The 71699-nt window shown below is 43.7% G+C and overlaps 4 protein-coding genes across 4 annotated transcripts; 2 read left to right on the plus strand and 2 right to left on the minus strand.

Moving 5' to 3' along the window:
• Positions 1-8374: 8374 nt before the first annotated feature.
• LOC119353436 (RNA-binding protein 48-like) lies at positions 8375-11040 on the plus strand. The gene is made up of 8 exons (XM_037620062.1): positions 8375-8536; positions 8640-8723; positions 8852-8932; positions 9405-9544; positions 9655-9751; positions 10157-10226; positions 10617-10679; positions 10775-11040. The coding sequence occupies exons 1-8, from the start codon at positions 8475-8477 to the stop codon at positions 10835-10837; spliced, it is 660 nt and encodes a 219-aa protein (XP_037475959.1). The 5' UTR covers positions 8375-8474; the 3' UTR covers positions 10838-11040.
• Positions 11041-14944: 3904 nt separating this feature from the next.
• LOC119353437 (pre-rRNA-processing protein ESF2-like) lies at positions 14945-17602 on the plus strand. The gene is made up of 7 exons (XM_037620063.1): positions 14945-15366; positions 15946-15997; positions 16232-16299; positions 16558-16647; positions 16741-16871; positions 17113-17250; positions 17338-17602. The coding sequence occupies exons 1-7, from the start codon at positions 15099-15101 to the stop codon at positions 17356-17358; spliced, it is 768 nt and encodes a 255-aa protein (XP_037475960.1). The 5' UTR covers positions 14945-15098; the 3' UTR covers positions 17359-17602.
• Positions 17603-27197: 9595 nt separating this feature from the next.
• On the minus strand, positions 27198-38200 carry LOC119353438 (homeobox-DDT domain protein RLT3-like). Its single transcript, XM_037620064.1, has 18 exons — positions 38054-38200; positions 37357-37447; positions 37039-37257; positions 36152-36204; positions 35134-35343; positions 34958-35020; positions 33999-34215; positions 33814-33914; positions 33123-33209; positions 32916-33047; positions 31811-31951; positions 31522-31644; positions 30969-31421; positions 29746-30123; positions 28985-29635; positions 28680-28784; positions 28346-28571; positions 27198-27668 (listed from the first exon to the last, which is right to left on the minus strand). The coding sequence occupies exons 2-18, from the start codon at positions 37445-37447 to the stop codon at positions 27646-27648; spliced, it is 3273 nt and encodes a 1090-aa protein (XP_037475961.1). The 5' UTR covers positions 38054-38200; the 3' UTR covers positions 27198-27645.
• A 2997-nt stretch (positions 38201-41197) lies between these two features.
• Positions 41198-43977, minus strand: LOC119353439 (phosducin-like protein 3). Its single transcript, XM_037620065.1, has 4 exons — positions 43682-43977; positions 43230-43373; positions 42184-42392; positions 41198-41612 (listed from the first exon to the last, which is right to left on the minus strand). The coding sequence occupies exons 1-4, from the start codon at positions 43921-43923 to the stop codon at positions 41452-41454; spliced, it is 756 nt and encodes a 251-aa protein (XP_037475962.1). The 5' UTR covers positions 43924-43977; the 3' UTR covers positions 41198-41451.
• Positions 43978-71699: the final 27722 nt, after the last annotated feature.

The raw sequence follows: 71699 nt of genomic DNA on the forward strand, positions 1-71699 counted from the left end.
ACTCGGGTATTTACTTGAAATATTAACTTCAACTCCTGGAACATCTCATATGGTCCATGACGTTCAAAACTTCTTTGAAATCCCGATTCTAAGCTGTTAAGCATGGTGCACTAAACTATCAAGTAGTCACCATATTGAGCTAGCCAAACGTTCATAACGTCTGCATCTGCTCCTGCAATAGGTCAGTCACCTAGCGGTGCATCAAAGACATAATTCTTCTGTGCAGCAATGAGGATAAACCTCAGATCATGGACCCAATCCACGTCATTGCTACTAACACCTTTCAATATAATTTTTCTCTAGGAACACAATAAAGTGGGAGCAACATCGCGAGCTATTGATCTACAACATAGATATGCTAATACTACCATGACTAAGTTCATGATAAATTTAAGTTCAATTAATCATATTACTTAAGAACTCCCACTTAGAAAGACATCCCTCTAATCTTCTAAGTGATCACGTGATCCAAATCAACTAAACCATAACCGATCATCACGTGAAATGGAGTAGTTTTCAATGTTGAACATCACTATGTTGATCATATATACTATATGATTCACGCTCGACCTTTCGGTCTCAGTGTTCCGAGGCCATATCTGCATATGCTAGGCTCGTCAAGTTTAATCTGAGTATTCTGCGTGTGCAAAACTGGCTTGCACCCGTTGTAGATGGACGTAGAGTTTAACACACCCGATCATCACGTGGTGTCTGGGCACGACGAACTTTGGCAACGGTGCATACTCAGGGAGAACACTTTTTATCTTGAAATTTAGTGAGAGATCATCTTATAAAGCTACCGTCGAACTAAGCAAAATAAGATGCATAAAAGATAAACATCACATGCCATCAAAATATGTGACATGATATGGCCATCATCATCTTGTGCCTTTGATCTCCATCTCCAAAGCATCGTCATGATTTCCATCGTCACCGGCATGACACCATGATCTCCATCATATTGATCTATATCAATGTGTCGTCACATGGTCATCTCGCCAACTATTGCTCTTGCAACTATTGCTATCGCATAGCGATAAAGTAAAGCAATTATTTGGCGCTTGCATCTTATGCAATAGAGAGATAACCATAAGGCTTTTGCCAGTTGCCGATAACTTCAACAAAACATGATCATCTCATACAACAACTTATATCTTATCACGTGTTGACCATATCATATCACAACATGCCCTGCAAAAACAAGTTAGACGTCCTCTACTTTGTTATTGCAAGTTTTACGTGGCTGCTATGGGCTGAGCAAGAACCGCTCTTACCTACGCATCAAAACCACAACGATAGTTTGTCGAGTTGGTGATGTTTTAACCTTCCCAAGGACCGGGCGTAGCCACACTCGGTTCAACTAAAGTTGGAGAAACTGACACCCGCCAGCCACCTATGTGCAAAGCACGTCGGTAGAACCAGTCTCGTGTAAGCGTACGTGTAATGTCGGTCCGGGCCGCTTCATCCAACAATACCGCCGAACCAAAGTATGACATGCTGGTAAGCAGTATAACTTATATCGCCCACAACTCACTTGTGTTCTACTCGTGCATATGACATCTACGCATAAAACCTGGCTCTGATACCACTGTTGGGGAACGTAGTAATTTCAAAAAAAATTCCTACACACACGCAAGATCATGGTGATGCATAGCAATGAGAGGGGAGAGTGTTGTCTACGTACTCTCGTAGACCGAAAGCGGAAGCGTTAGCACAACGCGGTTGATGTAGTCGTACGTCTTCACGATCCGACCGATCAAGTACCAAACGTAAGGCACCTCCGAGTTCAGCACACGTTCAGCCCGATGACGTCCCTCGAACTCCGATCCAACTGAGTGTTGAGGGAGAGTTTCGTCAGCATGACGGCATGGTGACGATGTTGATGTTCTACCGATGCAGGGCTTCGCCTAAGCACCGCTACAGTATTATCGAGGTGGACAATGGTGGAGGGGGCACCGCACACGGCTAAGAGACGATCAACTTGATCAACTTCTGTCTCTGGGGTGCCCCCCTGCCCCTGTATATAAAGGAGCAAGGGGGGAGGCGGCCGGCCTAGGAGGAGGGCGCGCCAAGGGGGGAGTCCTACTCCCATTGGGAGTAGGACTCCTCCTTTCCTTGTTGGAGTAGGAGTGAAGGAAAGAGGAGGAGAGGGAGAAGGAAAAGGGGGTTGCACCCCTTGTCCAATTCGTACCAGAGGGGGGGCACAGGCCTCCTTCCTTTTGGCCTATCTCCTCTATTCCCGTATGGCCCAATAAGGTCCATATACTCCCCGGCGAATTCCCGTAACTCTCCGGTACTCCGAAAAATACCCGAATCACTCGGAACCTTTCTGAAGTATGAATATAGTCGTCCAATATATCGATCTTTACGTCTCAACCATTTCGAGACTCCTCGTCATTTCCCCGATCTCATCCGGGACTCCGAACTCCTTCGGTACATCAAAGCATATAAACTCATAATATAACTGTCATCATAGCGTTAAGCGTGCGGACCCTACGGGTTCAAGAACTATGTAGACATGACCGAGACACGTCTCCGGTCAATAACCAATAGCGGAACCTGGATGCTCATATTGGCTCCTACATATTCTACGAAGATCTTTATCGGTCAGACCGCATAACAACATACGTTGTTCCCTTTGTCATTGGTATGTTACTTGCCCGAGATTCAATCGTCGGCATCTCAATACCTAGTTCAATCTCGTTACCGGCAAGTCTCTTTACTCGTTCCATAACACATAATCCCGCAACTAACTCATTAGTTGCAATGCTTGCAAGGCTTATAGTGATGTGCATTACCGAGTGGGCCCAGAGATACCTCTCCGACAATCGGAGTGACAAATCCTAATCTCAAAATACGCCAACCCAACAAGTACCTTCGGAGACACCTGTAGAGCACCTTTATAATCACCCAGTTACGTTGTGATGTTTGGTAGCACACAAAGTGTTCCTCCGGTAAACGGGAGTTGCATAATCTCATAGTCATAGGAACATGTATAAGTCATGAAGAAAGCAATAGCAACAAACTAAACAATCAAGTGCTATGCTAACGGAATGGGTCAAGTCAATCACATCATTCTCCTAATGATGTGATCGCATTAATCAAATGACAACTCATGTCTGTGGTTAGGAAACATAACCATCTTTGATCAACGAGCTAGTCAAGTAGAGGCATACTAGTGACATACTGTTTGTCTATGTATTCACACATGTATTATGTTTCCGGTTAATACAATTCTAGCATGAATAATAAACATTTATCATGATATAAGGAAATAAATAATAACTTTATTATTGCCTCTAGGGCATATTTCCTTCAATGGTTTTATACAGACTTTTGGAGAAGTCTGTATTTACAAGAAAGTGAGTGGGAGCTCTATAGCATTTCTGATATTATATGTAGAATTGACATATTGTTGATCAGAAATGATACTGAATTTTTTAATAGCATAAAAGGATACTTGAATAAGAATTTTCCAATGAAAAACCTTGGTGAAGCTGCTTATATATTGGGCATTAAGATCTATAGAGATAGATCAAGACGCTTAATTGGACTTTCACAAAGCACATACCTTGATAAAGTTTTGAAGAAGTTCAAAATGGATCAAGCAAAGAAAGGGTTCTTGCCTGTGTTACAAGGTGTGAAGTTGAGTCAGACTCAATGCCCGACAACTGCAGAAGATAGAGAGAAAATTAAAGCCATTCCCTATGCTTCAGCCATAGGTTCTAGCATGTATGCAATGTTGTGTACCAGACCTGATGTGTGCCTTCCTATTAGTTTAGCAGGGAGGTACCAAAGTAATCCAGGAGTGGATCACTGGACAGCGGTCAAGAACATCCTGAAATACCTGAAAAGGACTAAGGATATGTTTCTCGTTTATGGAGGTGACAAAGAGCTCGTCGTAAATGGTTACGTCGATGCAAGCTTTGTCACTGATCCGGATGACTCTAAGTCACAAACCAGATATGTATTTTTATTGAATGGTGGAGCTGTTAGTTGGTGCAGTTCCAAGAAGAGCGTCGTGGCGGGATCTACGTGTGAAGCGGAGTACATAGTTGCTTCGGAAGCAGCAAATGAAGGAGTCTGGATGAAGGAGTGCATATCCGATCTAGGTGTCATACCTAGTGCATCGGGTCCAATGAAAAATCTTTTCTGACAATACTGGTGCAATTGCCTTGGCAAAGGAATCCAGATTTCACAATAGAACCAAGCACATCAAGAGACGCTTCAATTCCATCTGCGATCAAGTCAAGGAGGGAGACATAGATATTTGCAAGATACATATGGATCTGAATGTTGTAGGCCCATTGACTAAGCCTCTCTCACGAGCAAAACATGATCAGCACCAAGACTCCATGGGTGTTAGAATCATTACAATGTAATCTAGATTATTGACTCTAGTGCAAGTGGGAGACTAAAGGAAATATGACCTAGAGGCAATAATAGAGTTGTTATTTATATTTCCTTATATCATGATAAATGTTTATTATTCATGCTAGAATTGTATTAACCGGAAACTTAGTACATGTGTGAATACATAGACAAATAGATTGTCACTAGTATGCCTCTACTTGACTAGCTCGTTAATCAAAGATGGTTAAGTTTCCTAGCCATGGACAAAGAGTTGTCATTTGATGAACGGGATAACATCATTAGAGAATGATGTGATTGACTTGACCCATCCCTTAGCTTAGCACTTTGATCGTTTAGTTTACTGCTATTGCTTTCTCCATAACTTATACATGTTCCTATGACTATGAGATTATGCAACTCCCGAATACCGGAGGAACACTTAGTGTGCTATCAAACATCACAACATAACTCGGTGACTATAAAGATGCTCTACAGGTGTCTCCGATGGTGTTTTTTGAGTTGGCATAGATCGAGATTAGGATTTGTCACTCCGTGTATCGAAGAGGTATCTTTGGGCCCTCTCGGTAATGCACATCACTATAAGCCTTGCAAGCAATGTGACTAATGAGTTAGTTACGGGATGTTGCATTACGCAACGAGTAAAGATACTTGCCGGTAACGAGATTGAACTGGGTATTGAGATACCGACGATCGAATCTCGGGCAAGTAACATACCGATGATAAAGGGAACAACGTATGTTGTTATGCGGTTTGACCGATAAAGATCTTCGTAGAATATGTAGGAACCAATATGAGCATCCAGGTTCCGCTATTGGTTATTGACCGGAGATGAGTCTCGGTCATGTCTACATAGTTCTCGAACCCGTACGGTCCACACGCTTAACGTTCGGTGATGATCGATGTTATGAGTTTATGTGTTTTGATGTACCGAAGGTATTTCAGAGTCCCAAATATGATCACGGACATGACGAGGAGTCTCGAAATGGTCGAGACATAAAGATCGATATATTGGGAGGCTATGTTTGGACATCGGAATGGTTTTGGGTAAGTTCGGGCATTTACCGGAGTACCGGGGGGTTACCGGAACCCCCCGGGGAGTGTATGGGCCTTAATGGGCCTTAGTGGGAGAGAGGAGGAGGCGGCCAAGGTTGGGGCGCCCCCCCCCCACCCCCCAAGCCCAATCCGAATTGGGGTGGGGGCCGACCCCCCTTTCCTTCTCCCTCTCTCCCCCTTCCTTCTCTTCTACTCCAACAAGGGAAAGGGGGAATCCTACTCCCACCGGGAGTAGGACTCCCCCCTTGAGGTGCGCCATAGAGGGCCGGCCCTCCCCCTCCTCCATTCCTTTATATACGGGGGAGGGGGCACCCCATAGACACACAAGTTGATTGTTTAGCCATGTGCGGTGCCCCCTCCACAGAATTCCACCTCGGTCATATTGTTGTAGTGCTTATGCGAAGCCCTGCGTCGGTAACTTCATCATCACCGTCATCACGCCATCGTGCTGACGAAACTCTCCCTTGACCTCAGCTGGATCTAGAGTTCGTGGGACGTCACCGAGCTGGACATGTGCAGATCACGGAGGTGACGTACCTTCGGTGCTAGGATCGGTCGGATCGTGAAGACGTACGACTACATCAACCGCGTTGTCATAACGCTTCCGCTTACGGTCTACGAGGGTACGTAGACCACTCTATCCCCTCTCGTTGCTATGCATCACCTAGATGGATCTTGCGTGTGCGTAGGAAATTTTTTGAAATTACTGCGTTCCCCATCAAATCATACAGGTGAAGAACTCCAACATAAATAGTATATAAAAGTGAAGCAAATGAAAGTTTCTTTTAAGTAAATTCTATGAAAAATATTAGCTATTTATTAGGATTAATAGACTAAATATCCAGACGTTGAGGAAAACAAGTGAAAAAAGAAAGAGTGAATGGACAAAATCAAAAGAAGGGTTTATTGCAAGCAATGTCGACACTACTTTCGACTATGAGTTGTGCACATGCGGTATTGGAGTGGTGGCTCAAGATGAGATGGGCAGGTTCAAGGTAGATTGCAATGAAGAAGTTACTTATGTCATTGACGCGTTGGGACAATAGAAGCTCCAGCCATACGACATGGACTAGCTTTGCCAAATAAATTGGGGTTTAACAATCCAGTCAAGTTGCTTCCAAGCAACAAAGACTCTCCAAGGGGAGGAGTGTCCACAACGGTCGCTCCTTATTTTGGGGGAGGTCTCCGATTAACGTTGGTGTGACAGTTGTTTTGCTACAGTTTTTGTAAAGATAGATTGGAGTAAGTGTTGGGTGTATATCTTGCTGATTTTGACCCGTCTGCTAGATTTTTTATTGCCACCGAAACCGATGCTTCAGGAAGTCACACAAGCTGCTTGATCCAACCATGACATATCAACAAAGGAGCCTCATCGAGAGCGTAATACATAAGACGAGCTAGTGAGGTATAATGAGACTTGAAACCCCACATGCCTGGGAGGGCCCCGTTAATGAGTGCAGCGACAATGTGCTCCCCTAGGTTGGCTTGGCCACCCATAGAGCCTTATAATTCACTACAGTCGATTATGATGAACAACAAAGTATAAGAAGCAAGAAACTAGGGTAAATGATAAATAATACTCACAAAGTAGTAATGGATGTGTTTGATCGATTGTGTGTTGTTCAATCGTCTGTAATCCCTCCTATATTTATGGGAAAACTGAAATTTTTTGTGCAAGAAAAGGTTTTAGAATCCTATCTCGGCCCTTAGATCTTGCATGATTCAGACGAGTGCACCCAGAGCCTATGAATCCCTCTGGATGGGCTCTGGGCCAAGTCAACATGTTTCTATATTGGCTAGGAGGGCGTCCGAAACCATTTCGTTTGGTCTTGAAAATGGTTGCACATATCTAGGTTGGTCCGAAGAGCGTAGATGGTTTCACACTTTTAGATTGCCCCGAATGGCGTCATGAGTTTCTAGGTGAACTCATGGCGAGCTATCATCTTGTCCTAATTCACTAGAGGGCGCCCGGAGCCTCCACACGAGATCCAGGCAAGGTGTTGTCAACAAATTGTTTAGGTACCAATTATCAAGTTGTATCTGTTAGTTGATCAAATATATATAAATGCAACTTGATTTAAAAGAAAAGGTTGATCTCTAACTAATTAATTTGTGTCTTTAGTTTGTAATGTCTAGTATGTCCTTGTTTCCATTATGTTTTGCTTCCTTGACGACATCAACAAGGTGGCGATGATGATGCGCTAGAATAAGGTCCCTCCGGCCTGTCACTACCTCAACTATGTCGATCCGGCGCTGACGAATGGCTAGGTCATTTTTTCCATTAGGTGTTGCTTCATTGACGATATCAGGAAGGTGGTGTTGACAATGATATGTTGGAATAAGGTCTCTCCAACCTCTCCCTACCTCGATGGTGTTCAATCCGAAGCTAATGAATGGCTTGTGAGTGTAGGGGCTACCAGATCTGTTAGCCCTTTTTGGATCTTGGCAGTTGGTGTATCAATCAAGAGAAGTAACTGTCTGGCATTTGGTGTGGCGACTTCGGCCTTTTTTCTATTTGCTTTGCGGCATAGTCGGGTTTCTCCAACCCTTGAACCGATGGTGAAGAATCACAAATTTGCGTTGCATGGGAGATCCCTAGCCGACGTTCATTAATCTGTTGTTAGAGATCTTGTTTCTAGTAGTGGATGGCTATTGCGTTATCTAAAGTCTTGTATGAGCGTTTACAGGCGCCTCTTTTCATTACTGTCAGTTTAATACAATTTTCAAGCTTCAATGGACGATGCACAATCGAGCGAGAAAAAATCGATTGGTATGGTTTCCATTGTAATTTTATTTGTTGGTGATCATTTGATGCTTTGTTGTCTTTTCATTTTCATTATGTATTAGTAGCTTTTTGTTTTCAATAACTATATACTCCAGTTATATGTGCTTAACCATTTTGCCCATGTGCACCCGAACTCAAAATAAGTTCCGGCCGCACCAATCCCTTCACACGAGTCACAACTCACAACGAGCCACAAGTTCCGACCTCTCTCCGATCCCCGCCGGCGCCGCTCCCAGCCCCGGCCCGGAATCCTGCCGGCGGTATGCCGCGCGGCCGCGACAAGCCGGCCACCGTACGCGTCTACACAGTATGCGACGAGTCCAAGTACCATTTCCCAGCCCTACCCCGGCATCTCCTCCTCCGCAGCACTGCCGCTAATCCAATCCTTCTCCCTCCCCGCTCGCCGCGGATCCCAAACCAACCGCAGGTACCTCATCGTCCGGAACGTGCCTTCGCTCGGGTGCGGCGACGAGCTCGGCACCCTATTCTCGTCGTACGGGCCGCTGGAAGAGTGAGCCATCCTTCAGCGACCTGAAAATTCACTTATTCTAACGTTTTGCGTTCAGTACCTTCCTTCCGAGTTTCGCTCTCACCATTTTGATATTCCTTTGTGAGTGATGTGTTTTTGTTTTGGTTCAGGTGCAAGGCCATGGATGCCGAGGACTGCGAGGAGTACACCGACGTCTTCTTCATCAAGTTCTCGCAGGTCAGCAACGCGAGGTGACTATTTCTGAATATGTACTGAAAACTGAAGGATGTAAGTAGCATGTTGAATTTGTTGTACTGTCAGTGTTTCGTGCTTATGCAATTGAGTGAAAAAAACAGAGGCTTATTATTCAGCATAATTAATGGAATGAACTGAGGAAAGGTGACTTGGGTAGGCATTCCAGAAGCAAAATTTAATAAGATACTGGTATACTTTGATGCCAGTATGTGTGCCTTTACTTGTGAATTGGGATTACCAAGATGTTAATCAAAGGAAGGGTTTGATTATTCCTTGGACCTTCTTTGAGGGCATGATTTTTAGTTCAGGTATTCTGCTTCAGTCTTTGGCACTTAGGGTAGCAAATCTGGAGCCAATAGTTTTAACAACCACCTGTTTCCTATCTTTTCTTTCATCAAAATTCATACTTCCTAATACCTAATACTTCTTTAAGTGAGGAATTGGCGCTGTAATTTACTCATTTTGCAGGTTCGCAAAAAGGAAGTTAGATGAGTCTGTATTTCTTGGCAACCGGCTGCAGGTGTCATATGCACCTCAATTTGAGAGTATTTTGGATACCAAGGAGAAACTGGAAGTCCGGAGAAAGGAAGTCCTCGGCCGAATAAGATGTATGCCATTTTTTACAAAGATATATCTTCGTCTTAGAATTTATTATTGTGATGACAGTATTTATTCCTTGGTTCTTCAATTGTTTGATTTATATATTTGCTTGCTTCAGCCTCTGTTGGAAGCAGATCAGAACGGTTAACTCAGTATTCTCCAGGGCAGGGATCTTCTAGTGGGAACTTGCATCATCATATGAGCCCCAATAAGAGGTTATTATTTCACATGTTGTCATTTGTTTCCGCTCTTTATTTAGTTCTGCGGTGTACAAATGATAATTAAAAGTTGGTCATAATTTGCTTGTCATATGATATTACATGCAGTTACTTCTTCCATCAAGTTTTTCTGGTCATGCTTTCCCTGAGCTTCTATGCATTTTCTTCTAGAACAATCAATGTGAATATTCAGACCTAGCAGTATCATCCAAACTCGAGATATGGATTCTTTTTTCTAGGGAATAGATCATATACAATCTTATTTTGTCTGAGGATTTGTACTACATCGCTTATACCTAATAAAAGGCTAGAGGTCCAGAAGAATACAGTGTGACTGTTCTCCGAGAAAAAGGTGAACACTTAGGTGACTGCTCGTCTAAAGACTCATCTTATCATCTTCAGGGAATACACAAAGACACTTCATGCTTCTCATATCGAAGATGTTCGTTTCAGTCATGTGTCCTCTAATAAGGTATGTAGTAGTAATACAATTTTCAGGCTGAAAACCAAGTTGTCCATTGATGGAAATTGGGCCATTTAGTAAGCAGACTAGATCGTGCTTTAAGGGAATTTTATTTTTAGAAAAGCTAGGGAGAAGCTCTGGTCAACTAAGATGCATTACTGCTAGAAAGACAGCATTAGTGCGCTTGCTCATGTGAAGTACTCGGCGAGGGCAAAATCCGTAGTAGTTGGAATTGTGGATATCCTGCTGTGTGCAATCTAGCTCAGCTCATTAGTGCGGCACATCATCCATTAGGATTTTCCAACAAACCCCTTTTTACCTTTTCATGGCTTGTGATTTTCTTTCCTTTCATGAAATGCCTTTTGATCAATTTGTGGTGGACTTGCCTTTTGATCGCAGGACTATTTTCCATCCGAGTCGATGATTGCAACTGTAAATCTTGTGAGGCAGAAGCTTGATAAGGTAAAAGTATATATGTGTTACTGTTATGTGTTATCTATCGCCTAACATGCCACATGGATAAGCTAAGAGTTTTATTTTTTTTTTCAAAATAACAGATACAGTCCGGCAGTGATGGTTCCAATGCTGTAGCTGCGTCCAAGAAACCAAAGGGTCGATGACCGTAGGCGCATTTGAATCACTGGATGGCGTGGAGCACGCGTTAGGAATTATGTGGCTTACTCCACTTTGTAGCCTTCCCTTTGTGCATCGTCCTACTTGATTCTTAGAAGTTAGAACTGGCCAGCTGAGATTGTTGTACCAGTCTTTTCTCTTTATGCAAATGCCAATTTTCTTACCTGATACAACTTTGAACTTTCGCACCTGATACTTGGTCTTTGTAAAAAAGAAAGAAAAGGCCACTGAAAAATAACGAAGCGACGATGATGTTTCTCGAGGAAATACTCACAAAGCAGAAGCATGTTCTTTTTATCGCTGGAGGCATGCTAAACCAAATTAATATTTGTCATTCAGTTTCATCCTGGATTAGAAACAACAAAATTACAAAAATGGTTTTCTCTAGAATGGAAAAGAACAGAGAGGGGCTCAGCGCTCACGTGCTCCCAGGGGACGGCTCAGGCGAAACCCTACCGCTGCCCCTGCACCTCCTCCTATCCAGCCACCCGCCGTTGACGGAGGAAGGTGCCGGGCAAAGCCCTACGTGGTGGACGGCGGCCGGTGGGTCCTCACCACGGCAGGCGCGGATGGCGGAGACGGAAGGTCGAGCATGGTTGACTAGGTGGTGGCACACGAGGGATTCGGGCCCTTATGCCCGGATCTGATGGTCGCAGCGGCGGTTGTCGTTGTATGGGCGACGACATCAGTTGGAGCGGTGTTGGGTGCTCCTTGTAGCGTCCAGAATCAAGGTGGTGGCCCCTCTTCTTCGACGATGGAGGGCTTCGGAGTCGTGTAGGTGACTCAGATGTTGGATCTCGAGCTGGTGACGACCTTTATGAGGCCAGCGGCGGTATGGGACGTCCACTCCATCAACAGATCAGTTTTGATGGGGCTCGGGAGGTGACACACGGAGACATTGAGCAATGCCTGTCGCCGACCAATGAAGCCTCCGATGGATGCACCGTCGTTGGATGCTACACATGACGTCTCATGCGGAGGCGTCAATCATGCCTGCTACCAGCAGGTGCTGCACGGTGTCTCTAGCGGAGGTGTCATGTTTACTCTGTTGCTGCTCGATCGAAAGTGGTGCGACAATGGCGGGAGGCAAGCCGTATGGGACATCTATTTTTTGGTGCCATCTCCAGAGGTATCCGGTTATTGAGGAGTCGGTAGCCGGTTAAGGGATGATGGTACAAATGACTTCAAGGATGACTTTATGCACTTTGGCGGAAACACAAGATCTCTGATCAAGCTGTGTCAACGCACGCATGCGTCGTGTCCTTACTGAAAGTGGTGGACTGATGCTTGGCTTTGGGGATGAGAATGCGCAGTTGGACCTTGTTTTGGACTCGTCACCATAGGCGTATGTGCGGTGATTCCTTCTTGAAGGTATAGCCTAGAAGTTGTGTATTTCTTGTTTTGATTTCGTCTTGTATCATAGGGTTAGTGGCTATCTGATGGAGTTACTGTCGCGAGGCATGCAACCTCGGGTTTTCTTTTCATTTTATTTTTGGGTCGACAACTCCGCCTATGTTGTCTCAATATAGTTGGTCCCAAGCCCGGGTAAAGGAGGAGGGTTGTGATAGGCTTGGCGCCCCAACGTAAAAACTCAACCACTCTTATGGAGATGAAACCCTAAGCCTACCGCAACTTGTTTGGGACTAAAGGCTTTGTTGTTGTTGTTGTTGTTGTTGTTGTTGTTGTTGTTGTTGTTGTTGTTGTTGTTGTTGTTGTTGTTGTTTTTGGGTCGACATTGTTCAGCTGATGGATTTACATGCTTAATAATATATATGGTTGTGTGCATCGGTTGATGTAGAGGTCGGGGGTTATCCTCCTTTAAAAAAACATTCATGACCTGGGACGAACTAAGCCCAGCTTACATGGTTAGGTTTCTTGATGTGGCGAACCAACCTGTGGTTGGATGGTTAGGAAAACAGTGATATCCCTAGCCCAACAGGGTTCAAGTCTTAGACTTGATGTTGGTGCTTGCATTATTCCTGGATTTATTCCAAACTTCCGGATATGTCCGTTCAGTGGGAGGAGACGTTCCCATCGACTGCGATGCGTCTGTGATGATTTCATAAAATTTCAAGATACTATGTCGTCTCATTCTCTTGGAGGTGTTCATAGGGATAGGGTGTGAGTGTGTGCATTCATAGAGGTGAGTGTATGCTCACATATGTGAGCGACTTCGATTGTACTATGTAAAAAAAGTGTTTTTATGTGGAACCAACCCATTTAGGTTCAGGTCCTAGACTTTATACTCACATATTTTCTGAATTATTTCGGCTTCTCCCCCGCTATTCTTTCAATGGTACAATGTGCATGTCAATTAAGGATGGAGATTGATAACAAAACCAGAATCACTATGTTCACGTGTAATGGCTGGGAAATACTATCATGGTACAGATTTCCTGAATGCCAAAAAGAAAAAAGGCAGCTCGCATGTTTGGCAAGCAATTTTGAAGGGTAGAACAGTACTACAGCTGGGATTAATCAAAAGAATAGGAGATGGTCTATCCACCAACATATGGAAGGATCGGTGGATACCAAGGATTCCATGAGGCAAGCCAATATTTAAGAGCGAAAAAGTAACTGTGGAGAAAGTTTCAGAGCTCATTAATGATGATGGAAAAAGTTGGAACATTCAAAAATTGAATAGTAATCTATCTCCTATGGAGGTAAATGAAATCCTTAAGATTCCTTTGGGAAGGTTAGACCAAGACCTATGGGCTTGGGGTGAAGAAAGACATGGCATCTACACTGTAAAATCAGCCTACAGAGCTTTAGCAAAGCAGTTTAGGGCTGAAAGTCAACATCATGAAGGAGTTGCACAAAGTTCAACTATTGAAGAGAATAAGTTATGGAAGAAACTTTGGAACTTGTCAATTCCCCCCAAGGTAAAAACTTTCTGGTGGCGTGTTATTAAAGGCTTCATGCCTGTAAAGGCTATATTGAAAAAAAGACACATCGAAAAATTAAGTAACTGTGTTGAATGTGGTGTAAATGAAGATACTATCTTCCATGCTTTGATAGAATGTTCTTATGCCCGAGTTTTCTGGAATTTGTTTAAAAAACTTTATGGCATTAAGCTTCCCAAACTACATCACCTAACTTGGGCCCAAGACATTCTAGATGATGAAGTATGTGCAACGGAAAAGGCAGGATATATTTTGTGTGGCATGTGGTCAGTGTGGACATCACGAAATAATAGAATTCATGGAGATTCCTCAACTAATCTAACTCAAGCTTGCAGGTGGGCGCATGACATGGCATCAGATCTGATGTTAAATGCAAAACCACAAGGAGAAGGAACCAAAACTAAGACCAAGACATACTGGCAACGTCCACAAGAAGGCTACTATAAAATTAATGTAGACGCAGCCTTCAATTCAAAGGATGAAAAAGGAGCTTCAGGGGTAATAATCAGAGACGCTGATGGCACTGTAGTAGCGGCGAGCAGTAAATGGTATGATTCAGTCCCTAATGTTTTAACAGCAGAAGCTTTAGCTTGTAGAGATGGAGCTAAGATGATGAAGATTCTCAATATTCGGCAAGGAACAATGGAGACTGATTCTCAGGAGCTTGTGTCCTTTTGGAGATCCAGAAAACATCATAGAGCTAGCATCTTGTCGATTATCAATGAAATACAAGAGCTGGTAGAAGGATGTAGTGGTTTTGATATTTACCATGTTAAGAGGGAGGCAAATATAGCAGCTCACAAAGTTGCCAAATTTGCTTCTGAATCAAATCCGGAGTGTGCCTGGATACACCAGGTGCCGGATAGCATCCTTCGGTGTACTAGACAAGATTGTAATCATGTTACTAGTTAATGATGAAGCTCTTGTTTGAATCGGAAAAAAAAAATGCGTTGTTATGGCGACTTCGTCTATTCGAGGTTGTAAATTGGTTGTACGTGCGTCTTGAGCTTTTTTTTTCTTCTTTGAGGGGGGCGTGTGTGTTGAGCCAACAGGAAAAAATAATGCGCCAAGCAGCCGAGGCTAAGGCCCATGTCTCTCAATTTAGGCCCACTTCGTAGAAGAGAAGTCAATGGGCCGAACAGAGCGTGTCATCACCATCCGGCCCAGCCTTCGTCAGTATCCAGAGGCCCCCAGACCTAGCGTGCCGCCGTTTAGCTCCACCGCCGCCGCCCGCGAACCCCTCCCCCCGACGAGCGACGCACCCGCCGACATTCAGGCCGTCGCCTCAGTCCCACACACGCCTCCACCATCCAGTCGGCGACCGTCAACCCGCCAACCGCCACCCATGGCAGAGACCAGCGAGAACGAGTACCACACCGACGAAGAGGAAGACCTGGTCGGAGAGGAGGAAGGAGGCACCGGGAGCGAAGGCGAGGAGGTTGGAGTGACCGGCAAGAAGAGGAAGCGGCCTCTAAAGAAGAAGAGCCTGGACGGCTTCAGCAAGCGCGGGGTGTGCTACCTCAGCCGCGTCCCTCCCCACATGAACCCGTCGCACGTCCGCCAGATCTTCTCCAAGTACGGCGAGGTGCAGAGGATCTACCTCGTCCCCGAAGGTAATCCCCCGTCATGAACCAAATCGGTGGCTGCGTTCTGTATGTTTGATTTGTGATACGGTACCAAAGCTAGGAACACACAGAGCTGAAAGCCCTACTTGTTTTACCAAAGCTAATGCAATGATGTTAGCTTCTAGTCTAGTCTATAGAAAACCAAAGAGAACAAACCATATTTATCTGATGTTGATGTCTCCCGCGTAATCCCGTGCAGAGTATTCTGCTGCAAATAACGCCTCTCAACCTGTGTAGCAAGGCTGTATTTCGGTAGTAGAAGGCTGTTCATGGAGTTCTAGGTTTGTTTGTCTTGCTTGTATTTGTGAAAACATTCTTCATTTCTTCTAGGGGAAAAATTGAAATAGAGCATGTCATCAAATGATAATCATGTTTTGCATGCTGATTGCACATGTTGCTGCGGCAGTATTTACCGTGCAGTGAAAGTGAGTTGTTTTTCCTGCCCCTCGTGGTTATACGTCTTAGAATGTGAAGTGCTCTACTGCTCTTTATGATGCTTACATATTTGTAAATGAAAATAACCCAACTTCTTAACTGTTATGTACTAATGTCATCTCTTTCCTCCAGGTCAAGGTCATCGCAAGCATAGTAACGTAAAAGCGAAGGCTTACTCCGAAGGGTATGTTATGAAAATACACAGATGAGCTGCTTTGGAGAGACTTGCTAGATCCCATTTTTCGGTTTTATGCTGAAAGTGAAACATGGAGCAATACTTACCATTGTCTACTTATTGCATTTCTGGAGTAGTCATGTAAACATATGGTAGATGATGTGTATTTCACAATTTTGACATATTTTTATTGTTGTATTTGTCACTTGTATGGCCTTAATAATGTTCCTAAAATCTGTGTAGGTGGGTTGAGTTTGCAAAGAAAAGTGTCGCCAAGAGGGTGGCTAATCTTCTTAATGGTGAACAAATAGGTGTGTTCTCGGCTCTATGTTACATGTGTTTTATTCTTTCTATGTTACCGTTGGTTTACATTAGATGTACTGAACATGGATGATCGGTTCTTCCTTTTTATTGCTCAACCCTCAAACCCCTCAATTTTTTGGCCTCAAAAGGGTTGCTTTTGTCGGCTCTGTCATGTTTGAAGAGCTATACAATGTGTGCTAGAGAGCTCAATTATTCTTGTCTGACAATTATTGATGACCATCTGTGTTAATGATGTATTTTATTAGGTGGGAAGAAGAGGTCGTCATTTTATTATGACATCTGGAACATAAAGTATCTCAGGAAGTTCAAATGGGATGATCTGGTTGGTGAAATAGGTATGCCTAAAGTACAAAACTGTAAAGTAGCTATAAACTTGTCAGTAATGTGAACTGATTTGTACGTAGTCTAATCCTTGGAGTTTAATGCAGCTGAGAAGACTCATATCAGGGAACAGAAATTAACATTGGAGATAACAGCTGCGAAGAAACAACGTGATCATTATCTCTCTAATGCTGAAAAGTCTCGTACACAGAAATTTATTCGTGAGCGCATAAAAAAGGTATGCTCTATTGTTTAACATACTTCTGCTAGCATAATTCACGATGGGGATTTTCTTTCTGTCCTGTGTCATCTTTATTTATGATTACCAGACACTTGGTGACACATGGTTTGGTTATAGTAGGAAAAACATTTCAGTTACAAGCTAGCCCGAACACTGGATATTTTCTCCCTTATTTTGCCGTTCATTGCAAGTTTCATTACTAAGATCTCTATATACCTTGGTGACATCCTTGAAACAGAAGCAAAAGCCGGAAGGAAAAGAATCCAATGATGTTGGTGAGACGAATAACGATCGTCCAATTCCTCGACAGAATAGAGCAGTTGAGGAGAGAGGCCCTAATAAAAAGGCAAAGCTCTCAAAAAATATTCTGGCCGGAGTAAGTGTGCAGCCCTCTGGCAGTTTATCTGGTGGCGCTTTTATGTTAGCTAGCTAGTCATTTGACCTGCTTTCATCACACTTGCAGGTATTCGGTGGTTCATCATGATCGATTTTGATTCCTGGTGGATTGGAGCATTGCAAACTGAATGTTCTAGCACAAGATCATTCCTGTCTTCACCACCTGCTCCGCCTTTGTAGATTAGGCTGTCATTTTTTGTAATGGAAGGTGAATGGTTTGGTCGTTTGGTGATTGCGGATTGCCAGATATGTATTGCTTCTGCTGTAATACTGGGATGGATGTACACTGTTGTTAATTTGAAACAGTGAAGTAAGAACAACTTTAGCAGACCCACAAAACGCCCCGGCCCGCAAAATAACTGCCAAATTGCGGGTTGTGGCCAGAAAATCTGCACGAGCAGACCCCGCATCCCGCCCCGGTCCGCAAATTTTTTTGCGGGGCGCGGCAAATCTTTTTTCCCAACCTCTATCTTCACGGGCTGGGAGGCTGACCCGAGCTCAACCCCTATCCCGCACGAGATTTGGCGGGAGGGACATTTTCATGCGGCCCTTCCCGCTCCCCGCACCCTCCATCACCATTGCCCCCACTCCGCAAGCTCCGACTGCTCCTCCTCGGCTGTCGCTCGCCGCCATGGACGACCCCATGTCCCCCGTCACCGTCGAGGTCGCGCACGCCCCTTTCTCTCGGGCGGATCTCGTAAAAAAAATATTCCACGAATATATTTTTTACGGATCCGTTTGGGGGGTCTGCATTTGTGCCAGCCTGCGTCGGCTCACAAAAGCGGTTTTGCGCGAATTGCAAACGCATTTTATGAGCCGGCGGGATACGGGGTCTGCTAGAGTTGCTCTAATATTACCCTGTATTGGCCATATGATTGGGAACATTTCAATTCTATATTATACTAAGAAAACAAGTGAATTTGGGAGTCCGAGTTTGACTATCTCAATGCACTTGAGGCCATCTCTGATCCAAACACATATATATGGGAATAGGCGTGCCAATTGTTAGGATTTAATTAATCCTATTAATTCCTATTTTTCCTAATTGAGGCGGTTGTCTCGTGTCCCTTCGGACGTATCTCTTCGGGGACTATATATATGTAATCCCATCATCAATGAGAACGACGATTCTACTGCTTGTCATTTGCCTCTTGCAATTACTTCGAACACGTTATCAGCACTGTAGTTTCTCCGAACAGAGCGACTAGGCCATCCCAACGAGACGGTTACGGACGGGACGACCACGGCCATGGAGCAACAACAAACTTCGATCCATATCCCTGTGCTCGATGGATTGAAATCAAGAAAGAGAGAAATCGGAGTCAAGAAGCAACCGAAGCCTTGATCTAATTGCTACGTACAAGAATCAAGGTGCTACCTTCCGATTTTAATCCTTTACGCAACAAACTGTCTTCAGGCATGCAGGCCATGGCCTTCGGCTGCCTTCCGGCATGCAGCAGCGGGAAGAACAACACACGACCATGGCCTTCGGCCTCTGCGTGGGGCTTCCTAGCGCGGCTCCTCTGCAGCCCCGACTCCTCTTGAAGTGGAGACGGCCAACGGCTGACGCGGCGCTCTTTCTTCCGGTCGGCGAACCCATCTCGCTTGTCGGTTACTGCGGCGCTCGCGCCCACGCGGCAGCAGGCTGTGGCGGTCGAAGGTAGCAGTGGCCAACGGCTGTGGCCGCCGCGGTGAAGCCTCCTGTCGCACGACGCGGACACCGCATCCGACGCGGAGCGACTTTCTCGATGGCCTCGCCTGCCGAGGGAATTGTGTCGGCTTCCGGCCGGCGACGCCTGAAGCGCGCGCGCCGCGGCGGCTCGTCCCTCCGGCGTCGGTGACTTGCTCCATGCGTGTCAGCAAAGCAAGGCAACGCTGGCGGCGCAACCACCTGGAGCAGTGGCAGCCCGAAACGGCGGCCATGGCGCGGCCTTCCCACGCGCGGCGCTTGCGCACGTGGTACCCAGCGCGCGGCGGCGCACGGTGCGGCCGTCTCCGGGCGGCGACGATTATCAGGGACGAGTCCCAATCATAACTGCAGGAGAGAAAAAGGAAGAGAACCTTATCTCTTCGGCTGCTTTGACTTCAGCCCTTGCAGTTTCTCATAATCAAAAATGAGTTTCTGCAGTTTTCTCTTAAGCCTTCCTGCTTAGTTCATCACGCATGGTAGCCTATTTATCTGTTGAGTTCTTTTAAAAAAAAATCCAGAAATATGTGGTTGTTGATGCTTGACATGTTCAATGTGTGTGCTTTTTAGCAATCCCTATAACATGTCCTATTAATACAACGACGCTGTTTTGCGATTGAGATTAAGTTTTCTCGCACAGCCATATTGATTTGCGATTGAGAATTTTATTTTCTCGCCAAACAATCTCATAGTGATTGAGATTAATTTTCTCTCGCAAAATATTAATTCATCCTACTGAATTATCTTGCAACTTGATACAGGATCATCTCATTTATTTTGGGATCTATACAATTCAAGTTTTTCACTTGAACATCAAGTTTGCAACATCATTACTATTCATTATAATAGTGGTGTATTTCTGTTGAGTACGATGTATTTCGGTATGTATGTATCTCCATGTCCGCTACATGTTGAGATTAATACGTCTATTTGCAATTGAGATTTTTAATTTCTTGCAAATAAGAATGCAAAATTCAAAGTGATTTCTTCAAATTGATGTATTGGGATCACAAGGTAGTCATTTAGATCTACTGCCTTCGCAGATTATCAATGACTACTGTTAAAGCCTATATTGTCATTTTGACATTATAATTGCTTTACAAAGTGCTCTCCCACACATTTTACTAAGTCATGACATAAGGTATTACGAGTGAGTATCTACTGATTCCATCAGATTATACTCTCTAGTGCTACGAGATCTACTCCATTTTGGAGATTATCTTCAAGGTGTCATATTTAGCAATTTGAGATTCACACTAATGGTTTCAAGATAACTTCTTGAAATACCCATTGATTTTGCTAAGTTCATTATAACATCAACCATGATGGTCTTTAATTTACTGGTTGTAAATTAATTATCTCCGGTTTACCCATAGAGGTAACATATGGCTATAGAGTTTGGGGCATTCGCCCTCAATGGCCACCACTGCCCTATCGGGGCCATGGACATCATGATCGCTCTTGTGTCCCGTGGGATAATGTGTGCAATCCAGGATTCACTTCTGGTCAGGATCACGCCGCTAACAGAAAAATGTTGTCTTATACATTATAAGGCATTAGATTCAGATCTCAGCATCTGGTTATTCTATATCAGCAATTCCTGGGATACAATGAACCTCAAGGGCAAATGTTTGAATCTTACTTGAACCTTCAATCCGACAACACCAGCCGTGACGGGACCCTATGAGCACGGAGAACGTGATGGTTGAATATGCCTCAACCGACATGTTTGGAGACTTCTTCTAGTCTCTCAATCTCCTGAGTGGTCAACATAATTTATGTCAATTTACGATGTTCTAATAAGAACATAAGTATTGTTGTCATCATATATTGTATATCACAATATATTGTATCAGCACTTTGAGTGAAGTGTACTGTAGGTCCTTAAACTATTTCAGGGGTGTCACATAGGTCTTCGAACTATGAAAATCGTCATTTAGGTCCTCGAAGTACAGTAAGTGTGTCATCCAGGTCCAAAATCTCACTAACCCCTCTAAATGGCCAGCTGGCATGGTGAACAGTGCGAAAAATAAAAAATATGAACAAAAAAAATCTGAAAATCTTTGGCATCAAAGATACCTTGGTGCGTGAATAGTAAAAATGTTCATTAATTCAAAAAAATGTTCGCGAATATGGGAAAAATATTCGCGACTTTAAAAAAGTTCACAAACAATAAATTTGAAAATATGTTCGCGAACCACAAATATTGTTCGTGGGTATGGAAAAAAAAGCTCGCGAACCACAAAAATTCCTGACTTTAAAAAATGTTAGTGAACTTTTTATTAAAGTCGTAAATATTTTTTCCGAATTCATCGTTCGCGAACATTTTATTAAAGTCACGAATATTTTTTCCAAATTCATCGTTCGTGAATATTTTTTTAAAATCATGAATATTTTTTCCAAATTCATCGTTCGCAAACTTTTTTAAACTCGCGAATATTTTTTCCAAATTCATCGTTCGCGAACATTTTTTTAAAGTCGTGAATATTTTTTCCAAATTCATCGTCCGCGAACTTTTTTTAAACTCACGAATATTTTTTTGAAGTCGCGAATATTTTTTTCCAAATTCATCATTCGCGAACATTTTATTAAAGTCACAAATATTTTTCCAAATTTATCGTTCACGAACTTTTTTTGAATTAATGACATTTTTACTGTTCACGCGCCAGGGTCTCTTCGATGACAGAGGATCTCAGTTTTTTGATATTTTTTTATATTTATTCTTTGTCGTGTACTGTTCATCACGCATAGGAATTCAGGACTGTTTGCCGCGTACTGTTACGGTTACTGTTTATGTGCTAGCTGGCCAGTTAGAGCCTGTCAGGGAGATTTTGGACCTGAATGACACACTTACTGCACTTTGAGGACCTAGATGACGATTTTCATAGTTAGAGGACCTACGTGACATCCCTGAAATAGTTCAAGGACCTACAGTGCACTTCACTCCAGCACTTTGATACACATACATTTGTATGCATTCTATATATCTGACAGTGATTTTCATATTGAGAATCTTCATGTCTATATATAGATTTATACGGGAGTCAATCCGATGAAAAATGATATGTGCCTTGTGGACATATGCACCACACACACTCTATACTCAGTGAAGTCCAATGTTTCCACTCTCATTGAGAGAAAGGAGATATTTTAAAATCGCTAGACATGATGAGGTATTTGTTGGCTCAACTCGAGTCATATTTACTATCCCTGTGGGTACTTGAGTATCGTCAGGATGCTTTATTGCTTCCGGGTTTAGCTCGTACCCTACTAAACTATAGAGGTATCCGTCAAAATAGTTTCCATAGCGAAACTTATGATGACAACAAAGAGGAATATCTTCTCTTTACCATATGCAACGGATATGGCAAGCACATTCTCTATGTATCATTGGCATTGCACTACACATAGTACAAAACCCGTAGCACATGTTACGTACGAGATAGTTTTCCAGAGTGTCTTTTGCATGACAAACTTGGCATTCCTGCTTTGGTCATCATTGACATTGGGTTGAAACCGAAACTATCAGAAATTCCAGTGGTTTATGATTATTATGATGCTACATTCTAACAATATTTGGATTTTATGTGCACTACATGTGACACAAGGAGGAAAATTTTAAGGCTTGTACACCTTAAAGTGTATGCTGGACCACTCAGACTCCTTGAATGCATCAAGTCGAGGTAAGTGGCTCTTCCCAACCATTGAGTAGACTATTCAGGTATTCCATGGTTCTAAAGGACATATCTACATGATGGTCTTAAGTGTGTGCTTTATTCACACAAAACCATTGGCTCATTATCCTGACATCTATTTCAAGAAAATCGAATGGATAACCTTGCAGAATTCTCCTTGAGTGCCTTCTTTATGGCCCTTGGATTAAAGTTTAGCAATTTGTCCTAATGTCTAGACTCAAAATGATTTGGTAGAATCCTATCCAAAGAGTTAAGCTCATTGCATAATCTTTACTTTGGAATTGCAACTTACCAACTTTACGTTGGAGTCATGCAGTTTTACACGCTCATGACCAAACTGCATTATATTATTCCCTCTATCTTTGATACGTGGAAATCTACCAAGTATTTTCTATCTGCGGTAATTCGGTTACACGCCGATATCACCACCCGGCATACATCATTGGCCCCTCAACATATAGTTGGGATCTATGTGAGGAATAACTGTATTTCCGTCAATACCTCAAACCCCTCGAATGGGGAGTTATTCAAGGTCAGTATGTTGATTCAATGAGGAATATTTCCAGGCATTAGGGGGAGAATTCAAGTACCATAAAGAATGCCAGGAAATTAGTGAAATGTTGAACATATTTCTACCTTAAATCCACGTACTCAAAGATCTGAACCGTGCGTTCAGAAGATTTGCAACACATTGCAAATAACCTGCCAGATTCATTTACTGACTATAAAGGTATCACACAATTCTACAATCCCGCAAAAGTACGCCTGAAAGAGTGGAGGTAGCAACAAAATTCACTCCACTCCCCGTTCAAAGCAACAGGGGGAGATGTATGGCAGAAGTACATCAGGATTCAGCTTCTTGCAAGCAAGGATATCAAGGCCCGTGAATCAGTAAATGCAAGTCAACTTCATGTTGATAGACACCTAATGGGTAGTATACACCCAGTGGACGGGAAACCTCCACCAACCCAGGTCATAGTGCACATAATGACCGGGACATCGGAATACCCGACTCAATCGCATTGGGAAATCGTGAGCAGTCACCATGGGTAACGATATTTCCATCAACTATATATTAATATATAGATTCTGGAGAATCATATAACCAAAAGTCTACAATTGTCGACATACATTTCTCAACTAGATTGCAAAAACCTTTCAAATGATTCAGATCCAAAGACCATGGCCATGGCAAAGTGTGAACAGCACTCGGACTGAACTCAAGCAAAGGGTATAATCTAGGTAGAAATGATCTTGCTCAATAATGGGAAGGTATTCATAAGCAATACCTACACCAGTTTTTTTGGAAACAGAATTGAGAACAATGAGGTGGTGAAACAAAGAACAAGTATTGTAGCACAAGGGTTCACGCAGATACCCAACTATTCTCCAGAGATGGAATCTCTTTACGATAACTTATATCATTGGCAATACAAAATCATCTATCTCTGCAGTTGATAGATGTAGTGATTACATATCCATGTGGATCACTAGATTCAGACATATATGATTGATTTCTGATGGAATCTCAATTCTGAATCGAAATACAAAATGCAACATACATTGTGTAAAACTAGTAAGTCACCATACGACTTATTGTGGTCGGTACATATGATACAACCGACGTAGTGGGTTCCTTATACAAAAGGATTACTCCTGCAAAGATGATTGTGCATGTTTGTATGTCTGCAATGACGACACATGTAATCATCTAATGACGGAGTTTAAATGAAGTATTTGGGTAAACCAAAACACCGCTCGTTACTACAACTTGAGCACCTTCATTCATACATTATGGTATACTATGTTGTCTATATCCAAGATATATTAGAGAAATTCATTGTGGACAAATATTATCAATCCATAACTCTCATGGTAGTTCATTCTCTAGATGTAGTGAATGATCTATTTAGACCAAGAGATGATGAAAATGAGATATTGGGACTCAATGTTCCATATGCCATTGGACCGACCAAACACAATTGGTTGGTACCAGTGGCGGATCTAGGATTTTGAACCGGGGTGGTCCAACCTAATAATATTTTTTTACAACTGCGAATGTACTAATTAATTTACCAATAGCACAAGATAAATTAATCAATTTTTTTCTCAAATAAGTCTCAATTTTGCATAAAAGAATCCTGCATACCTTGAAAAGTTCAAAGACTACCTGCATACGTTCATTCTTCCACCTTTGGTATGGAAAATGATGTGGCATAGCTCAGCGAGCGCCCATTGCGCCACCGTTATTGGGTTGTATATGTAATCATGTGATCATGATTGACATTGTGTTCTTCAATGTGACAATGACATTTATTGATTCAGAAAACGAGAACAATGTATCAATTTTTTGACCTAAACTGAAACAATTTGGTAGTAATTAGTAAAATTCTTGGAAATTACAGCTCAAGATGCCACATAGATTTTTTTTTGCCCCAAAGTGAAATAGTTCAGTTGTAAGTAGTAACATTCCTAGACAGAATTCAGCAGTACTGCATTACAATTTATAAAGGAGCACAGCAAGCCTAAATTCATAATGAGCAGTACTGGCAGGTGGCAGCATGCCGAGCAATGAGTAAGAGTAAACAAAAATTGGGGACCGAGCAGAAATCTCATCAAAGGTACCTCAAATCGTGCTGGGAGCGTGACGGCTGGCCTGCTGGAGCTGCAGAACGCCGGCTGCCAAGCGCCGAGCGCCGACAGCCGAGTGCGGACTAGGCTGGGTGCGGTGGCGCCGGGCCGGTGCGGGACGGGCATAGTCGCCGGCGAGGCATGGATCCAGGCGGCAAGTCAGGGCAACGAGATTGGCTGTAGCATAGAGAAGCTGCGAGGGGATTTGGGGACGGGGAGCCAGTGCGCGGGCTACCACGGTCCACGGCTGTGCGAACGAGTCAAGGTTGTGGTTGTTGGGCTTTTCGTTTCTTTTCTTCTGGCCCATCTGCTAATCTCTTATGGACTATGGTATATATATGGGTTGTACCAAAATCCCAGGGTGGGCCGCGGCCCACCCTGTCCACCCTGTAGATCCGCCACTGGTTGGTACTCAAGAATATCTTTCGATATCTTCAAGGCATGAAACATCTTGTCCTGGTTTTTCAGTTTTGGAGAAATCTGAACACCAATATCATTGGATACATCGATCAGATCCCCACTATGTCAGATCGTAGACAAGTTTAGTGTTCCTACTAGGTGTGGTAGCCCTCTCATGAAGAGTCTTCGAAACAGACCTCATGGCTACATCCACCAACCATTATCTCAACGATAATGTTTCTTGTGTTGCTCGGATGCAAACAGGTTACATAATAAGCAATATCACTATATTGCATATCTTGCAAGTCAAATCAATGCGACTGATTTGTTCAGCGGGTCTCTACCAACTTCTATGTTTTGGTATGTAACGGCTTCGAATTTTGCAAGAATCAGGGGAAGTATCTTCCTGAATTGTTCCTATTCAATGCATCATATTATACTCTTTTTCCCTTCATGAGTTTACTTTACAGGTTCTCATAAAGGTTTTTAATGAGGTAATATCAACATGAGATCATATGTCATACTTTCTGTTTTCCCCACCGGGGTTTTGGGAAAGTATACATAACACATTTATTGTCCTCTAAACTCTATGAGTTTTTCTCGTATTGAGTTAAAAGAGATAATGACCATTATATGTTGTATCATTTTCTCCTTATTTTTCCCACTAGGTTTGAAAGAGTTTTAGCAACATATCAAACACCTATCTCCTCATATTTTTCCCACAGGGTTTTTGAAGGAGCTTCTCAAGATGATGATACTTACACTAACAAGCATGGATTAGAGGGAGTGTTAGGATTTAATTAATCCTATTAATCCCTGTTTTTCCTAATTGAGGCGGTTGTCTCATGTCCCTTCGGACGTACCCCTTCGGGGGCTATATATATGTAATCTTATCATCAATGAGAACGACGATTCTACTACTTGTCATTTGCCTCTTGCAATTACTTCGAACACCAATCATAGCCGAGTGCTCCCTCCTGGCACTGGAGTTTGATAGTATCACTTTTAATCACTGTAGCAGAGGTCAATTCGGTCGCGGATGATTTAGCAAAACATAGTTCTGGCAAACTGTCATCCCTGACTTTATTCTTCATCATTATGTAAACGATGCTATCATTTGATGAATAAAGTTTATGATGCTAAAAAAAGTGAAAAATCCTTTCAGCTGCATTTTCTGTTAACAAGATTCACACACTTTGGCAAGATATATTTTGACTTTCAATTATACTAATATATAAGTCGGGCAGCATATAAGTTTAGTCAAAGTTTATTTCATTTAGTCAAACTGACAGTCAAAGTTGACCAAAAAATGTGTAAAGTCCTTGTAGCACTATTTTTGAACTGGCCACATTCGGCAAAATCGATGCTCATTTCCAGGCTTCATCCTGTCTCTAATTAATTTTCTCCAGGTCCTTTAGTGACTAGAAATAAAATTATGAAGTGCCCTGACGGCAAACCCTTGGATATAAAGATCAAAATTATGCAACGCAGGAAATACCAATAGCAGACAAGCTCTACAATGTCCTGAAGCACAACGGGAATGCACAGAGTAGCACAGTGGGGCGCCATGTCCTCCTGCAACCAGAAGACCTACCTACCTACCCGACCTAGCAAACCCGGCAAAAAGATCTATTATGTTATCCAGTCAGGTGCCTCGCTGACCACTTCAAGTACAAAAAGGAAATTACAAAGCCGGAGCAATGATTATTAACAAAGAATTTCTTAGTGTTTACATTATTGTACACACACCGTCGACCATCCGACGGAGATGCCGTGGCTTCTGAAGAGTTCAAGATCATAACCTCAAAGCTGAAGGCATCAAGATGAAGGCAAAAAAAAGGGCATCATGCTCGTCTCGCCTCGAGAAAAAGCGCGGCATCAATCGAAAGATTGGAACTGATGCAAAAAAAAAATAGTGGCAGCTGGGGCACCACACAAAATAATCCATCTAGTCCCTTCCTAGCTATCTCAAGCATGCCTGCGCTCCTGTATAGTATAATACACAAAATATTATTGGAGGAATGACCCAACATTGGGAAAAAAATAAGCATCAAAATTCTGAAGTAGCTAGAATGAATAATATAGCCACACACGACAATGGCATACAGTCACAAACGGCATACATATCAGATAAAGGTTTCCCTAATACTGTTTCTAGTACTGGTACTGTTGAATAATACTGGCATTAAATTGCTGGGCTTATGTGATCATTTATGTTCCAGGCTGATGTTCTGATAATAATTTCAAACGCAAGTGCTTCAATGGAACAAAGGCATTGATTGTACTCCCTCCGTCCCATAATATAAGATCGTTTTGCAAGATCTTATATTATGGGACGGAGGGAGTAGTAAATTAAGACAAATCGCAAATATAAGAAGCATATTAAACATTACTCCCTCCATTCCTAAAAGTAAGGCATATTTTGTTTCGTTAAGACATGCATTTGACCAATAATTACTCCATAAATACAAAGTTATATGACATGAAATTTGTGTCACTAGATTCGTATTTAAAATTAGTACTTTGTTATGATAGTGATTTTGCATCACATAAATCAAATATTAAAAGAGTAATTGTTGGTCAATTGTCTTAACGAAACGAAATACGCCTTATTCATCAGAACGGAAGGAATACATAATATTGAGAATCAGCCAAATACATACTTGTCTGTATGAACCCTTTGCCTAATCCTCTGCCAGAATCAGCTTGTGCCAAATGAGGTGCAATGAGGGCATCCAATTTGACAACCCAGAGTGCAACTGCAGACGTAGTTTGTGGCATCGTTTGGAAGTATACAGTAATGTCATCCAGATATGAACTAAAGCTTACTGCTGATGAGCTTTGGTACAACCAATCCTCATCAATTGCCCCAACAAAATCAACAAGAACCTGCAGGGAAGAAACATGGCAAAACAAAAGCCAGTACATACTGTATAAATTACCTGAAACTGAATGAATGTTCTGATATTACGATGTAAACAGGAAAAAGATACTGACCTGCAAAAGCTCGGGTAATGATGATGTTCGTCGCAGCCGCTTAACCCACAGGTTGTGCGAAGACTTCATCCACAAACCAGCAAAAGCTGCCGTAGGCATAAGTGCCTACATCAGCGCACACAGAATGAGGGAAAAAATATGATTAAGAAGCTGCTATGAAATACATACACTATTTGTGACCAAACAAGTGACTGGCGATCCAATACAGAAACATAACTCAACTTTGAATCACCATGTATCATGGTTTCTTAACGTAGATCCCAGACAATAAACACTGCGTAGAACAACCATTTTCTAGTACTCACCTCAATAGCATGAATGGCTGCTTTAAGTGCCTGTAGCTGCGAAGGAAGAACTTTATGATTTGGCACATCGTACAAATCCTCAGGCTCCCTGCATGTTGCCACATGTATAGCATATCTTTCTTCAAGATCAAAACCAACCTCAAAAGTAGAGTGGCATATTCTGCAATGTTTTTCATCTCTCCAATACAGATCATGACAACTATCACAATGAACGAGTGATTCCTTAAATGATCTCTTGCCACACTTAACAGCAGTAAGGGAAGAGTAGAAAGAAGTCCAGATCCATTTATCTAACGCTTGCAACCTTTCCCACTTTGACATCTTCTCATCACTTCTCCTCCCAACTTCAATTCCTATTGCAGATGATGCATTTTGAAGATTACCAGCTAGATATGTTGGAACAGAAGCACTGTCAATGTCTGATAGGGGTGAAGCTCCATCTCCACTACTTGGCTTGGGTGAATATCTGTTTCCACTGCTTGTCTCGGAATGAGAAGAATCAGATGATGCTGTGAGCGCAACTACACACCCATCTTCCAAGTGTTTTTTCATGCCTTCAAAAAGACATGATTGCCTCTTTTTCATTGATGCAAGAAGATGAGCTTCCCTGGTGCCTCTGATGTCCAGGACAGACAATAGCGAGAGTAAATCCTGCAATGCAAACAAAAAAAGAGCCAGTAACTTTATTTGTGGAAGTTTAACCTCGAGTGATTAAATAAGAGGCAAATTTAGATACTGCACAAATCAAGCAGGTGGGCAACCTGTGGTGAATCTATCACTTCCCAGTGACCATCTTCTGAGGACTCAAAGTAAACCCTACGGTGCCCTGGATCATCTGCTCTACAAGGGCCAAGGAAGAGCCAGTAATTGTTATATCTGCGATCTGATCCTAAGAGAACAATTTGTGGCTGATGTGCAAATCCTGTGGGTGATTCGTTAGCTCCAGAGTCAGCAATGTAATCCTGACTCCTCAGGCTTCCTGATTGTCCTTGCATAGAAGAATCAAAACTGTGCGAGCTTCCTGGTCTATTTAAGTACTCATCACTAGATTGGTAAATGGTTCTTGTACACTTCTTTATCTTCCCACCTGAGGCATGCGACTGTGCTCTCTGTATGCTAGACAGGACACTTTGTGGTTCCTATGAAAGGTAGAAAACAATAATATAAGATTCTGCAGCTTTCCAACAAGGCATACAAATAGAGAATAGAATATTTGTATGAAGGCTGATCTTTAACTTGGAACGTAAACACAACAAAGTTATCCAAGATTAAGTTTCCCAACAACTGAGAAATGGCTATTGTATGCATTTTTCACTTCGAATACTTCAAATGAGTTATACGGTAACATAAGGCAGGCACTATCCACTTAAGATGTCCATATACATATCCTAGTGAAAGTAGTATCTACTTAAAATGTCCATTTCTCTTAATTCTGCCTAAGCCGTAAGGAGACACAACCATAGTATAGTTAGGAACTTAGGATAATCAATTATAAGTGTGATCATTTATGTTAGTTGTGGAGAAGTGAATAAAGCACATCAATAGAAGAAGAAAATTCAGTGGAGGTAAATTTGCATAAATGGTTCATGTGTTTGGATGACTTAAAAGAAAAAAGAACTGACATAATGCCGTAATCTTCTAAAAAATGAGACCTTGCTCTCTTAACTCATCTGATCACTTCTAAGAACATCCAAACTATTCATGTACTTACATTACCAAGACAGAGCACTATAGTCAGCTAGCAAACTTCATACAGGGCAACATTAACAATAATGAAAAAGAATAATAATCCTTTAAGTCCTGGATGGTCGTTTTGCAAGTTCAGTACTCCCTCCGATCCATAACAAGTGTTGCAGTTTTGAACTAACCTTAGCTCAAAACTGCGCACTTATTTTGGATCGGAGGGAGTAATGTTTAAGCAATGATGCTTTGAACAAAGATGAGATGTTGCAATTGAAATATACCAGAAGAGAGTGAAGGTTACCTCAAGCCTTGGAACAGAACCAGCACCAGAAACAACATCTATCAAAGCAACCAAGCAATCCAGCTTCTCATCGATGCTTAGGTCTGAGTACTCGCCTTCCATCAACCCCAGAAGCCATCGTTCTCCAGAATAACTTTCATCAATTTCACTGCATTTATTCATATTTTTATGTACGTTCTTCTGTCTCCACCTGACAATTCTACTTTCATGCTCAGCATAACTCTCTTGTGGACCATCAGATTCATCACCACTGCTGCTAGCATCCCTATCATCATCAACAGTTCCAGAATCCTCGGTATCTGATCTAGGATCTTCTTTTCCTTTAATCCGAGGATCAACACGGAGACGATATGCAGAAGGCGCAATCTTCTCAAACAATGTGATGTCACTAGAGAGAGTTGAAAAAATAAGCTGCTCTACTTCTGATGCACCAGAGAGATTAAGACCAATAATCTGAAAAGAACAATCAAGTAAATGCCACGGAGATACTCAACCAAAAGTATATACAGAAGGCCAGCTATCATCAATATGAACAGTTCATTTCTGAAACTACCTGTGGTGATTTGGCAAGTTCAGCAACTTTTAACCCACCGCTTCCTTTCTTAGACAATAGTGCAAACAATTCACCTTTCAGTGTACGAGGACGTAACCCATATTTAACCATTTGATTCTTTTCCTATAATTGAATAAAAGGATATATGTTACTTTGAAACATAATAGAAGTACTTGTAGGGGGGATCTATTGCTACAGCATATATACAAATATTGGTAGCTGTAACCTGAAAGGCATGCACACACATACAAGTGTGAGATCTAGAATAATGAGGTGTCTCATTAAGTACCTTGTTAAAGAAATTCCGATTCAGCATATGATGATCTGAACCAAAACCTGAAGCAACCAGAACCTGGCGTAGTATTTCAACCCAAGTAAGAGAATTCAGGGATTTGATCCAAAAATTCACATTGAATTCTTGTTCTCTAACCTGAAAGAGAAACATAGAGGCAAACCATTTAGCTACTGCATTTTTCAGATTCAAGTTCTTCAAACAGGAAGCAGGTATGCAGGATGACAGTTCTCTTATGCATTCATTCAAGACACTCGCCCTAATGAAGCAGCATCAAGTAGTCTGAATTCTATCTAGTTACCTCCCATCGAATCTATAAGAAAAGAAAGCAAGACAAATACTAGCTCAGTGAAACTCAGACTCTGGTCCACATTCTATGGGAAGCATGACAAGACGAACACCTCAACTGAAACAGAAGTTTGGTGCTGCAATTGACAAAGTCATGGAACTAAATAAATGTAAATATGAGAAGAATAGCATAGTCAGTTTCTTCACACAAAGTAGTATGATTTATCAGACCACATAGAAAGATAAGGATCATGTTGATGTCACACTTATTGGCTATTGCACGATCACTGTTACTCAATGTAATGAATTACGATGAACACAAGTCAGTAGCCTCGTGCTACTAGAAAACAAAGCCGATTCATCCTACGCTGTCATTTATTAGACCCTGTAGGCCCATATTGTTCTTCAAGGAAATCATTAACTTGATATCCAGAGTAGACTGGAACAGGAGCATAACAAAAAAAAAGTGCATGGTAATGAAACGGCTCGACAAATTGCTCAACTCCAGCACTAGTCTAAGACCATATACTTTGACTTCCGATGCAGCATCATATTCGAACTATAAACTTTACACAGTGTGCAACAAACTCGCCAATACTTCTGCCAACATAAATAAATATACCCAACAAGGTACAATCAGACTGAAGAAAACTAATAAAATGAACCTACTACTAACTTCTCCACTCATTCAAAATTCATCTGTGAACTGTCCGACAATGCTGAAATGACGCCACAGCATAATAGCTCTAGAATAAGCACAATGTAATTCTATCTTGGAAATGAACTAAAGTGTACAGCACATTTCAAAACTCACAAAGTTCAGAAAGCTTAAGAATCTGCTATCTTTAGATGATCTTGGAACAAACACACTGCCGCTGCTCCTTTCTGTGTTTAACATAAGTAGCTTGAGAAGACTGACATGTACTTTCCCCAACAACGAGGAGTCCTGGAGGTCACATTTGAACAATAAGAAAATACAGCAAATTATACCAATTTCAGGGAGATTTAACAAAATTTGCACCTTTTCATGGAATGCTTGTGCAAACTCATCAAACGTAAAGGGATGAACATCCATACTACCAAAATGTGTGTAGACAAACCGGACAACCTGCCAAGAATATTTTCGAATTAACAGATGCTGGCCACAGTTTCAACATGAAAACTAGTAGAGGAAAGGTGGGCGCACTAAAATCTACGAGCACGGCAGTAACACAAACAATAAGTTTAGGAAGAAAGAATTTTTCAGTTAACCAAGCACATATGGGCTATTTAGATTTTTAACAACATGCTTAGGCCATTAATGTTCCAAACAAAATAACCAAATACTCCTCCGTAAAGAAATATAAGAGCGTTTAGATCACTAAAATAGTGATCTAAACACTCTTATATTTGTTTACAGAGGGAGTATATTATAGGAGACATGTCTAATATTCCTCCTGCCCAGATGCAACTAAATCCGGTAAACTACTGGTTGGATTCATGAGCAAAATTGATACCAGTATGCAAAGATTATTGAAGCCAGTCTTGTTCCACGACCAGCATAAGACATGTATGATCATTCACTAATCACTATGCAGTAAATTCCATAAGTTAATAGAATATAGAAGTTGGACAGACTGATAATGAGCTTTTTTTTCATTTCATGTAATGTAAATTCCATTAATGATGATAATACTACTCATGTATTCTCAAAGTAATGTGTTGCATTTAACCTGGAAGAGCTTTTTCACCATTTCAGGTGATGACTCCCAAGGTTTTGTGGGAAATGGTTGTTTCATCCTGACACTTGGTGGAGGAAACCTGGCAAGTAAATCTGCAAGAGAAGCACTAATACTTAAGTAAATTGGCTTATATTAGAAAAAATGAGAACAAAGAGGTAGAGGATGATATTGCAAACCTTTACAAAGGGGGCAGCCATGTCTCCCAGTGGAAGAAAGATGAGCTGAACATCTTAAAGGATTAGGACCTGCTTGTAACTCACTGAGCTCAAGCTCCTCATCATCAACTAAAGTAGCCTGTTCAGTTCGTAGTTCTGAGGATTCTGATTCATCAACTGAAAGATGGCACTCCACTGAAGGATGCTCCGTCAAATCAGTAGCTCTGCCACATGGCACCTAAAATAGCGAGAAATCACCATTAGCATACTACACAAAAGGCAGATTAAGTTCCGTCTAACCAGATTAAAAAGGTCAAATTGCAAATATATATATATAAGGGTTTTAATCATTTATGCCACTAGTTGTGTCCCTCTACTCAGTTTTGCCATTAGATGTTACAACTGCTCAAAAATGCCATCGTTCTGTGAGATGCTTGCTCAGAAATGCCATTAGATATCTCAAGAATGCCATCGTTCCATTAGATGTTTGCTAAAAAATGCCATTAGACATCGTTATTGTCAAGTCAAACTCGTTGACCATGTTCCATGACGAAAATACCCCTATACCCACATGTCAGCTCTCTCTATCTCACAATGATAAGTGTGGACCCCACTTATCAGGAGTAAGCAAGCGACTAATTTTAAAGGAAAATAAGAACGCTGTTGGGATCAAGTGGGACCCACACTTTATTGTAGTGAGATAGAGGGAGAGCTGGCATGTTGGTCTATAGGTATTTGGGTCATTATAACATGGCAAACGAGATTTGTGCTGACAGTAATGGTGTCCAGTGGCATTTTTAAGCATGTGCCTAACGAAGCGATGGCATTTTTGAGCAGTTAAAATTCCTAGTGGCGAAATAGAGTAGTGAGACACAACCAGTGGCATAAATGATAAATTAATAGCTTTACAGGTCTAGATTCTCATTCTAGAGGACGCTCATTATCTCCATATGTGGACTTCTCCAAGTAATAAAGCTTACCTTTCTTTTACTCGGTGGAGGTCTACTCTTCTTGTTTACTTTCTTCCGTGGCAAAGTTTGTCTCTGCACCAAATAAGGTTAAAAGGAGGAAATTCTGAGTTGCTAATTCAGAATATACAACTACAAGTTTCAAATAACATAGGCTGTATCAGATCAAATTACATAAGCAACTTTACTTGGGCAAGCTTTCCACCACAATCTTCGAATGGTCTCAATGACCTCAAGCAACCACTTTCATCAATGAAACTGGAGCAATCTTGAATTTCTGCAGTTTGGGAATACATTGCATGCCACACTGTCATTAGACCTTTGCCCTTTCCATGCTTCCTCACAGGATCATTGTTCTCAAATGGCAAAGTGGATCTCTGAGCAGTAGGCGACATGATCTGCAGATGAACATTTTTTTAGAAAGGTGGGCACCTGACGTTAGAGGTCTCAATATAACAAATGGAAACAAATTAACATGGATTACAATTACAAAAAGGGACAATAAGCACAAAATGTCAGTTTAACTGACAGCATCTTCATCTCAGGCACTAAAATAATTTGTCAATCAGCAACTGGCAAAAGAACACAAGAATTTTAAGAAACAAATACGGTGGATCTCTAATCTTACATGTAACAAATAAAAATGAACATTAGAGTGCCTTCAGAAAGACTGTTACAGCAAATAGCTGAATAAAAGTGATACTAAGGCAGGAACTGTAAATCTTTTATACCAATTCAAATGTGAGAGCCATCTCTTGGCCCACAAAATACATGGGATTTCTTATTGTATATCCTGGCCCAAAAGTTTCCAGAAACCATTGTTCTAATTACAAAAAAGAGGCCTGATAATAAAATAAAGATAATGCTGGATCAGACTGACTACCAGCAGTCCAGCACAGAAGATGACACTAGCTCATGATCATGATGGCACCAAATGGTATGGCAACAACAGGTAAACAATGATTAACACAGGAAAAAAATATGTGCTAGAAACGACAATGAAAATGTGTACTTAGCCTAAATAGTGAGTTAGTAACTATGCTTTCCTAAAAGGCTCTGGTACTGAAAACCAAAAATTATGCTTGACCATACTGACTATAAGCACCAGTCGTCATTAGCCACACACAGTGAGACAAGGCACGGCACCAACAGGAAACAAAAGCTGTGCTAGAAATGAAAATGAACACTTGAGCAGCCTAGCAATACCTTTCTCTTCTTCAAAACGCTTTGATCCTGGTAGGATTGATGTCCTGTGGTATCTGCGATCAATTCAACATGATATTGTGAGGGTATTAACCGCATCTACAGAATGCAATTCGAACATTAAGTATGCAAAATATGTTAGCAGCATTAGTGTTAGCAAAGATCAAATGGGGATTGAAGGTGCTTGCAGATCCTGCTAATTCTACTCTCCTTGTTTACTCAGAAGTCTAGTTTAGTGCCATTACAAAGCAACCACAATTTGAAGCACAAATGAATAGGACGAACACAATCAAGCACAAGCTGCTCGATAAAATCTCCGTATTACAAATGAGTGAAGCCAAACAAAAAGGTTGGGACTTCCATAGCATGCTAACTCGTTAACACAATTAGTATTATTTTGAGATGGACACAAGAATGGGGGAATGCATGGCCGAAAGAGAAGGATGCAACTTACATAGCATGGTAAATAAATAATTACAGCAAATAGCAGTGTTTTGAGATGGAACATAAGAAGTGCTACACTTACCAAACAAAAAATGAGACAATTACCAGAGTTGTTAATAGAACTGTGTGGTTGATTAAGCTTCAAATCAGGTCTTTTGCATGGCTTAACCTACTGGGACACATAGATAGAAAAATATGTCTATGATGATAAATGGCTTTCTCAGTAACCTTTAGTGCTACTAGAGACAGACCCCTGACATGGACATGTGCCCTTTCAGGAAGGGGATCAAAATCACCCCCAAGAGAAGGATCATCCTTGCGGAAGACTTTCCTCAGAATATAATCCTTCGGAAATAGGACCTGTGATCGAAGTGTGTGTTTCTCTCCTACAAGGCTCATACTCCTACCAAGAGTAATGTCATCCTCGGGCTGCAAACCCGCAATACCTTGCATTGGAGATTGACTTGAATTGGAAGACCTGCTGCTGCTACATCTAGGCCAATTTGATCTTGCACTAGCTTGTGTTTCCATGTGAACCTCTGCAGCTTCCATGTGCCTCCTCTCTTTCCGCCTCCGCTCTTTGAACCATATTCTGACCTGGTTGTAAGTCAAACCAACAGATGCCGCATACTCTGTCACGTCCTCCGGCTTCGGATATTGTACCTCTGGATCAGGAAATTTTTAGCCACAGCACAAAAAGTTGAACAACAAAAAAATAAGACATGCCAGCAGGAAAAGAGGTTGAAACACTAGCACATGTTTACCAGAATAAAAACTCTCCAGCATCTGGATTTGCAGGGGAGATTTCTTTGTCCCTGCATTATCGCTCTTGGCTAGAAATCCTTTGGCCATCATCTGGAGAAAACCATAATTAGGTATCAGCGCACAAAGCAGGCAAGTGACAGTAAACACCATGTCACAAAACACTAAGGCCCAGTTCTTTTCAGCTTTTGATTCTCCAAAATCAGCTTTGGGATAACTTCTCACAAAATCAGCTTCCCACAGAATCAGCCGTCGAGTTATTTTCTAAGATTGTGGTCTGGGATTATGGGATGAGTTGTGTGCTGGAATGTCTGTAATGTCCCTGAACTAAAACTGGGTGTTGATAGTACCATTGATGATAGCATTCACATTAAAAATAGCATTCAAATTATTAGTAGCAAATAGAATAAGCAAAAAAGAACCATTCACAGTTGCATTGAGTAATCACAGTAGCATTTTTTTTAACCAAGTCATCTTCCCTTCACAGTACCATTGAGCATTCACAGTAGCCAAAGAAATTACATGCCTGGTCCATGCATCCATCCATCTACGAAAAACCTAGCACCATTGATCCATCCATCAAGCAAATCATGTACTAAGCATCCACATACATCCATCTTATCCAACTTCCATCGTTCCATGTGAAGGAGAGGAACTAGAACGGAGTGATGAACAAAAACCGAAGGAGGAGAGGCTCACCAGGCAGCGGTGCAAGGAGAGCTGCAGCCGGCGGGATGGGCTCGTTGGGGACGGCGGGGGAAGGGAGTGGCCGGCGGGATGGGCGCGTCGGGGCCGTGGGGGGCGGAGGAGTGCAGGGCCGTCGGGAGGGGGGGCGGAGGAGGCGGGACGGATGAATTCTTGGGCCGGCGGGATGGGCGCGTGGGGGCCGCGCTCGCCGGCTCCTCCAGGGCGGCGGGGAGGGCGCCGGTCGTCGGAGGGGGGAGGGAGGAGGAGAGGTAGGGGCGACGCGGGGACTGCAACCTGGCGGCGGGGAATGGAGGCGGCGGGAGGGAGAGGGGAGAGACGCCCAGAACCCTTACTGACGAGTGGGCCGCCGTTTTCCCTTAAACCCTTGGAGAAGGGGAATGGCCGAATGGTTAGTTTGGAGAAATACCTGCGGTTTGTTCTCCTTCCACGTCGGCCCCTGCAGCTGCAGGTGTTGCTCCCCAGTTGTGCTGTCACTGTTCTCAGCATTTAAGCTCGTGAACACAAATTTAGATTCGTGAAGCTACCATTTACCAGGCTAGTTAGAATTGTAAAACAAACCCTGAGAGAAGCTGAAGAGAGATCATATTCTAGGAGAATCTTGCAAAAGAACTGGGCCTAGTGTTTTGTAACATGGTGTTGCTTTGTGCGTTGAGACTCATCTTCTTCTTTTTATACAAGGAATATATTAATATCACGGAAATATCAATTACATCAAGTCTCTACATCAACAAAATGTTAGAAACGACATTCAGGATGCACACAACCTGAAAGAGAAAAAAAGAATTAAAAATAGGTTCCACGATGGTAATCAACTCCTCACAGCAACAACCCGACAAACTACCGCCAAAGACAACACCCGGAATACGTTCTCCAAAGGCCACGCCTCCAAGGAGGAAAACAGTGCACAAGCGCCGTCTTCGCCCTATCAAAGATCTTAAGTTTTCACCATGGAGAAAGTATGAACTCTCAAAACGATTCCTTTAATAAAGCCATTGCCAGACACAACCAATAAAGATGAGACCTTAGGTTTTCACCATGAAAGTCAAGACTCGGCACTCGAGGAGCGCCACCAAACTTGAATTCCTCTAGTGCTGCCCCCTCCCCCCACTTGCCAAGTCTGCTCCTGCAAATCATCAACACCGGGCTCACAATTACCAGATCCAAAATGGATCATCGGCCCCCTGAAGCAAAATCTTCAGCGCGTCGAAGGTCCCCTCCGCCAACATTGGTCCTCCAATCTCAGCCGCCATGACCTTCTCCACCGCAGTATACACCATGGAAATTGAGATGCCCACATGTCCCATGGTTTCGACAACAAATCGGAGCTCCGCGCCGCACCATCGTGAAGCCACCTGGGCGGATATGTGTGCGCATGACTGGATTCCATCCTATCCAAATATCCAGAAGCTTCATACGCCAATTCAAGAAGATCTCTGGTAGAAGATCCGGAACACATCTGATGGGTAGATCGAAGAGGAGCAGACACACTAAAACACTGCCTTGATGCGAGAAGAATGCTAGGACCACCACCATTATTCTGAAGACTCTCGCAAGCCCCCACGCCGCGAGTCACCACCAAGCAGCAACGACAGAAGAGGAGAGGGCAGCCTAGCTCGCATTTGCAGGTCGTCGCCGGCGTGCCCAGGGACACAGTCAGTTTCCCCAGCAGCACAAGCCTTGACTGGGCCCCAATGGCCTCGGAGCGCTGCAGCCCAGATCGAGACCCGGTGACCTAGATCACACACCACACAAAGTCGAAGATGGCCACGGCGGCGGCGCACGACCTTCCCTTCACTCTGACGGGGTCCTCAGGCACCGGCCAAGACAGGCGCGCCGCCCCATGCCCTCAAACAATGCCCTACCTCCTCCCTTTGTGATGCTGTCGAGGAAGCACCTTCCCTGCCCACCGTCTTTGATGGGGTGGGCGCCGCCACCGCCGACGGCATCGGCGACAGTGATGGCAGGAGACACAGATCGAAGGAGTTACTAGGGATCAATGGGAAAGGGCCTCCGGAGCCGCCCGGGAGGGGAGCGACTTGGGAGACTCATCCAATGGTTCACTTCACTCCTTTTTCGAGGAGTTTTTTTTCTTTTGAAAGGAGATTGGCACGGTGGTTTGCTTTGCCAAACCTACGAAGCTTTTTTCACAAACACAACATAGACAGAGACGCTCACATGCTCATTTTTATGAGTGTATGCATATACATCATATCCTATTATTTATGAGCACCTCCGAAAGGAGTCAATGAAGAAGTCTCATTATTTGAAATGCTAGTAGACGATAAAGCCTGGCCACCAAAATTACACACCACAAGATGGCCAGACTTACATGGGAGCGAGTATTAATGAGGCCTTTCCCCTCACCTCATCAACAACATGTAATCACTATAACATCACCGCCATATAAAACGAGCGAAGGGGTAATGAATACACAAATGTTGAATTGAGTCACCCTAATTGCACAAAGCAAGGTGTATTGCTTTGTGTCTAGTCTTGTTTCAGAAAGAAAAAAATGGTTTGGTGATGAAGTTTTTTTCATCAACAGGATCTAGTTTCAGAATGTCCTGGAACAAAGGTCATGTTTCAGAAAGAAGAAAAAAGGTTTGATGATGAATATTTTTTCTTCTGCAATATGGGTCTTGTTTCAAAAACATAGCCCCGGTTGCATAAAGCGCTGGAGGAGCATTCCGCGTTAGAGCATGCGAGACTAAGCATTGCAACACGACGCATGTTTCAGAAACATAGCTTCAGTTGCAGAAATCGCCAAAGGAATGCCCGACATGAGAGCTCGTCGTCGTCGTGCTGGAGTAGAGGCAGCTGCTCGGGGTGCTGGGCGGGAGGAGGCGCGACAGCTCCGACCACCAGCAACGTGCCATGGCGGGCCAACAGTGTTGTCTTGACGGACCTTTGCAACAAGGTCCTTGTTGTAAAGCCCCTCAGTTGGTTGAGGCAGTAGATCGGACAGCTGTTTCGGGCAGCATCCGACGGCTAGCGAGGCGATCGATGTAATCAATTTATCATCCGGCAGACGTGTAGCATTGTCCTTTTTATTTTTTCTCTTCAGAAATTATGTGCAGTAGAGACAAAATCCCAGAATAAATGTGTGCAGTTTGCGTCAACGCAAAAAAAATCATCTCCACTGACGAATTTCTCCGTTTCATATTCCATAATCATCTCTCAGAACCAGAACACCAAGATACATTACCACCGGCCACGTGAATCGCAGCAAGTTACCGAGACAAAGTTTATATAGAACCTCATTAAAACAGCTTCCAGATTTTCCACACACAGACAACCAAATAAGACTAGTAAAGCCGAGACAAATGTTGTCCGTGGATCAAAATGATATATCACCGAGCTAAAATAAAACTAGCAGAAAAGAGTAAGTTTTAGTCGCTATCATCTTCGTCTTCTTGCGTTTCAAGCTGGGAGACAACCTTTTCTATGAACTTCCTGCGAACGCCTTCCATGACATTGTTACGGGATGAATCGCCACCACCTTGTCCATCATTCAGTACTGGGTCTGAATGGCAAAGCGCCAATGCAACAGCTGAAATAAACAGAATGGAAGTCTAGCATAAAGAGCGGAAGACCGTGCATGACACTTAAAGATTCCGTGCGCTCACATCAGTCGGTGTAATTTAAGTGAGCAAGAAATCCATTGTCGTTTCTTATTCACATGACATATTCGATTTTAATGGTAACAGCAGCATAACTGTGAACTAGGCATGCCACTGTGTTAGGCACTCATCTAAAATTTGTTCCCTCGATTTTTTTTTCTTCTGTTTGTCATATGATGCAAGGCAAACATACAGCAGGACCATATATTCACCGTAGACATGCCTGTCGCCCTGAACATGTTTTCCTCTTAGTACGAAGGGAAAAAACCTCATCCTAAGGTCAAAGATTATAGTCACGTTAAGCCGAATTGCGAATTGTATCGTGCGAATGGCTAATTGCAACTTTAAGCGCGCGCACACACACACACACGCACACGCACACGCACACGCACACGCACACAGTCTACTGGTGTGTACTGACAATATTTTTGCCCAACCAACTAAAGAAAGAAGAGTAACTTGAACTAAGATAGTGGAAACTGATTGTGTGGTACAACTTACATTCAGGTGTGCATTTCTTTCCACCAAACTTCTGTAGACCAACATAAGTCCCTTTGACAGCACTGTTGTTGTACACCAGTATTGTAGGAACATTTCTATCTGGGTAGTTGGGAATACAGTCCGTGGAAATAATTTTAACAAACTTGGTTTCTGCATATTTCGGCGCCAGTTCCTCCAGGCAAGTCTCAAGCAGCCCACATTCTGGTATCCTGCGATAAGATCCATAGAAGTCTCAGACAATGAACAGTTTGAGGTAGTATTTCTTCCTAGAGTCATTTCTGTATTATAAGCACCTCTGGGAAACAGTTAAACAGCATATAAAGCAGAAGCACTGCAAACGTCTCACAGAAGCATAGGGCATAATGTCCTAAAATCCTTCAGTTTCCAGTCAAAATGAGTATAAATCAAAATACGAGCACAGGGCTTTTCGTAGGCTGCTGCTCTGTGCAGTTAAAGATGGGATCCAACCTGTTCTGTTTGCGGAGAGCGTGTGGAGTAAATCGAAGTAGAAAAGAAGAGGAAAAATATCATGGTGTGGTATGGTTTGCTAAGCTAGGTTATCTTGTTTATTTTGAAATGGTAGTTCAAAAATCACGTGCATACAAGGTCAGATTTTGCCAAAACTATTTCAACACAATTATATCTCTGGATAACAAATTCCAAGAACCATAGTAGATAGTACTCATTTTCAAGCTGCCATTTTTAATCAACATAACAAACACTCCCGCTGTAAAGAAATATAAAAGCATTTAGATCACTACTTTAGGCCCTGTTTGTTTGGGCTTTTGCTTCTGCTTTTGCAGCATTTCCACTTTGGCCAAAAAGCCATAAAAGCTCAAACAAACTGTAGAAGCAAAAGCCCAAACAAACAGGGCCTTAGTGATCTAAACGCTCTTATATTTCTTTGCGGAGGGAGTATGTATAGTTCGACACTTAGTTACGAATAAAGTTCTACTTACATGCCCATAAAAAAATTAGCTGTTTCTTGGTGTAGTTTTTGACAGAAGAAGGGCATCATATCGTAAATAGGATGAATTTCGCCTTACGCATCCTTGTAGAGGAAGACCACAACCCAGACATCCGGTGGAGCCTGCGAAACCTCACGCACAAAATCAGAGCCTGTGATGGGCTGTACTGCGCCGAATCTGGCAGTTTTTGCTGCCTCCTTGAGCTCTGCAAGCCTCATCCTCCTGTAAGCACACCACAACATCAAAACATCAGACAATTGATGGACATGGATTTCTGGCTCCATGGATCAGAACGACACTTTCTCGCAAGTGGTACCAAAACAACTGAAATTGTACAGTAGTGCCCCGAGTCCAGATCAAAAACAACTGAAACAGACCAGATTTCTGTGGAAATCACACGAATTACCTCCATCCTACCGTGTAATTCGGGTCAAACCAATCACGAAAAGCACTAGTGGAACACATCTCATGGATCACCAGACGTGCGGGAGACTAGATCGAGGCCGATGGGGAAAAGAGAGGGGGCGCACCTGTACTGCTCCAGGAAGCGGTCATCGTCGAGGTCGTCCTCGAGCTCCTCGAGCTCGTCGGGGTCGCGCGCGTCGAGCCACTCCTTGGACTTGGGCTGCTCGTCCGCGTCGACCCTGGGGGCGAAGGGCGGCGGCTTGAAGGGCTCCGGCTTCTCGGGCAGGTTTCCGAGTTTGCGCTGGATGTCGTCCCACTGCGTGGTCGCCCCCTCCACGTCCTTGTACACGAAGTGGTAGTCCGCCATGGCCGAGCCTCGAACGAGCGAGCGAGCGAGAGAGAGATCGGGACAGGAGAAGCGGAAGGCCAGTATACCTGGCCATGGCAGGCCGTCTCGAACGGCCCGACCTTGCCCATGGGCCGGGGCTGGGCCTAGATTTTGAGCCGTCGGGCCGGGCTGGGTTGGGCTTGTTGTATTTGCAATTTAAGAAAGAAGCCCGACCCGAGGCCTGATGAGCTTTTTGACTGATGGGCCGGGCTTGGGCCGAAAAACTAGGCCTAACGGTTGGCCCATGCCTAGGTTTTCTGCTTTGGGCTTTGTTAGGCCCAACCCGGCCCGAGTTATGCCTAGGAATGCCGAAGGGGAACGAGGAGGCGAGAGAATGGGAGAGATCAGCTGACAGGTGGACCCCACGTACTCGCGCTAGACGCTATCGCGCATGGGATCTGGATCCGCGTGTGGCAGGTTGGGCCCGCTTGTCATTCATATAGAGGCTTTCCGCTGGATGAGACGGTGCCACTGATTGCGAACCAAAACTAAGGAGAAGAAGCAAAGCGGGAGAAGATCATTCTTCGGGGCAGCGGAGATGACGGTTGGTCATCTCGCCAACGACACCATCCTCTGAGGCCGCGAAAGCACGATGAGCTCCTCCTCCTCGTCTGCCCTTGCCCTCTTCTCCTTTGATTTTGCTCGTTGTTGTGTTTGCGGCTCGAGATATATTTTTGTTGGTGAAATGTGGGGGTTGGAGGTTAGGGTTCTTCGTGGTGCGGCTGCTGCGGCGAATTGGGAAGATTTGAGGTATTGTTTACAGCCAAAAAAGAGTAGTGTTTGGTTGCAATAAAAAAGTGTGACTACAGAAGATGGTTAGCACAGAATTATTCAAAAACAGATAAAATTGGAAGGAATATTCAAAGTAAGAGCAAAGCTGCATCATTTTTTTATGCGTCAACAGCGGGCTTACGCTGAACCATATATTCCAAGACGAAAACAATTATAGAGAGAGCAGAGGAGTACAAGAGGAGGGGGGGATAACAAAAGTTCAGAGAAAGTAAAAGAAGTTTAAAGGAAATACATAAGGCCTATAATCTCGTGGCCAGGTGGAACAACATTGATCCCCAGTCTTTGAGCAGAGATTGTCTCTGAGCATTCTTGCACCGATGGACCAGAGCATTAGATCGCCCACTGCAACTCGACCAATGCAGTGTATGCCCCAAGTTTCATTTCTAAATACTTTTGCATTCCGCCTTTTCCAAGTATTCCCGAACACGACGATGATCACAGTAGAGCACACTTTGTTGGTGGTTGCACCCAGCCAAACATCCAGCAGACTATCTGGCCGTCCATCATGAAGGCTCTGGAGTTCATCACACAGAGTTGACAATAGGTGGCATTAAACAAGAAGGCGAGTGATACTTTCACAAGCACCACAGAATGGGAACACATCTGAGGTGGCGATTGATCTTCGGAAGCGTCTCTCATTGGTGTACACACGGTCCTTGCATGCAAGCCAAATGAAAAAATCTGCTTTTATTCGGCTCATAATTCCTCCAAATGGTAGGAGCGAGTTGGTCGATCGGTTGTGCTAGCCAAAGCATCGAATAGGCCATTTTGGTTGTAAGAGGTTTGCCTTCGTGTTTGCGAATCCTCGTGTCCTGTATCTGCAAATTCAAGTTACCTGTTGCCAAAATAGCACACAATTCCCCCAGATCACGTTCAACCGCATGAGATAATCGATTTGTGAGGTCTAGGTTAAGTTCCGTAGAAGCCAGCACCCGAGCCACAAAGGCAGACTACTGCTTTGCAGTGTGAGAAAAGGGCTGGGAAACGAACCGCCAGGGTGTTAGTGGAGTTGGGTAGCCACAGGTTGGCCCAGAAGGAGGTGGACTGACCATTACCCACAGAAACAATGGTGATGGATAGGAAGAAATCAATGTTGGAAATATGCCCTAGAGGCAATAATAAAAGGTTATTATTATGTTTCCTTGTTCATGATAATTGTCTATTGTTCATGCTATAATTGTATTAACTGGAAACCGTAATACATGTGTGAATACATAGACCACACCATGTCCCTAGTAAGCCTCTAGTTGACTAGCTCGTTGATCAATAGATGGTCATGGTTTCCTGACCATGGACATTGGATGTCATTGACAACAGGATCACATCATTAGGAGAATGATGTGATGGACAAGACCCAATCTTAAGCGTAGCACAAGATCGTGTAGTTCGTTTGCTAAAGCTTTTCTAATGTCAAGTATCATTTCCTTAGACCATGAGATTGTGCAACTCCCGAATATCGTAGGAATGCTTTGGGTGCACCAAACGTCACAACGTAACTGGGTTGCTATAAAGGTGCACTACAGGTATCTCCGAAAGTGTCTGTTGGGTTGGCACGAATTGAGACTGGGATTTGTCACTCCGTATGACGGAGAGGTATCTCTGGGCCTTGTCGGTGTCAAAACCGGTAGATCTCGGGTAGGGGGTCCCAAGCTGTGTATCATGGATCGATGGGTAACAGGAGACAGGGGACACGATGCTTACCCAGGTTCGGGCCCTCTTGATGGAGGTAAAACCCTACGTCCTGCTCTTGTTTATATTGATGACTATAGGGGTTACAAGAGTTGATCTACCACGAGATCGGAGAGGCTAAACCCTAGAAGCTAGCCTATGATTATGATTGTTGTATATGTTATCTATCGACTAGCCTGGCCTCGGTTTATATAATGCACCAATGGCCTGGGATAACAAGAGTCCTAGCCGAATACGCCGGTGGGGAGGAGTCCTTGTCTTGATCACCAAGTCTTGTGGAATCTTCCATGTATGCGGCAGCTGTCCGAACTGGCCCATGAGTATACGGCCATGGGGGTCCTCGGCCCAATCTAACAGATCGGGAGATGACGTATTGAGTACCCCCTAGTCCAGGACACTGTTAGTACCCCCCTGAACCGGTCTTCAAGTTAGGGACGCTCCTCGATTCTTCCGAACTATTCTTCATCTTCGGTTGTCGGTCTTGAAAACTGGTTCAACAAATCTTCTCATCTTCGATCTTGAGGATCGCCGAAATGCATTCGACGAGTTTATACGTCGGGTATCCGAGGAGCCCCTTTAAGTTTCCGGCCTTTATCAATGCCTTGTTATTTTTATGCCACACCTCGGGTTTGAAGTTGTTCCCGGGAGGCAGTGTCCTCTTGCATCCGAGCTCCAACGTCGGACTGCATTTGAGGTATCTTTTGCAGACGAGCACCAACGCCGGACCGCTTTCGAGCTCCAACGCCGGAATGTATCTGAGCTCCAACGCTGGACTGTATCCGAGCTCCAACGCTGGAGTATGTCCAAGCTCCAACGCCGGACTATGTCCAAGCTCCAACGCCGGACTGTTATAAATCACCTTGGTTCAAAAAAGTTGAAAGAGTTTAGCCGAGCTTAATGCCGGAAATGCCCTCTATGGAGCCAGCCACTAGCACCGAGCTTTATGCCGGACTGCTTCTGAGGTGGTGCACCACCCCGACCGTGGGCCGATTTTTTGTCAATATTTTTGATTGGTGCAATTTATTCTCTGCCGAGATATATAGCCAGTAGCCCTCAAGGTGTGTATCGGTCTAAAACCCGAGATGCACCTGAAGGATGACATAAGACCGCTGATCCCAATAGCCTCTGAGACTTAGGTTGATTTGCAAAATCGTCCTGAGGATCAAGTCCTAGCTCGGTAAAATACTTCGGGACACAAAAAGCGGCGTGCTCAGTCCTCAAGACTCAGGTTGGGTGCGGCCGACCAACCTGGGGATCAAAATCTCCTCGGAAACTGTATTGCACTTAAAATTTTATGCATTGGATAGGCAATGCAGTAGCCCCCGAGACACTGGTCGGGTGGCAACATCAGATCAGGGGATCTATGTGCCCCTTTAATATTTGTAAATAATAAGCCCGAAGCCCAGTAGCCCCCGAGCCTTAACGCGGGCACGGGTGGCCGAATTAAGGATCGATATCCATAGTAAAATCACAAATTATGTGTAATGACTCTATGTATCCAAGTACTTTACGTCATTAATGCTCGGATCCGCATTGTACAAAACTTTGTTGACCGACTATCGGCTTCAATCTCCTCGGCCAGTAGCCGAGGAGTGTTTGTCCTACTTTATAAAGCCTTTATGAGGGCAAAGATTTACGACAAACAAGGCAAACTGGCCATACGGTTTTATAAACAAAGGTACGTAGAGAGATATGTTATATTACTGTTTAACATAAGAAATGTCTTCCAAAGAAAATAGTCCCGCTAGCGGTTCCTTTCTTTGGTTGTCATGCTAAGCATGATCATGAAACCTCAGCTCTAATGTAAGAGCAAAATATTGAGGATTTAGTTTGGGAGGCCAGTTACTAGCCCCCGGTAGTGTTCAGTGACAGTCGAGGTCAAGCCGTAAACACTTCGGTCAATGTTATGAATGGCCCATCATATAACACAGTCATCGGATCGCTGACCAGTTTACACTTATTGTGACAATCAGTTTTTGGCTTTCTCCACTGAGGTGCTTAACCATGTGAGCTGGAAGCACAATCGCAGTGGTTCTCCCTTTGCACACCTAGCCGAACAAAGCGGAACGTAGGAGGCAAGCGCAGGAGCCGGGCAACCCAACTATTGACCGAAGACACAATTCGAAACCGATGCATATATAGCAATATCCGAGAATGTTTTTGCCGAATCTCTAAAGGTGTCCGGTGTTGCACTACAAGACTTGTGCTGAAAACACATGAATAGTTTAAAAGTGCCAAAAGCTTGGAAAACCAAAAAAGTTAGTAAAAACATGGCGTTCGAACAAGATCAAGTGTTCGGTGCCAATCCGAAAATTGGTCTTAGAAAAAAAGAGTGCCTCTGTCGTGCTTTAACATGACACATCCTATCTCAAGACTCCAAGCGGGTTAGCCTACGGCTTCAACCTCCTATCCCGAAGGCGGAGTACTTCTCATTAGGCCAGTTTAGCAAACTAAACTCTAGCAGCTTTGAGAGAGAAATTAGGCTCCTCGGCTAGTGACCACACACTCGTGTCGAAAAAAGAAGTGATGAATAATAATAGTAATAAAAACTTTGCAACAACTAAGAAGAAGAACACTTATTATAAAACGACTCATATAAATTTAAGGGCCCCCAAGTGACTTGGGTAAAAGAATTTTATGTATAATGATTGTATGTACCGAAGTACTAATATCATATCTTTGTTCACCCGAACTTTAAACGCGTCTTAACCGACCGTCGGCTTCTCCCTCTTCGGTCAAGGACCGAAAAGTGTTATGTACTCCACCCGTCGAGAATATCGACAATGTTTCCGATGAAGTAAATATGCCCTAGAGGCAATAATAAAGTTATTATTTATTTCCTTATATCATGATAAATGTTTATTATTCATGCTAGAATTGTATTAACCGGAAACATAATACATGTGTGAATACATAGACAAACAGAGTGTCACTAGTATGCCTCTACTTGACTAGCTCGTTAATCGAAGATGGTTATGTTTCCTAACCATAAACAAAAGAGTTGTTATTTGATTAATGGGATCACATCATTAGGAGAATGATGTGATTGACATGACCCATTCCATTAGCTTAGCACCCGATCGTTTAGTATGTTGCTATTGCTTTCTTCATGACTTATACATGTTCCTATGACTATGAGATTATGCAACTCCCGTTTGCCGGAGGAACACTTTGTGTGCTACCAAACATCACAACGTAGCTGGGTGATTATAAAGGTGTTCTACAGGTGTCTCCAAAGGTACATGTTGGGTTGGCGTATTTCGAGATTAGGATTTGTCACTCCGATTGTCGGAAAGGTATCTCTGGGCCCTCTCGGTAATGCACATCACATAAGCCTTGCAAGCATTGCAACTAATGAGTTAGTTGTGAGATGATGTATTACGAAACGAGTAAAGAGACTTGCCGGTAACGAGATTGAACTAGGTATTGAGATACCGACGATCGAATCTCGGGCAAGTAACATACCGATGACAAAGGGAACAACGTATGTTGTTATGCGGTCTGACCGATAAAGATCTTCGTAGAATATGTAGGAGCCAATATGAGCATCCAGATTCCGCTATTGGTTATTGACCGGAGACGTGTCTCGGTCATGTCTACATTGTTCTCGAACCCGTAGGGTCCGCACGCTTAAGGTTTCGATGATAGTTATATTATGAGTGTATGCATTTTGATGTGCCAAAGTTTGTTCGGAGTCCCGGATGTGATCACGGACATGACGAGGAGTCTCGAAATGGTCGAGACATAAAGATTGATATATTGGAAGCCTATATTTGGATATTGGAAGTGTTTCGGGTAAAATCGGGATTTTACCGGAGTACCGGGAGGTTACCGGAACCCCCCGGGAGGTATATGGGCCTTAGTGGGCTTTAGTGGAAGAGAGGAGAGGTGGCCAGGGCTGGGCCGCGTGCCCCTCCCCCTAGTCTGAATAGGACAAGGAGAGGGGGCCGGCGCCCCCTTCCTTCTCTCTCTCCTCTTTCCCCCTCCCGAATCCTATTCCAACTAGGAAAGGGGGGGAATCCTACTCCCGGAGGGAGTATGACTCCTCCTGGCGCACCCTCTCCTGGCCGGTCGCACCCCCCCTTTGATCCTTTATATACGGAGACAGGGAGCACCCCTAGACACACAAGTTGATCCACGTGATCATATTCTTAGCCGTGTGCGGTGCCCCCTTCCACCATAGTCCTCGATAATATTGTAGCGGTGCTTAGGCGAAGCCCTGCGACGGTAGTACATCAAGATCGTCACCACGCCGTCGTGATGACGGAACTCTTCCCCGACACTTTGCTGGATCGGAGTCCGGGGATTGTCATCGAGCTGAACGTGTGCTAGAACTCGGAGGTGTCGTAGTTTCGGTGCTTGATCGGTCGGGCCGTGAAGACGTACGACTACATCAACCACGTTGTGATAACGCTTCCGTTGTCGATCTACAAGGGTACGTAGATCACACTCTCCCCTCTCGTTGCTATGCATCACCATGATCTTGCGTGTGCGTAGGAATTTTTTTGAAATTACTACGTTCCCGAACAGTGGCATCCGAGCCTAGGTTTTATATGTTGATGTTATATGCACGAGTAGAACACAAGTGAGTTGTGGGCGATATAAGTCATACTGCTTACCAGCATGTCATACTTTGGTTCGGCGGTATTGTTGGACGAAGCGGCCCGGACCGACATTACGCGTACGCTTACGCAAGACCGGTTCTCCCGACGTGCTTTGCACAAAGGTGGCTAGCGGGTGACAGTTTCTCCAACTTTAATTGAACCGAGTGTGGCTACGCCCGGTCCTTGTGAAGGTTAAAACAGCACCAACTTGACAAACTATCGTTGTGGTTTTGATGCGTAGGTAAGATTGGTTCTTACTTAAGCCCGTAGCAGCCACGTAAAACATGCAACAACAAAGTAGAGGACGTCCAACTTGTTTTTGCAGGGCATGTTTTGATGTGATATGGTCAAGACATGATGCCAAATTTTATTGTATGAGATGATCATGTTTTGTAACCGAGTTATCGGCAACTGGCAGGAGCCACATGGTTGTCGCTTTATTGTATGCAATCCAATCGCGCTGTAATGCTTTACTTTATCACTAAGCGGTAGCGATAGTTGTGGAAGCATAAGATGGGCGAGACGACAACGATGCTACGATGGAGATCAAGGTGTCGCGCCGGTGACGATGGTGATCACGATGGTGCTTCGAAGATGGAGATCACAAGCACAAGATGATGATGGCCATATCATATCACTTATATTGATTGCATGTGATGTTTATCTTTTATGCATCTTATCTTGCTTTGATTAACGGTAGCATTATAAGATGATCTCTCACTAATTATCAAGAAGTGTTCTCCCTGAGTATGCACCGTTGCGAAAGTTCTTCGTGCTGAGACACCACGTGATGATCGGGTGTGATAGGCTCTACGTTCAAATACAACGGGTGCAAAACAGTTGCACACGCGGAATACTCAGGTTATACTTGACGAGCCAAGCATATACAGATATGGCCTCGGAACACGGAGACCGAAAGGTCGAGCGGGAATCATATAGTAGATATGATCAACATAGTGATGTTCACCAATGAAACTACTCCATCTCACGTGATGATCGGACATGGTTTAGTTGATTTGGATCACGTAATCACTTAGAGGATTAGAGGGATGTCTATCTAAGTGGGAGTTCTGAAGTAATATGATTAATTGAACTTAAATTTATCATGAACTTAGTCCTGGTAGTATTTTGCAAATTATGTTGTAGATCAATAGCTCGCGTTGTTGCTTCCCTGTGTTTATTTTGATATGTTCCTAGAGAAAATTGTGTTGAAAGATGTTAGTAGCAATGATGCGGATTGGATCCGTGATCTGAGGTTTATCCTCATTGCTGCACAGAAGAATTATGTCCTTGATGCACCGCTAGGTGACAAACCTATTGCAGGAGCAGATGCAGATGTTATGAACGTTTGGCTAGCTCAATATGATGACTACTTGATAGTTTAGTGCACCATGCTTAACGGCTTAGAATCGGGACTTCAAAGACGTTTTTGAACGTCATGGACCATATGATATGTTCCAGGAGTTGAAGTTAATATTTCAAGCAGATACCCGAGTTGAGAGATATGAAGTCTCCAACAAGTTCTATAGCTAAAAGATGGAGGAGAATCGCTCAACTAGTGAGCATGTGCTCAGATTGTCTGGGTACTACAATCGCTTGAATCAAGTGGGAGTTAATCTTCCATATAAAATAGTGATTGACAGAATTCTCTAGTCACCATCACCAAGTTAGTAGAACTTCATGATGAACTATATTATGCAAGGGATGACGAAAATGACTCCCAAGCTTTTCATGATGATGAAATCAATGAAGGTAGAAATCAAGAAAGAGCATCAAGTGTTGATGGTTGACAAGACCACTAGTTTCAAGAAAAAGGGCAAAGGGAAGAAGGAGAACTTCAAGAAGAACGGCAAGCAAGTTGCTACTCAAGTGAAGAAGCCCAAGTCTGATCCTAAGCCTGAGACTAAGTGCTTCTACTGCAGAGGAACTGGTCACTGGAAGCGGAACTACCCCAAGTGATTGGCGGATAAGAAGGATGGCAAAGTGAACATAAGTATATTTGATATACATGTTATTGATGTGTACTTTACTAGTGTTTATAGCAACCCCTCAGTATTTGATACTAGTTCAGTTACTAAGATTAGTAACTCGAAACAGGAGTTGCAGAATAAACAGAGACTAGTAAAGGGTGAGGTGACGATGTGTGTTGGAAGTAGTTCCAAGATTGATATGATCATCATCGCACACTCCCTATACTTTCGGGATTAGTGTTGAAACTAAATAAGTGTTATTTGGTGTTTGCGTTGAGCATGAATATGATTTGATCATGTTTATTGCAATACGGTTATTCATTAAAGTCAGAGAATAATTGTTGTTCTGTTTACATGAATAAAACCTTCGATGGTCATACACCCAATGAAAATAGTTCGTTGGATCTCGATCGTAGTGTTACACATATTCATAATATTGAAGCCAAAAGATGCAAAGTTAATAATGATAGTGCAACTTATTTGTGGCACTGCCGTTTAGGTCATATCGGTGTAAAGCGCATGAAGAAACTCCATATTGATGGACTTTTGGAACCACTTGATTATGAATCACTTGGTACTTGCGAACCGTGCCTTATGGGTAAGATGACAAAGACACCGTTCTCCGGTACTATGGAGAGAGCAACATATTTGTTAGAAATCATACATACAGATGTATGTGGTCCGATTAATGTTGAGGCTCGTGGCGGATATCGTTATTTTCTCACCTTCACAGATGACTTAAGTAGATATGGGTATATCTACTTAATGAAACACAAGTCTTAAACGTTTGAAAAGTTCAAAGAATTTCAGAGTGAAGTTGAAAATCATCGTAACAAGAAAATAAAATTCCTACGATCTGATCATGGAGGAGAATATTTGAGTTATGAGTTTGGTGTACATTTGAAACAATGTGGAATAGTTTCACAACTCACGCCACCCGGAACACCACAGCGTAATGGTGTGTCCGAACATCGTAATCGTACTTTACTAGATATGGTACGATCTATGATGTCTCTTACTGATTTACCGCTATCGTTTTGGGGATACGCTCTAGAGACGGCCGCATTCACGTTAAATAGGGCATCATCAAAATCCGTTGAGACGACGCCTTATGAACTGTGGTTTGGCAAGAAACCAAAGTTGTCGTTTCTGAAAGTTTGAGGCTGCGATGCTTATGTGAAAAAGCTTCAACCTGATAAGCTCGAACCCAAATCGGAGAAATATGTCTTCATAGGATATCCAAAGGAAACTATTGGATACACCTTCTATCACAGATCCGAAGGCAAGACTTTTGTTGCTAAATTCGGAAACTTTCTGGAGAAGGAGTTTCTCTCGAAAGAAGTGAGTGGGAGGAAAGTAGAACTTGACGAGGTACTAGTACCTACTCCCTTATTGGAAAGTAGTACATCACAGAAACCTGTTTCTGTGACACCTACACCAATTAGTGAGGAAGCTAATGATGATGATCATGAAACTTCAGAACAAGATACTACTGAACCTCGTAGATCAACCAGAGTGAGATCCGCACCAGAGTGGTACGGTAACCCTGTTCTGGAAGTCATGCTACTAGATCATGATGAACCTACGAACTATGAAGAAGCGACGGTGAGCCCAGATTCCGCACAATGGCTTGAAGCCATGAAATCTGAGATGAGATCCATGTATGAGAACAAAGTATGGACTTTGATTGACTTGCTCAATGATCGGCGAGCCATTGAGATTAAATGGATCTTCAAGAGGAACACGGACGCTGATAGTAGTGTTACTATCTACAAAGCTAGAATTGTCGCAAAAAGGTTTTCGACAAGTTCAAGGTGTTGACTATGATGAGAGTTTCTCACTCGTATCTATGCTTAAGTCTGTCTGAATCATGTTAGCAATTGCCGCATTTTATGAAATCCAGCAAATGGATGTCAAAACTGCATTCCTGAATGGATTTCTGGAAGAAGAGTTGTATATGATGCAGCCGGAAGGTTTTGTCGATCCAAAAGGAGCTCACAGAGTGTGCAAGCTCCAGCGATCCATTTATGGACTGGTGCAAGCCTTTCGAAGTTGGAATAAACACTTTGATAGTATGATCAAAGCATATAGTTTTATACAGACTTGCGGTGAAGCCTGTATTTACAAGAAAGTGAGTGGGAGCACTACAACATTTCTGATAAGTATATGTGAATGACATATTGTTGATCAGAAATAATGTAGAATTATTCTGCAAAGCATAAAGGAGTGTTTTTAAAGAAGTTTTTCAAAGAAATACCTCGGTGAAGCTGCTTACATATTAAGCATCAAAATCTATAGAGATAGATCAAGACGCTTGATAAGTTTTTTCAATGAGTACATACCTTGACAATATTTTGAAGTAGTTCAAAAATGGAACAGTCAAAGAAAGAGTTCTTGGCTGTGTTACAAGGTATGAAATTGAGTAAGACTCAAAGCCCGACCACGGCAGAAGATAGAAAGAGAATGAAAGTCATTCCCTATGCCTTAGCCATAGGTTCTATAAAGTATGCCATGATGTGTACCAGATCTATTGTATACCCTACACTGTGTTAAGAAAGGGAGTACAATAGTGATCTAAGAGTAGATCACTGGACATTGGTCAAAATTATCCTTAGTGGAATAAGGAAATATTTCTCGATTATGGAGGTGACAAAAGGTTCGTCGTAAAAAGTTACGTCGATGCAAGTTTTGACACAGATCTGGATGACTCTAAGTCTCAATCTAGATACATATTGAAAGTGGGAGCAATTAGCTAGAGTAGCTCCGTGCAGAGCATTGTAGACATAGAATTCGCAAAATACTTACGGATCTGTATGTGACAGACCCGTTGACTAAAATTATCTCACAAGCAAAACATGATCACACCTTAGTACTCTTTGGGTGTTAATCACATAAATGATGTGAACTAGATTATTGACTCTAGTAAACCCTTTGGGTATAGGTCACATGACGATGTGAACTATGGGTGTTAATCACATGGTGATGTGAACTCTTAGTGTTGAATCACATGGCGATGTGAACTAGATTATTGACTCTAGTGCAAGTGGGAGACTGAAGGAAATATGCCCTAGAGGCAATAATAAAGTTATTATTTATTTCCTTATATCATGATAAATGTTTATTATTCATGCTAGAATTGTATTAACCGGAAACATAATACATGTGTGAATACATAGACAAACAGAGTGTCACTAGTATGCCTCTACTTGACTAGCTCGTTAATCGAAGATGGTTATGTTTCCTAACCATAAACAAAAGAGTTGTTATTTGATTAACGGGATCACATCATTAGGAGAATGATGTGATTGACATGACCCATTCCATTAGCTTAGCACCCGATCGTTTAGTATGTTGCTATTGCTTTCTTCATGAGTTATACATGTTCCTATGACTATGAGATTATGCAACTCCTGTTTGCCGGAGGAACACTTTGTGTGCTACCAAACATCACAACGTAACTAGGTGATTATAAAGGTGTTCTACAGGTGTCTCCAAAGGTACATGTTGGGTTGGCGTATTTTGAGATTAGGATTTGTCACTCCGATTGTCGGAGAGGTATCTCTGGGCCCTCTCGGTAATGCACATCACATAAGCCTTGCAAGCATTGCAACTAATGAGTTAGTTGTGAGATGATGTATTACGAAACGAGTAAAGAGACTTGCTGGTAATGAGATTGAACTAGGTATTGAGATACCGACGATCGAATCTCGGGCAAGTAACATACCGATGACAAAGGGAACAACGTATGTTGTTATGCGGTCTGACCGATAAAGATCTTCGTAGAATATGTAGGAGCCAATATGAGCATCCAGGTTCCGCTATTGGTTATTGACCGGAGACGTGTCTCAGTCATGTCTACATTGTTCTTGAACCCGTAGGGTCCGCACGCTTAAGGTTTCGATGACAGTTATATTATGAGTGTATGCATTTTGATGTGCCGAAGTTTGTTCGGAGTCCCGGATGTGATCACGGACATGACGAGGAGTCTCAAAATGGTCGAGACATAAAGATTGATATATTGGAAGCCTATATTTGGATATCGGAAGTGTTTCGGGTAAAATCGGGATTTTACTGGAGTACCGGGAGGTTACCGGAACCCCCCGGGAGGTATATGGGCCTTAGTGGGCTTTAGTGGAAGAGAGGAGAGGTGGCCAGGGCTGGGCCGCGCGCCCCTCCCCCCTAGTCCGAATAGGACAAGGAGAGGGGGCCGGCGCCCCCCTTCCTTCTCTCTCTCCTCTTTCCCCCCTCCCGAATCCTATTCCAACTAGGAAAGGGGGGGGGGGAATCCTACTCCCGGAGGGAGTAGGACTCCTCCTGGCGTGCCCTCTCCTGGCCGGCTGCACCCCCCCTTTGATCCTTTATATACGGAGGCAGGGAGCACCCCTAGACACACAAGTTGATCCACGTGATCATATTCTTAGCCGTGTGCGGTGCCCCCTTCCACCATAGTCCTCGATAATATTGTAGCGGTGCTTAGGCGAAGCCCTGCGACGGTAGTACATCAAGATCGTCACCATGCTGTCGTGCTGACGGAACTCTTCCCCGACACTTTGCTGGATCGGAGTCCGGGGATCGTCATCGAGCTGAACGTGTGCTAGAACTCGGAGGTGCCGTAGTTTCGGTGCTTGATCGGTCGGGCCGTGAAGACGTACGACTACATCAACCACGTTGTGATAACGCTTCCGTTGTCGATCTACAAGGGTACGTAGATCACACTCTCCCCTCTCATTGCTATGCATCACCATGATCTTGCGTGTGCGTAGGAATTTTTTTGAAATTACTACGTTCCCCAACATCCGATAACCAGGCAACCGGGCCATAAGGCTGTAACAGACAAAGCGCGCTTAGGGAACTTATGCTATATTACAAACGAAGTGTAAGAAGCATCTTTGAAGAAAATAGTACCCCCACCGATACCTTTCTTTGGTGCTCATTATTACTATGAGACTTGTGCAATAGATTTTGTGTACTCATGAGTTCTGTTGTGTGCCGACCATGATTGAAAACAATAAGAGTGCTAGCTTTCGGCTTCACCCAGTCTGAGGTCAGAGCTCGGAGGACCCGGTCGTGACAATCGCAGAGGTGCTCCCTTTACTCCCTAGCCGAACAATCGAGAAAATAGGGGTAAGCACAGGAGCCAGGCAACCCAACTTGCAAATCGCTTAAGTCAATATGGTGCATACTGTGGCGTAATACACGAACAAGGAACGAAGTCGTACAAGTATAATCATATGCAAGAGGAAAAGCTTCATAAAGGAAGCCCCCAAATAAATGGGGTATTTGAATTTGTGCGTCACAAACAAAGTTTGGACAAGGAAATTTTTTACAAGCAACTTTTTTCCAAAAAAGTATAATGCTTGGTCGAACCAAACAGAAGTTAAAAATTCAAAACTTTGAGCATGAAGGCAACTTAGCTGGTTAATGTGTTCGATGTTGATGACGCAGGTCGAGATTGTGGCGGGACGATATCCCAGCCCCCAAGCCGGTCCCGAGATGTCTGAGTAAAGAACTCGGCTTGATGAAGTGGTGACACATCATAGTCGATGGGCAGTGTGACGCCGAAGCCCCCAGCATGTGTTAATGAAGTGATGACGAAGCTCCCGGTCAGTCGAGGTGACGTGGTACATCGGTACGCCGTGGTGATAGCGCTGCCCGGATTATCTACCTGTGCACAGAAAATAGTGCAAGCCGGAGATAATAGGAATAATAAAAAATGTTGCATAATCAAAAATTTATGCAAAGTGAGTAATAAAAGAAATATGGCATGTGCGCTGAACACTCGATGAGGTAGAGCTCTCTTGGCGATGCCGAAGTCCCCGAGGCAACCGAACACGTCGGTATGGCAATACGACCAACAAGGTGATCACGCGAGCCGATTTACGCCGATTAGGACGACGACGTCAGCTTGCTGAAGAGACCACGTGACGCGGTCGAAGTCGATCACCTACACACATAAAATAGTGCGGTCCAAAAAGTATAATTGCTTTTCGCAAAAATAATTTATTAAAAGAGATGTGGCCTGGCGTCGAAGTCATGTCGATGCAGGGCGTCAGCGTGACGCGGTGAAGGCGTAGCCAAGCCCGAATTCACAGGCCGGTCTGAGTTCCGGATGCGGCATTCGCCGAACTATATACGGAAACTGACCGAACCACCACGCCACCGTTGTTAATACAGCCACCATTTGCTAGACCTGTGTATAGATGCTGAAACAAACCGGAGTAATAATTCCTTGGGAAAAATAAACCCAAGCAAGAAAAAAAATACTAGGATTAATAGCACCTGGTTTATCTGTTGTAGCAATCTGGAGAAAGGTTACTCCCAAAATTAGGGCTTGATCCGCACACCCATTGCCTGACGGGTGATGAAGCAGTGGCATGGCGATGCTAGCAAAGGTTGGCTCACCGAGGAAAAGCCCGTGGTCCAGCTAATGTGATGAAGCTGGTGGGCTGGTGACGCCAAAGTCTCCGAAGTAAGTTGATGAAGAGATGGTGAAGCCCTCGGTCTAGCCGAGGAGACAGAGCAGGTCGGTAAGGAGATGTTGCAGCTGCCGTGTCAGCCGAGGTGTTGAAGCAGTTCAGCGTGATGGACATCGGCTTGAAGAAGCAACAGTGCGGCCATGCCGACGCTGGTCGTAACTTGTGACGTGGTCAATGCCGGTTTGATGAAGTGACCATGCGGTGATGCGTGTGTTCCCGCTCCGTGTAATCCGTGGGGTGGTGATGTTGGTGATGATTTATCCTTGGTGATTCCGAACTCTTGTTCGCTCGCCAAGATGATGATCCGAAGAAGTTGAGCCCGGCTCAAAAGGCGACGACGTGTCTAGCATAGGTCGGCAGCCGTGGAGCAGTATTACCGGACTGGTTTGACACCAGCATGATAGTGAAGATTACCTCAGAGGAGGCTTAAAATTTTATGGGCACATGTTTAAAAATAGTGCACAATACCCTAGGAGCAAATTCCTTTAAGAAGGTTGTCCCATATCACGTTCATAAAGAAACATGAATTCGGGTCGGATCCGTATTCACGCAGAAAACAGATCTGAAAAGTGATGCACCAATTGGAAGGTTCCCGGAGTTTGGACGGTCGGATCGAGCAGACATTTGGAGGGCTGGTAGATATAGGAATTCCACAGCCAATCAACGGTTGGATCTTCCAAAGGACGTCCGAGCTAGGTGCTAGAGACCAAGCCCTAAACTCGTCCAGATTCTCGTCCAGATTTGACAGGGCTCCGGTATATCATAGATTGCCGGAGATTCCTCCATCGGAACTAAACGAAATTTTGCATGGTTGTTGTAGACTCAATTCCGCATAATTTCACCAAAGGAATCGTCAAAGCGATGCTCGAGGAGGCGGTGGCAGCGGATACAAGTTTGCTATTCGGAAAAAACAGCACGGTCGCCCGAGGGCAATGTTGACGTTGAGCCCTCGAGCTCCATGGATGATTCCTCCATGATCTTGATAGAGATCGGAGTTGATGTTGATGAAGGCCCCCGTATGAACACGACGATCGGAGATGGAGCGCGGTCCTCGGTCGAGCCGAGGTGACCAGTCGAGCCGGCGACGAAGATGCCGGCGTCGCAGTTGATCTGCGGGCGAGCCATTGATCCTTTGCCGATCACACAGCCGAGCTCTCAATGAAAGCACCATTGTCGGTGTCAAAACCGGAAGATCTCGGGTAGGGGTTCCCAATCTGTGTATCATGGATCGATGGGTAACAGGAGACAGGGGACACGATGCTTACCCAGGTTCGGGCCCTCTTGATGGAGGTAAAACCCTACGTCCTGCTCTTGTTTATATTGATGAGTATAGGGGTTACAAGAGTTTATCTACCATGAGATCGAAGAGGCTAAACCCTAGAAACTAGCATATGATTATGATTGTTGTATGTGTTATCTATCGACTAGCCTGGCCTCGGTTTATATAATGCACCAATGGGCTAGGATAACAAGAGTCCTAGCCGAATACGCCGGTGGGGAGGAGTCCTTGTCTTGATCACCAAGTCTTGTGGAATCTTCCATGTATGTGGCAGCTGTCCGAACTGGCCCATGAGTATACGGCCATGGGGGTCCTCGGCCCAATCTAACAGATCGGGAGATGACGTGTTGAGTACCCCCTAGTCCAGGACACAGTCAGGTCCACTCGGTAATGCATCATCATAATGAGCTCAATGTGACTAATGAGTTAGCCACGGGATCATGCATTACGGAATGAGTAAAGAGACTTGCCGGTAATGAGATTGAACGAGGTATTGGGATACCGACGATCGAATCTCGGGCAAGTAACGTATCGATTAACAAAGGGAATTGTATACGGGATTGCTTGAATCCTCGACATCGTGGTTCATCCAATGAGATCATCGTGGAACATGTGGGAGCCAACATGGGTATCCAGATCCTGCTGTTGGTTATTGGCTGGAGAGTTGTCTCGGTCATGTCTGCATGGTTCCCCAACCCGTAGGGTCTACACACTTAAGGTTCGATGACGCTAGGGTTATTAGGAAGACTTGTATGTGATTGCCGAATGTTGTCCGGAGTCCCAGATGAGATCCCGGACGTCACGAGGAGTTCCGGAATGGTCCGGAGGTGAAGATTTATATGTGGGAAGTTGTCATACGGTCATCGGAAAGGTTCGGGGGCATATCAGTATTGTATCGGGGCCACCGGAGGGGTTCCGGGGGTCCACCCGGAGGGGCCACCTCTCCCGGAGGGCCTTATGGGCTATAAGGGGAAGGGAACCAGCCCCAAGCGGGCTGGGGCGCCAACCCCCCCAAGGGCCCATGCGCCTAGGGTTGGGGGAAACCCTAAAGGGGGCGGCCCCCCTTGGCTTGTGGGGCAAGCCCCCTCCCCCTTGGCCGCCCCCCTCTAGATCTCATCTAGAGGGGGCCGACCCCCTTTCCCCTTCCCCTATAAATAGAGGGGCAAGGGGAGGGCTGCACACAACATCAAAAGCGCAGCCCCTCCCCTCCCCAACACCTCTCCTCCTCCGCGTGAGCTTGGCGAAGCCCTGCCGGAGAACTGCCACTCCATCACCAGCATGCCATCGTGCTGCTGTTGGAGCTCTCTTCCTCAACCTCTCCCTCCTCCTTGCTGGATCAAGGCACGGGAGACGTCTCTGTTCCGTACGTGTGTTGAACGCGGAGGTGCTGTCCGTTCGGCGCTAGGATCATCGGTGATTTGGATCACGACTCCATCAACCCCGTTCTCTTGAACGCTTCCGCTTAGCGATCTTCAAGGGTATGAAGATGCACCCCCTCTCTCTCGTTGCTAGTATCTCCTAGATTGATCTTGGTGACACATAGGAATTTTTTTGAATTATTGCTACGTTCCCCAACAGTGGTATCAGAGCCAGGTCTATGCGTAGATTCTATGCACGAGTAGAACACAAAGCAGTTGTGGGCGATGATTTGTTCAATTTGCTTACCGTTACTAGTCTTATCTTGATCCGGCGGCATTGTGGGATGAAGCGGTCCGGACCGACCTTACACGTACACTTACGTGAGACTGGTTCCACCGACTGACATGCACTTGATGCATAAGGTGGCTGGCGGGTGTCTGTCTCTCCCACTTTAGTCGGATCAGATTCGATGAAAAGGGTCCTTATGAAGGGTAAATAGCAATTGGCATATCACCATTGTGGTTTTGCGTAGGTAAGAAACGTTCTTGCTAGAAACCCATAGCAGCCACGTAAAACATGCAACCACAATTAGAGGACGTCTAACTTGTTTTTGCAGGTTTTGCTATGTGATGTGATATGGCCAAAAGGATGTGATGAATGATATATGTGATGTATGAGATTGATCATGTTCTTGTAATAGGAATCACGACTTGCATGTCGATGAGTATGACAACCGGCAGGAGCCATAGGAGTTGTCTTAATTTATTTATGACCTGCGTGTCAATGAAAACACCATGTAATTACTTTACTTTATTGCTAACCGTTAGCCATAGTAGTAGAAGTAATAGTTGGCGAGGCAACTTCATGAAGACATAATGATGGAGATCATGATGATGGAGATCATGGTGTCATGCCGGTGACGATAGTGTTCATGCCGCGCCTCGAAGATGGAGATCAAAGGCGCAAGATGATATTGGCCATATCATGTCACTTTATGATTTGCATGTGATGTTTGTCATGTTTCTACATCTTATTTGCTTAGAACAACTGTATCATGAATAAGATGATCCCTCATTAAAATATCAAGATTTGTGTTCCCCCTAACTGTGCACCGTTGCTAAGGTCCGTTGTTCCGAAGCAGCATGTGATGATCGGGTGTGATAGGTTCTAACGTTCGCATACAACGGGTGTTAGCCAGATTTACACACGCAATACACTTAGGTTAACTTGACGAGCCTAGCATGTACATACATGGCCTCGGAACACGGAAGACCAAAAGGTCGAACATGAGTCGTATAGTGGATACGATCAACATGAAGATGTTCACCGATGATGACTAGTCCGTCTCACGTGATGATCGGACACGACCTAGTTGACTCGGATCATGTATCACTTAGATGACTAGAGGGATGTCTACCTAAGTGGGAGTTCATTGAATAATTTGATTAGATGAACTTAATTATCATGAACATAGTCAAAAGGTCTTTGCAAATTATGTCGTAGCTCACGCTTTGGTTCTACTATTTTAGATATGTTCCTAGAGAAAATTTAGTTGAGAGTAGACAGTAGCAATTATGCGGACTGGGTCCGTAAACTGAGGATTGTCCTCATTGCTACACAGAAGGATTATGTCCTTAATGCACCGCTCAGTGTGCTGAACCTTGAGCGTCTCTGTAGATGTTGCGAAACATATGACATACACGTTTTGATGACTACGGGATAGTTCAATGCATAATGCTAACGGTTTAGAATTGTGGCACCAAAGACATTTTTGAAACGTCGCAGAACATATGAGATATTCTAAAGACTGAAATTGGGATTTCAGACTAGTGCCCACGTCAAGAGGTATGAGACCTCTGAGAAGTTTCTTAAGCCCGCAAACTAAGGGAGAAAAGCTCAATCGTTGAGCATGTGCTCAGATTGTCTGAGTACTACAATCGCTTGAATTGAGTGGGAGTTAATCTTCCAGATGAGATAGTGATGGTTCTCCATAGTCACTACCACCAAGCTATTGGAGCTTCGTGATGAACTATAACATATCAGGGATAGACATGATGATCCTTGAGCAACTTGCGATGTTTGACACCGTGAAAGTAGAAATCAAGTAGGAGCATCAATTGTTGATGGTTAAACCACTAGTTTCAAGAAGGGCAAGGGAAAGAAGGGATACTTCATGAAACGGCAAATCAGTTGCTGCTCTAGTGAAGAAACCCAAGGTTGAACCCAAACCCGAGACTAAGTGCTTCTATAATGAGGGAAACAATCACTGAATCAGAACTACCCTAGATACTCGGTAGATGAGAAGGCTGGTAAGGTCGACAAAAGTATATTGGATATACATTATAATGTGCACTTTACTAGTACTCCTAGTAACACCAGGGTATTAAAATACCGGTTCAGTTGCTAAGTGTTAGTAACTCGAAATAAAAGGCTATAGAATAAACGGAGACTGGCTGAAGGTGAGATGACAATATGTGTTGGAAGTGTTTCCAAGGTTGATGTGATCAAACATCGCATGCTCCCTCTACCATCGATATTGGTGTTAAACCTAAATAATTGTTATTTGGTGTTTGCATAGACATGATTGGATTATGTTTATCGCAATACGGTTATTCATTTAAGGAGAATAATGGTTACTCTGTTTATTTGAATAATACCATCAATGGTATTGCACCTAAAATGAATGGTTTATTGAATCTCGATCGTAGTGATACACATGTTCATGCCAAAAGATATAAGATAGTAATGATAGTACCACATACTTGTGGCACTGCCATTTGAGTCATGTTGGTATAAAACGCATGAAGAAGCTCCACGTTGATGGATCTTTGGACTCACTCGTTTTTGAAAAGATTAAGACATGCGAACCATGTCTATTGGTAGATATGCATGAAGAAACTCCATACAGATGGATCGTTTGGACTCACTTGATTTTGAATCACTTGAGACATGCAAATCATACCACATGGGCAAGATGACTGAAAGGCCTCATTTTCAGTAAGATGGAATAAGAAAGCAACTTGTTGGAAGTAATACATTTTGATGTGTGCAGTCCAATGAGTGCTGAGGCACGCAGTGGATATCGTTATGTTCTTACTTCACAGATGATTTGAGTAGATGCTGAGTATATTTACTTGATGAAACACAAGTCTGAATTATTGAAAGGTTCAAGTAATTTCAGAGTGAAGTTGAAGATCGTCGTGACAAGATGATAAAATGTCTATGATATGATCATAGAGATGAATATCTGAGTTACGAGTTTGGCATACAATTAAGACATTGTGGAAATTGTTTCACAACTAATACCGCCTGGAACACCATAGTGTGATAGTGTGTCCGAACATCATAACTGCACCCTATTGGATATGGTGCATACCATGATGTCTCTTATCGAATTACCACTATCGTTTATGGGTTAGGCATTAGAGACAACCGCATTCACTTTAAATAGGGCACCACACAATTCTGTTGAGGCGACACCATATGAACTATGGTTTAGAGAAACCTAAGCTGTCGTTTCTCAAAAGTTTAGGGCTGCGACACTTATGTGAAAAAGTTTCAGGCTGATAAGCTCAAACCCAAAGCGGATAAATGCATCTTCATAGAATACCCCAAAATAGTTGGGTATACCTCCTATTTCAGATCCGGAAGCAAATGTGATTGTTTCTAGAAACGGGTCCTTTCTCGAGGAAAAGTTTCTCTCGAAAGAATTGAGTGGGAGGATGGTGGAGACTTGATGAGGTTATTGAACCGTCACTTCAACTAATGTGTAGCAGGGCACAGGAAGTTGTTCCTGTGGCGCCTACACCAATTGAAGTGGAAGCTTATGATAGTGATCATGAAACTTCGGATCAAGTCACTACCAAACCTCATAGGTCGACAAGGATGTGTACTACTTCAGAGTGGTACGTGATCCTGTCTTGGATGTCATGTTGCTAGACAACAATAAACCTACGAGCTATGGAGAAGCGATGGTGGGCCCGGATTCCGACGTATGGCTTGAGGCCATAAAATCCGAGAGAGGATCCATATATAAAACAAAGTATAGACTTTGAAAGAACTACTTGATGGTCGTAAGGCTGTTGGGTGCAGATGGATTTTAAAAGGAAGACAGACAATGATGGTAAGTATCACCATTAAGAAAGCTCGACTTGTCGTTAAGATGTTTTCCGACAAGTTCAAGGAGCTGACTATGATGAGACTTTCTCACTCGTAGCGATGCTAAGAGTCTGTTGGAATTATGTTAGCAGTTACTGCATTATTTATGAAATCTTGCAGATAGGATGTCAAAACATTGTTTCCTCGACGTTTTTCTTGAGGAAAGGTTGTATGTGATACAACCAGAAGGTTTTGTCAATCCTGAAAGATGCTAACAAGTATGCAAAGCTCCAGCAATCTTTCTAAGGACCGGAGTAAGCATCTCGGAATTGGAATGTGCGCTTTGATGAGGTGATCAAAGATTTTGGGTTTATACAAAGTTTATGAGAAACTTGTATTTCCAAAGAAGTGAGTGGGAGCACTATAGAATTTTTGATGAGTATATGTTGTTAACATATTGTTGATCAGAAATGATGTAGAATTTCTGTAAAGCATACAGGGTTATTTGAAAAGTGTTTTTCAATGTAAAACCTGGATTAAGCTACTTGAACATTGAGCATCAAGATCTATAAGGATAGATCAAAAATGCTTAATAGTACTTTCAAATGAATACATACCGTGACAAGATTTTAAAGGAGTTCAAAATAGATCAGCAAAGAAGGAGTTCTTGGCTGTGTTACAAGGTGTGAGTATTGAGTAAGACTCAAGACCTGACCACGGCAGAAGAGAGAGAAAGGACGAAGGTCGTCCCCTATGCTTTAGACGTAGGACTCTACAGTATGCTATGCTGTGTACCGCACCTGAAGTGTGCCTTGTCATGAGTCAGTCAAGGGGTACAAGAGTGATCCAGGAATGGATCACATGACAGCGGTCGAACTTATCCTTAGTAACTAGTGGACTAAGGAATTTTCTCGATTATGGAGGTGGTAAAAGAGTTTGTCGTAAAGGGTTACGTCGATGCAAACTTTGACACTAATCCGGATGACTCTGAGTAGTAAACTAGATTCATATAGTAGAGCAGTTATTTGGAATAGCTCAAAGTAGTGCGTGGTAGCTGCATCTACAAGATGACATAGAGATTTGCAAAGCACACATGGATCTGAAAGGTTCAGACCCATTGATTAATAACCCTCTCTCACAAGCAAGATATGAACAAACCCCATGGGTGTTGGATTCATTACAATCACATACTGATGTGAACTAGATTATTGAATCTAGTGCAAGTGGGAGACTGTTGGAAATATGCCCTAGAGGCAATAATAAAATGGTTATTATTATATTTCCTTGTTCATGACAATTGTCTATTGTTCATGCTATAATCGTATTAACTGGAAACCGCAATACATGTGTGAATACATAGACCACAACATGTCCCTAGTAAGCCTCTAGTTGACTAGCTCGTTGATCAATAGATGGTCATGGTTTCCTGACCATGGACATTGGATGTCATTGACAATGGGATCACATCATTAGGAGAATGATGTGATGGACAAGACCCAATCTTAAGCGTAGCACAAGATCATGTAGTTCGTTTGCTAAAGCTTTTCTAATGTCAAGTATCATTTCCTTAGACCATGAGATTGTGCAACTCCCGGATACCGTAGGAATGCTTTGGGTGCACCAAACGTCACAACGTAACTGGGTGGGTATAAAGGTGCACTACAGTTATCTCCGAAAGTGTCTGTTGGGTTGGCACGAACCGAGACTGGGATTTATCACTCCGTATGACAGAGAGGTATCTCTGGGCCCAGTCGGTAATGCATCGTCATAATGAGCTCAATGTGACTACTGAGTTAGCCACGGGATCATGCATTACGGAACGAGTAAAGAGACTTGCCGATAACGGGATTGAACGAGGTATTGGGATACCGACAATCGAATCTCGGGCAAGTAACATACCGATTTGACAAAGGGAATTGTATACGGGATTGCTTGAATCCTCGACATCGTGGTTCATCCGATGAGATCATCGTGGAACATGTGGGAGCCAACATGGGTATCCAGATCCCGCTGTTGGTTATTGGCCGGAGAGTTGTCTCGGTCATGTCTGCATGGTTCCCGAACCCGTAGGGTCTACACACTTAAGGTTCGATGACGCTAGGGTTATTAGGAAGACTTGTATGTGATTACTGAATGTTGTTCGGAGTCCCGGATGAGATCCCGGACATCATGAGGAGTTCCGGAATGGTCCGGAGGTGAAGATTTATATGTGGGAAGTTGTCATTGTTGGGGAACGTTGCAGAAAACAAAAATTTTCCTACTCGTTTCACCAAGATCATCTAGGAGTTCATCTAGCAACGAGTCATAGGATGCATCTACGTACCTTGTAGATCGCGAGCGGAAGCGTTCAAAGAACGGGGATGATGTAGTCGAACACGACGTGATTCGAATCACCGGAGATCCTAGCACCGAACGGACGGCACCTCCGCGTTCAACACACGTACGGAACAGCCACGTCTCCTCCTTCTTGATCCAGCAAGGGAGGGAGGAGAGGTTGAGGGAGATGGCACCAGCAGCAGCACGACGGCGTGGTGTTGATGGAGCTGCAGTACTCCAGCAGAGCTTCGCTAAGCACTATGGAGGTTGAGGAGGTGTTGGGGAGGGAGAAGGAGGCAACCAAAGGCCAAGGACTCAAGGTATGAAGTCCCTCCTCTCCCCCACTATATATAGGGGTGCCAAGGGGGGTGGCCGGCCCTAGGAGATCCAATCTCCTAGGGGGTGCGGCGGCCTAGGGGGGTTTCCCTCCCCCCCAAGGCACCTAGGAGGTGCCTTCCACTAGTAGGACTCCTCCCCCTTGGAAACCCTAGGCGCATGGGCCTTGTGGGGCTGGTGCCCTTGGCCCAAGCAGGCCAAGGCGCACCCCCCACAGCCCATGTGGCCCCCGGGGATGGGTGGCCCCACCCGGTGGGCCCCCGGGACCCTTCCGGTGGTCCCGGTACAATCGATAACCCCGAAACTTGTCCCGATGCCCGAAACAGGACTTCCCATATATAAATCTTTACCTCCGGACCATTCCGGAACTCCTCGTGACGTCCGGGATCTCATCCGGGACTCCGAACAACATTCGGGTTACTGCATATACATATCCCTACAACCCTAGCGTAACCGAACCTTAAGTGTGTAGACCCTACGGGTTCGGGAGACAAGCAGACATGACCGAGACGACTCTCCGGTCAATAACCAACAGCGGGATCTGGATACCCATGTTGGCTCCCACATGCTCCACGATGATCTCATCGGATGAACCACGATGTCGAGGATTCAATCAACCCCGTACGCTATTCCCTTTGTCTATCGATATGTTACTTGCCCGAGATTCGATCGTCAGTATCCCAATACCTCGTTCAATCTCGTTACCGGCAAGTCACTTTACTCGTACCGTAATGCATGATCCCGTGATCAGACACTTGGTCACTCTGAGCTCATTATGATGATGCATTACCGAGTGGGCCCAGTGATACCTCTCCGTCATACGGAGTGACAAATCCCAGTCTTGATCCATGTCACCCAACAGACACTTTCGGAGATACCCGTAGTCTACCTTTATAGTCACCCAGTTACGTTGTGACGTTTGGCATACCCAAAGCACTCCTACGGTATCCGGGAGTTACATGATCTCATGGTCTAAGGAAAAGATACTTTGACATTGCAAAACTCTAGCAAACGAACTATACGATCTTGTGGTATGTTTAGGATTGGGTCTCGTCCATCACATCATTCTCCTAATGATGTGATCTCGTTATCAATGACATCTAGTGTCCATAGTCAGGAAACCATGACTATCTGTTGATCAACGAGCTAGTCTACTAGAGGCTTACTAGGGACATGTTGATGTCTATTATTCACACATGTATTACGATTTCCAGATAACACAATTATAGCATGAATAAAGACAATTATCATGAACAAGGAAATATAATAATAATGCTTTTATTATTGCCTCTAGGGCATATTTCCAACAGTCTCCCACTTGCACTAGAGTCAATAATCTAGTTACATTGTGATGAATCGAACACCCATGGAATTCTGGTGTTGATCATGTTTTGCTCTAGGGAGAGGTTTAGTCAACGGATCTGCTACATTCAGGTCCGTATGTACTTTACAAATCTCTATGTCTCCATCTTGAACATTTTCACGAATGGAGTTGAAGCGACGCTTGATGTGCCTTGTCTTCTTGTGAAACCTGGGCTCCTTGGCAAGTGCAATAGCTCCAGTGTTGTCACAGAAGAGCTTGATCGGCCCGGACGCATTGGGTATGACTCCTAGGTCGGTGATGAACTCCTTCACCCATATTGCTTCATGTGCTGCCTCCGAGGCTGCCATGTACTCCGCTTCACATGTAGATCCCGCCACGACGCTTTGCTTGCAACTGCACCAGCTTACTGCCCCACCATTCAAAATATACACGTATCCGGTTTGTGACTTAGAGTCATCCAGATCTGTGTCGAAGCTAGCGTCGACGTAACCCTTTACGACGAGCTCTTCGTCACCTCCATAAACGAGAAACATTTCCTTAGTCCTTTTCAGGTACTTCAGGATATTCTTGACCGCTGTCCAGTGTTCCTTGCCGGGATTACTTTGGTACCTTCCTACCAAACTAACGGCAAGGTTAACATCAGGTCTGGTACACAGCATGGCATACATAATAGAACCTATGGCTGAGGCATAGGGGATGACGCTCATCTCTTCTATATCTTCTGCCGTGGTCGGACATTGAGCTGAGCTCAATTTCACACCTTGTAACACAGGCAAGAACCCTTTCTTGGATTGATCCATATTGAACTTCTTCAATATCTTATCAAGGTATGTGCTTTGTGAAAGACCTATGAGGCGTCTTGATCTATCTCTATAGATTTTGATGCCTAATATATAAGCAGCTTCTCCAAGGTCCTTCATTGAAAAACTTTTATTCAAGTAGGCCTTGATGCTGTCCAAGAGTTCTATATCATTTCCCATCAAAAGTATGTCATCTACATATAATATGAGAAATGCTACAGAGCTCCCACTCACTTTCTTGTAAACGCAGGCTTCTCCATAAGTCTGTGTAAACCCAAACGCTTTGATCATCTCATCAAAGCGAATGTTCCAACTCCGAGATGCTTGCACCAGCCCATAAATCGAGCGTTGGAGCTTGCACACTTTGTCAGCATTCTTAGGATCGACAAAACCTTCCGGCTGCATCATATACAATTCTTCCTTAAGGAAACCTTTAAGGAATGCCGTTTTGACGTCCATTTGCCATATTTCGTAATCATAGAATGCGGCAATTGCTAACATGATTCGGACGAACTTCAGCTTCGCTACCGGTGAGAAAGTCTCATCGTAGTCAACCCCTTGAACTTGTCGATAACCCTTAGCGACAAGCCGAGCTTTATAGATGGTCACATTACCATCCGCGTCTGTCTTCTTCTTAAAGATCCATTTATTTTCTATGGCTCGCCGTTCAACGGGCAAGTCAGTCAAAGTCCATACTTCGTTTTCATACATG

Source organism: Triticum dicoccoides, chromosome 2A (genome assembly GCF_002162155.2).
Source record: "Triticum dicoccoides isolate Atlit2015 ecotype Zavitan chromosome 2A, WEW_v2.0, whole genome shotgun sequence".
Taxonomy (NCBI): Eukaryota; Viridiplantae; Streptophyta; class Magnoliopsida; order Poales; family Poaceae; genus Triticum; species Triticum dicoccoides.

What these genes read in the sequence shown, in the direction of transcription:
- LOC119353436 (XM_037620062.1), top strand. Translation starts at nt 8,475, where the DNA reads ATGCCGCGCGGCCGCGACAAGCCGGCCACCGTACGCGTCTACACAGTA. An exon ending in TCGTACGGGCCGCTGGAAGA is followed by an intron (nt 8,724 to 8,851) that starts GTGAGCCATCCT and finishes GTTTTGGTTCAG; the next exon opens with GTGCAAGGCCATGGATGCCG. An exon ending in GTCATGTGTCCTCTAATAAG is followed by an intron (nt 10,227 to 10,616) that starts GTATGTAGTAGT and finishes TTTTGATCGCAG; the next exon opens with GACTATTTTCCATCCGAGTC.
- LOC119353437 (XM_037620063.1), top strand. Translation starts at nt 15,099, where the DNA reads ATGGCAGAGACCAGCGAGAACGAGTACCACACCGACGAAGAGGAAGAC. An exon ending in GATCTACCTCGTCCCCGAAG is followed by an intron (nt 15,367 to 15,945) that starts GTAATCCCCCGT and finishes TCTTTCCTCCAG; the next exon opens with GTCAAGGTCATCGCAAGCAT. An exon ending in TCTTAATGGTGAACAAATAG is followed by an intron (nt 16,300 to 16,557) that starts GTGTGTTCTCGG and finishes GTATTTTATTAG; the next exon opens with GTGGGAAGAAGAGGTCGTCA.
- LOC119353438 (XM_037620064.1), bottom strand. Translation starts at nt 37,447, where the DNA reads ATGATGGCCAAAGGATTTCTAGCCAAGAGCGATAATGCAGGGACAAAG. An exon ending in CAGCCATTCATGCTATTGAG is followed by an intron (nt 28,785 to 28,984) that starts GTGAGTACTAGA and finishes GCGCTGATGTAG; the next exon opens with GCACTTATGCCTACGGCAGC. An exon ending in CAAAGGGTTCATACAGACAA is followed by an intron (nt 27,669 to 28,345) that starts GTATGTATTTGG and finishes TATACTATACAG; the next exon opens with GAGCGCAGGCATGCTTGAGA.
- LOC119353439 (XM_037620065.1), bottom strand. Translation starts at nt 43,923, where the DNA reads ATGGCGGACTACCACTTCGTGTACAAGGACGTGGAGGGGGCGACCACG. An exon ending in GTCTTCCTCTACAAGGATGC is followed by an intron (nt 42,393 to 43,229) that starts GTAAGGCGAAAT and finishes ATCTTATCGCAG; the next exon opens with GATACCAGAATGTGGGCTGC. An exon ending in AAAGAAATGCACACCTGAAT is followed by an intron (nt 41,613 to 42,183) that starts GTAAGTTGTACC and finishes TGTTTATTTCAG; the next exon opens with CTGTTGCATTGGCGCTTTGC.